This window comes from Sphaeramia orbicularis, chromosome 17 (genome assembly GCF_902148855.1).
Source record: "Sphaeramia orbicularis chromosome 17, fSphaOr1.1, whole genome shotgun sequence".
NCBI classification, from domain to species: Eukaryota; Metazoa; Chordata; class Actinopteri; order Kurtiformes; family Apogonidae; genus Sphaeramia; species Sphaeramia orbicularis.
In genome coordinates this window covers 28917460-28978407 of record NC_043973.1, presented here as the reverse complement: position 1 = coordinate 28978407, position 60948 = coordinate 28917460, and the positions used below count along the sequence as shown (strand labels likewise).

Sequence of the window (60948 nt, the reverse complement as noted above, 5' to 3'; positions counted from 1 at the left end):
TCTAAGTACAGTTTACAGTGCCCATTTGTCAAACAATCTGCAGAATAGTTAAGTAGATGAACATTTTAACCCTTTATTAAATGGACATGTTTGAAGGGAATGTACATCAATCAGGAGTGAGTGGTTTATGTTGACTTTAGATAAAATCGGGTATTTTGGCGGTGTGGTAATGCTTATCTACAGTAGTAACAAGGAGTTACTTCATCACATTTAACTGTCAAATTATGAAAGCGTCTGCAGCCTCGCATTGGCGCAGCCTCGGACGCAGCGCCATCTGCTGGAAGTGGTCGGCACATTCACATCCAACGCGATTGTACGAGAATGACTGTTGTTTTCTCGCGAGATTTGAGTTAGCTAACCGAAGCATGAACAGAAACGCAAACGTTCCAATATATGGAAATTAACAGTAGGGACTGAACCCAACTTGGTCTTACTACCCCGCGTTTTCCTCGGTTTTAATTGAAGTCGTTAAGTTGTAAATGATGTTCGACCAGCCGAATGAAGCCACCTTACCAGCCTCAAGAATGAAACATGGGACTGCGTTGCTGTGGAAACGACGGTAACTTGTTTCGTTACCTCGGTTAACCTAGCATAACTACCTGAGAGAAGCTAGGAAACATAAACACATTAGCTTCCTTTGACTGGTTGGTTTTTTCACGTTGCTGCATGTATATGATGTTACCATTTCACCACATGTCCACCACTGTCGGGCCATTGTTCATTTGGAGTCATTCTTAAACCAGTCAGCCCTCAGTGGTTTGCTGCAGACAGACTGGTCTGTTCATTGTGTGTACTTGACTTAACCAGGTCTAACCCTATGATGATGCTCCAGGATGGCTCAGTGCAGCTCCTCTGTCTCACTGCTAATAGCGGAGTTCCTCTTTTCACAAGGGGAGGCTCCAGACAGCTGCCCTTCTCTGTCATCGGTTCTTTAAACGGTGTTCACATGTTTGGAGGTGGTCAGGGAGTCTTGTTGTCCTGCTGTGAAACAGAAGGAGGAGGGAAAATAGTGTGGAGAGTTTTCCAGGACAGTGTGATGCTCATCGCTGTGAGTGGAGGCCATCACTCTGGTGCTGGACATGGTGGTTCAGGCAGCAGTAAAGAGGAGGAAGTCCGTTTGCAGCGGCTGCTGGAGAATGTGTGGAACTGCATGGTGCTGGTGTTGGGACAGGATGAGCTGGTGAATGTGAGGAATGTGGAGCGGCTAAAGAGGGACCTGCGCTCCTGCTTTAGCCTCATTGATCATCTACTAGAGGAAAGGCAAGACGGTATCTTAGGTAATCTGACACATTGTGCTGACTCCTTGCTGCCCCCCAACCCTGCCCTTCTTCAAGAAGCTGTTGATGGCTTTGCTCAGGCTGCTGACAGTGAATTTGGTTGCCTTGTTGTACATGGGCGAATAGCTGCAGCAACTGAAAAGTGGTGGCGTCTAGCACCACAAGAAGTGGTGCTTCTCTCTGCTTTAATGCAGAACCTCTCTGCCTCTGGATCAGCTTCTTGTGACTACCCAGTTTTCCTCCCCCAAGGAAGTCCTACTGTGGCCCACCGCCTGCTCCGCTTCCAGCTACTCCCTGGGGTTGATGTGTGTGTGCTGTGTGGCCCCACACCTTCTCTGCACAGTGCTGAGAGTGGGCTGGTAGGCCGTTTCTGGTCACCGCTGGTGGATACCCTGAGAGACTGTCTGTCTGTAGGAGAGCGCTGTTTACCAGGATCTGTAACCCTGCGCCCTGATGTGCTGGCCTTACTTCTCATCAACCGTGAAAGTCGTCGTTCTGTCTCCTGTGTCCGAACTCTCACTAATCATCCCTCCAGTGACTCTCCTCATCCCTCCAAAGCTCGCTGCTGGGAGCTCCTGAAGCTCTTCTACATGTTTTGCACTACACGGTATTTCCGCCAGGAGGAAGCACTGTGTGTCTCCCCAGAGGAAAAAGGTCAGAGAGGCAACACCGAAGACTTTGTCCTTGGATTCCCCCATCAGCCTCTGCAGTGCTATTTAGTTACAGAGGAGTGCAAATGCTATGGACTGCAGACAGTTCAGCATCAACTCTTCCTGCTTGTCCCACTACCGGTTCCTACATTTGCATTGCGCAGTGTTGCCACACAAACTCTTTCTGATATAGTTTCATCCACTGGGTTTTAAATTAAAATTTACCCAATATATGTGCTTAATAATCTGTTAATTCCCTTGATGTGTGTTTATCTCTGGCATTTGATTTTCCCTGCATACACAATGTGTTGACAAACTGATGTAAAAGCATAAAAAAAATCATCTTTCACATGCACATGTTTTGTGATTAAATGTTTAAAAAACAATTACTGCACAAAAATGGACAAAGAAAACATTGTCACTTTTAATGGACTTAGTAGATACTCTCAGGAAGCATAAAGAATTTCAGTTATGTTACTCCTACTGGAACTGCTCAGAGTTATAATTTTCATTTGAGAGATAAGTTGTTGTTACACTGTTGTCTCTAACCTCACTGTTCTCAAGATTGTGCCTCTCACCGCAGTGAAAAATGTTTACACCTTAGTCCAAACACTCTTTGTTTACTGATTCATTGTCACTGGAACTGTACTGTAGTGATTCATAAAACATTTTGAAAAATCATAAAGATTACACTGGTATCAATACTGTTCATTGTTTGGATATTTTGGAAAATGGGCTTAAACACATGATGCAGTTATTCTGGTGTTTGCATAAGAGTTTAAACCACCTAGGTAGTTGACTGAATCTTTAGATCAGTGTGTGATCATTCACATTATTCGGACTGTTTGATGAATAACTTGATGATCGTAATATTTCATCCTAGTTGGTTAAAACTTTAAGTGCAAACCATTACAAAACTACAGCGACGAACAGGACCTAAAACCATAATGTAATTAATGATGCAGATATTGATTTTAATACAATTTAGGTAGTAAAGGGTAGTTACATCTTTATTACAGTTGTTTCTTTTCCTGGTAATGGTTCTGTAGTATGTATGACCTGAAACAGGCAAAAAAGCTTAATTTAAAGTCTGACATCCTAGTATTGTGTCAATATGTTCTAGTGAGGAGTGTTAGAGAGCAGTACAGAATGCTGTATTCCTTCACAGTACAGAGTGCTTATTAACTCTCCTATTATCCTCAAATAATACTAACACATTTTACCCTTGGGGTCAATCTGACCCCAGGGATATTTGCCTCCAGAAAATGATTTACATAAAATTGTTGACCAAGTTTTTGTGTCAGGAACTTGTTTGTTATTATGATTATGATTATTATTATCGTACTTGAGATGATCCTTTTAGAGGGGAGGCATATGTAGTTGGAAAGACGTGGATGTGATCAACTCCAAGCCTGCATTGGCTTCCTCATTTTGGCAGGAGTTCGCAAGTCAAGTTGTTTCCCACATGCCCACACCACAAGAAGTATCAAAGTTCTGGTGGGAATAGTCGTTTTCCCCACCCCCTGTTATGTATCAACTCAAAAGAATCCACTCTGCTCCTGCAGGTGTGGGGATGTTAGGTCACACACACACACACACACACACACACACACACACACACACACACACACACACACACAAGTTTTACACAGCTAAAACAGCTTGGGGTCAAATTGACATTAAAATATATCACCATTTTATGCTTAATCAGTTGTCCCCATCAAATTAGGAAAAGCCATGAAATATGAAGCAAAAAAAATAGTCAAGTATTATTTTTTTGAATGATAAACATTGAATGGGGTCAAACTGACCCCAAAGATAATACGCACACAACATGAAATGCCACGAAACCATCTGTGTTGACCAGGGATCTGTGGGATGAATTTGTTAAATGCTAAAATTACACTGAAGATATTAATCAAGAATGGTGAAATTACTTTAGTTCAGGTTTCACATACAGACCAATTCAAGTGGATGAGACTATTAAAATACTATCACAATAACCTCTAAATGACAGCCACATTTTTACCCTTTGTTTTAGTTTGAATTATGAATTAAATGTGAATTAACTAAACAAATATGATATACACCAAATATCATGAAATAGCAAAATAACATGAAATGTCTTAAGAGAAATAAGTGTAATTTTTTTACCAGTATTCTGCCTGGTATTAAATGTTTTTTGTGTTTGTAGATCCACTGTGAGTTGTAAGTCATAATGCACATGCGCAGATAATAAACTTAGGCAGAATATTGTTAAAATTGCACTTTTTTTCTCACATTTCTGGGTCATGTTCACATTTTTTAAATGATAGTGTATAGATTTAAACATTCTCATAATGTAATTTTACTTTTTTTTTGCATTATTATTTTGCCATTTCAGATCATAATGGCTGTATTTAGCCCAGTGGTTCCCAACCTTTTTTGTCTCATGACCCCATTTTAACATCACAAATTTCTAGTGACCCCAGACTTTCAAAACGGAGACTTTTTTTTTTTTTTTTGGCTAAAATTAATGTGTTTTTGATCATGTAATAGTTTGCTATACTATGTTGCAAATAAATGTTAATTTTAGATGACATTTAGTCTATATAATGTATATTATTATGGACGGAGGCAGTGAGAATTTTATTTTCCTTGGTCAGGATATGTACAGTCAGTCCAGCTTGGATTTACAAGGAGGACAATTAATACTGAACAAACAAGAACTCAAACTATGAATTATGAAAGAGCTGCAGCACCTGAAACTGACCACAATGAACATTTGACAGATAAACAGTACCACAGTGCTTCAATTTCAGCTTCACAGTTTGTCTTGTCTTTTATGTATTGTGATTGTCTCTCTCAACTCACCATATATTTTTTTTTATTAACCCTTTCATCCATAAATTATGAGAACCTTAATCAAGATTTTTTTCTTGAGTGTTTTTATTCCTCTTTAGGTATGAAAAAACCAATGTGATGGATTTTTTTTTTTTTTTTTAATGAACTTATTTTTCACGGGGTTACAAAATGCTGGACACCATGCATTTACTGACATACTGTGTGAAAACTATGAAATATGTTTTTTCCAATGCTGTTAATCTGTTATCACATTTTAACATTCTATAACCTCCTGAGACCCAGCAATGCATTTTTGTCCTCTGTATAGGGACAAGAGTTTTACAGCTTTATAAAAAAAAAAAAAAAAAAAATGCTGTCCACTGCAAAGGACATTCCATATTAAAAAAAAAAATATATATATATCTGAAAAAAACTGTTGCATCATGCTGTTTCCAATCAAGACAATTATCCCTTTCATGCATAGTGGTCACTACAGTGGACAGTTACTCTACAGCTTTACTCTTGTATATTCATGGGTTTTGTTGTTTTAGTTCCATATCAACCAACACAGTGGACACTTATGCATCATCTCATAAACTGCAATTCATACCATTATTGTAACTTTGCTGTTCTTGATTGGTTCTTGAGTGAACATCAATTGTTAATATTTATTTTTTGCATATTATCTCATAAAGTGAGTAATAACTAGTATTAGAATATGTTAAAATGTGAGAAAACATCAGATTAGCTGCATTAAACATGGTTTCATTTCACTGTTTTCATATCACTTTATGATATTGGGTTTTAAATACATGTTTCTTTGCTTCAAGAATAAAATTCATGGTGTAGCTGAGTGGACATTTTTGTAACTCCATGAAAAACAGGTTGATTTAAAAAAAAAAAAAATCAGTCACATTGTTTGTTTTTTTTCCATGCCTAAAGAGGAATAAAAACACTCAGGAAAAAAAATCTTGATTAAGGTTCTCATAATTCATGCATGAAAGGATTATTAAAAGTAAAAAAGCCAAAACTTTTCCTTTCCTGGGTCTCTAGTTATTACTTAAATATGCCCCATAAAATGTTGTTTAAAAAAACCCTGTTAATTACAGTTTAATAACCATTACCAATTGATTTACAGTCAAATATGTTACTGCAGATCAGGTTGATCAAGAACAGAAATGGTATGAATTGCAATGTTTGGGATGATGCATAAGTGTCCACTGTGTTGGTTGATATGCAAATAAAACAACAAAATCCATGAATATATAAGAAAGAGAACAACTTTGAATAGCTGTCCACTGTAGTGACCACTATGCATGAAAGGGTTAGGTTAAGGTTTTTTTTCTATTTTTTTTTCAGTTACTAGAAATTTCAGGCAACCCCATGTGGGGTCCCGACCCCAAGGTTGAAAAACACAGATTTAGTCCCTGAACTAAGCTAAGTGTGACATCCTGAAGAAAACTCAGTATAGAGGGAATGCAGACACGTCATTTCCCCCCTGGGCCACGCCCCTCTAAGTCAGACTGAGTGGCAAAAACAAACCGGCTCAACATGGCGGAGCATAGCAGTAACTACAGCAAGACCGGGAAAAATGTGGAATATAACATGAAATTAAAGACAATTGGACTGGACATGGATCCATACAAGCTACCAAACAACAAGTGGTCTACGAACATTGGTATGTGGCTGGAAATCACGTATCCTGACATTTATATGAACCTGATTTAAACGCCGGGAAAATCCACAATGCAAAGGCTGAAAGCATACAAAAGACAAAGAGCTGTTGACATCCTCCTCATCTTTAATTAGGGGATTACAGCTAGTGAGTGCTTTCAATTCAACTTACTATTGTTTTTGAGGTTTTCTGTCAGTGCAGACATATTTTCTTGGCGGTGATTGCCAAGGTAAAGGCCCAGCAGTAGTGCTCACAGTTCACTACTGATTTACTGGAGTTGAACCCTTAGTACTGACCCAAGTGAGTGGATGATCTACTGGTACTGTGGAGATTTAAGTAGAGTTTACATCAAATACTGGATCCAACACAGCTACAACAGCTTTGTGCTAGAGTACCCCCTTATTTGGAAAACTAGGTTAGCCTCAGTTTAAGCTAGTTCACAAATCATGTAGAGCACAAGGTTCAGAATCACACAACTGAAAACAAAAACGCTTCAGTTATGAAATATAGAACTAAATGACAGATGCCAACATTAAGAGCTTTACTAAGAATGAACGTTAGCCAAAACGATATGTAATTTAAGGTATGATTTTACGCAAGAATACAGCATAAATTAATGTTACCTGACTCGAAATGGCGACCACAAATCCAGGTTTCGTTGCCTGGATTCCAGTTATTTCTACGAATTGCAGCGATCCATCTGCTTCTTCTGTCTTTGGCTTTAGGTCGCCGCTAAAAACGATAGCTCCCAGTGCTTTTTAAACCTATTTGTGCAATCAATGGCACAGCAGCTCTTCCCCATTTTTTAGATTGTTCTAAAGCAGGGGTGTCAAACTCATTTTAGTTCAGGGGCCACATTCAGCTAAATTTGATCTGAAGTGGGCCGAACCAGTAAAATAATAACATAATTATATATAAATAATGTCAACTCCAAAATTTTCTCCATGTTTTAGAGTAAAAAATGTAAAATTAAAAAATAAAAATGTTTACATCTCCAAACTATCCTTTCAAATAATGTGAATAACATGAACAAACTGAAAAAAATAAGTGTAATTTTAGCAATATTCTGCCTCAGTTTATCATTTCCACGTTTACTATAACTTACAGATCACAGTGGATCTACAAATACACAAAACGTTTAATATCAGGCAGAATATTGTTAAAATTTTACTTACTTCTCTTGGTTGTTCATAGTTGTTCAGATTATTCACATTTTTTGTGAAATTATACTTTGTTTTTAGTCTAAATACATGGAAATATTTACATTTACTAAGACAGAAACTTGAAGTTGTGAGTATTTATAGGTTCTTATGATTGTATTTTACTGGTCTGACCCACTTTAGATCATATTGGTCTAAATGTGGAACCTGTACCAAAATGGTTTTTAATATATTCAGTAGGGCTGTGCAATTAATCGAAATTCAATTACGATTTCGATTATTACACGCAACGATTACAAAAATTATGTAATCGAGAAAAAACGATTATTAATTTTTAGTTGTTTAATTCACGCGCACGCAAGCTACCATGAGCCGCTCTGCCCCGCCCCCCTCTAAGCTACAGCTGCCTGCTAGCCGGTAGGTCCACCCAAAGAGGAAAGTTGTACCTAGCGGTCTGGAAAAATAGCAGGAGAATCGCAGCAGTAGTGCTTGGTAAACAAAAAAGGCAAGTCAAATTCAATTGTATGGAATCACTTTGGGTTTGATGAAGAGCAAAAACCCATTACGTGCAAAAAGTGTTTAGTAGTTGTGTCCGCACCGACCGGTAACACAGCAAACCTTTTTAACCATCTAAAGTTTAACCACCGCGACCTTTATCATAATCTTATGAAAAACTAAAACACATAAAAAAAACTCCGTCTACAACTTCGTCCGCAATGCAATCTTCAGTCTCCGAATCTCTTTACGCTGCAACTCCCGTATTAACCTAACTGAAACCTCACAGCACGCCACCGAATTTATTATGTTTCATACTACATTGAACATACTTGAATTTATAATTTGCACTTTTTGTGAGTTTTTTTTTTTTTTTATTGCTCCAGTTCTATGGCAAGTCTAGAGCAGTTTAATTCCAGTGCACTATTTGTTTACAAAAGGAAACATACTTGAATTTACAGTATACTTATTTGCATTCAAAGATTTTTTTGTTTCGTACAAAAGTGAACATACTTTGTTGTAATGGTTAAAAGCTTTATTTATATTTAAAGAGTATATCTTGCATTGTTTTGCAAGAAAAAAATAAACAACTTTAAGGTTAACAAATAATCGTTTTTAATAATCGCGATTTCAATTATTGCTAAAATAATCGTGATTATTTTTTTTTCTATAATCGAGCAGCCCTAATATTCAGTGTAGTTTTTGCATTTCACAACTTCATCTCAAGGGCCAAACTGAACCCTATGGCGGGCCGGATTTGGCCCCCGGGCCGCATGTTTGACACCTGTGTTCTAAAGTTTTCGCAGTATTCAAGCCAAAGCCGCTACTCATCTCCCTCTTTCTGTCACTCAGTGGACGGAACCGCGGTGACTTGACGTGCATACCCTCTATACTTGAGTCCCAATAGGAGGAGCATTCAGGATCATGTTGTTGACAAAGGAGCCCTTAGAAGTCTCCTCCCAAAGCCTGGCGCGCGCCCAGCTGCCATACACAAGGACGCACGCGGCGTTTGGAGGGCTGTGAGCTCGCGGACAGAGTTGGGACCTGTACTCTGTCCTATCCTGTCCAGACCTTTATGTCCCTCTGAGTTACGTCTGTACCCCTAAGTTGTACACGCAGTAACCGGAGAAGCGGCCCTGAGTGACAGCCTGACGGTGCGTAACATAACGGAGGAGAGAGGGGGTGGAAACGGTGCGAATAAGCCACACAAAGAGGAGGGCTACAGTCCGGCTGCTGTGTGCATGTGTGCAGGCTGCCTCTGTCCCATACTCTGTAGTAAATGTGTGTTCTAAAGGACTAGCCTGGGCTTTTACTGGTTTGGTCAAGTCCTGGTGCTGGTATTATCTGAGAAAAGTCCAAAGGTCTGAGCAGAGGAGTGTTTTTAGGAGCGCACAGACGCACTTGCCCAGCTGTGATTCGCTCCTCTGCTGTGTACTGATCGTCGCTGTGGCTGATTTATTTGTTTATTTTTTTTTTATTATAAAGACACAGTTCATATAAGACAGAAGTAACATGTCAGCTACGCGGATGCGGATGCTTTCACCTAGAAACTTTTTCAGCCGGAGTGATGTGTTACTATCCGGCGGCGGTGGAGCGCGGCGGCCCGGCGGCAGTCAGTCCGTGGGTTCCGGGGGCTCCGTTGGTTCCGGGGTCCGATCACTGACCTGTCCCTCTCTGTCCTCCTCTCCCGGTAGAGCTCTGTCCAGTCTGAGCACAACGCGACGCGGGCTCCCCAAAGAGAAAATGACCGAGAATGGCGTGGCGACCCGGGCCAAAGTGTTGACCATCGACACCATGAACCCCACGGTGAAGAAGGTGGAATATGCCGTGAGGGGGCCCATTGTGCAGAGAGCCGTGGAGCTGGAGAAGGAGCTGTCTGAGGTTGGTGGGACACATGCATTTACATTCTTTTATTATTTTTCTTTTCTTTTTATGCATTTGGCAGATGCTTTTTTCCCCCAAAGCAACTTACAGGGGAAAACCAATCAAATCACTCAATCAATCAAATTTTATTTATATAGCCCCAGATCACAACAAAAAGTTATCTCATGACACTTTATATATAGAGTTGGTCAAAACCAGACTCTAAGCCAATTCACAGAAACCCAACAGACTCTTTTCTGTACATCAGTCTGGTATAGGTTAGGAATCAGTACAAGTTCATTCAAAAAACATGACCTTTTTTACACTTAACCCTTTCATGCATACTGGTCACTACAGTGGACAGCTATTCAAAGCTATTCTCTTATATATTCATGGATTTTGTTGTTTTAGTTCCATATCAGCCAACACAGTGGACACTTACGCATCATCCCATTCACTGCAATTCATACCATTACTGTAACTTTGCTGTTCTTGATAAACCTGATCTAGAGTAACATGTTCAAGTGTAAATAAATTGCTTGTTATTGTTATTAAGCTGTAATTAACAGTTTTGTTTTGTTTTGTTTTTTTTGCATATTATCTCCACAAAGTGAGTAATGACTGGTATTAGAGTGTTAAAATGTGAGAAAACATCAGAGTAGCAACATTAAAAATGTCTGGTAAAGGTTCATACTCACTTCCACATATAATTTTTGAAGATAATTCATTTATCAGATAAACTAGTAAAGCAGATAAACAAACAACTACCCCTGTCTGATAAATGAATTACCTACAATGAACATTAAAATGTTTTTATTTCATAGTTTTCACAAAATAAATCAGTAAATACATGTTTCTTCGCTCCAAAAATTAAACGTGTGATGTCCAGCTGAGTGGACATTTTTGTGGCTCCATGAAGAATTGGTTCAGAAGAAAGTTTTCTTTAGGCATGTTTTTTTCATGCCTAAAGAGGAATAAAAACACTCAGGAAAAAAAATCTCAATTAAGGGTCTCATAATTCATGCATGAAAGGGTTAAGGACTCCCAGCTTTTTTTGTCACAACTTTCAAAAGATTTTTTTTTTTTTTTTTTTTGTATCAAGTGATTCATCTTATCACAATATTATCCTCTGCATTTTTAAATTTGTCAGTGAAAATCCTGTACAATTTCCTTTATTCCATTTACTGACCACATAGATGTTCATAAAAGCTCAGAGTAACTTCAGAGGTTATTAGATCAAATCAGAAAAAATAAGAAAAAGTGACTTTTTCAACAAAATATGTCATTATCTGAATATATAGCAAGCATGTCCAAACACTGTCATTTATCAGACTACATGGGTTTTGTTGGTGAGTCATCGTTGGAGAAGATGGTGTTTCCATGTTCACTATGGAGCCTCTGAACGTTCAAATGGGTCATATGTGATGACCATGAAAGGATGACAAACTGTATTTTACACCAATTGTTTACACGTATCGATAGGATTTGTGGATCAGCATTTATTAAAAAAACTTTAGATCAGTAGATGATTTTGGTCGATGGTGGATGTTTGGGTCTTTATGGGTTAAAGAATAAAAACCTACTGCCATATCTGCAAGAACAATTTAAAGGGGTCATATTTGGATAAACCCACTTTTATTAGTCTTTGGTATATTTATTTGTGTATTTGGATCTTAATAGTTCAAAAAGTTTGAATTTGAACCCTCCAGGTGCTGCAAAGCTATCTTTATATTCATTTTGGCAAAAATCAAGTGGATTTCTACGACCCGTTTTAATTCCTGCTTAATTTGTTATGTCTATAACTAGTTACGTCACGACATTTGCACATATAACTTAAGGTCAAGACTTCTGAAGAACATTTCTCCGAGTATGACATAATTGTTTGTCAACAGCAGCGGTTGTAGTCCATACTGAAAATATGTCCAGACTTCAAGCGGATTACCTAAAAGGTTCAGTTGTTAGTTCTTTTAACGAACACAAGTGGCTGAACGGGACAGAGCAGCACAGCCAACAACCTGGAGGGGGTGGGGTATGAAGTGGCTCATTTGCATTTAAAAGGCCAGCACTCAAAACGACCTATCTGGTGTCATTACTCAGAAATAGGGTTGAAGATGGGCTTGTCGAGTTGAATTAATGAAGAATCCAGACCCAAGCATAGCATTTACAATTTATGTAGACCACAGTTTTAAAATGCATAATTCCATTTAGAAAAAAGCAAAATATCACTCCTTTAATGAAATGAGGTCTTTATGCTTGTTTGCTGTTAAATCTGTCTTTTGACCATTAGTTATCAACGTACGTTTTTCCATTAATTGCACATCAGCAGGTTTCCATTGTTTGTTATTTGCTAACTATTGCAGCATAACCATTTTCCTCAAAGAGAACTATGTTATCACTTGAAGGTAGTTGCAGGCCAGGCCACTACGCCCTCTTATCAAAGTCCGTCAGTTAATAAATCTACAGGTTGGTCAAGTCAGAAAATCAATGGACTTGTGTGACCTAGATGATGTGTTTCACCAATGTATTTCAACATCTGCATCCTACTTTTCCTCAGCGTTAATCTGTAACCCCTGTCACTCATTTCAATTAATAGGTTATAGGTTTTCACCATTTTGTGTTGTTTTAACCCAAGTTTTGCTTTTGTTTTTTTAAATTGGGGTAGAATGAATGCTGAATGAATATCTGCTTCATTTTACCCCTGTAGGTCCCTGCAGTCCTCCTATCTAGCTCTATACATTCAGTATGACTAAGATATTAAGGTTACAGATTAAGAAAAAGTATATGTTAAAATTAAGATAAAATATAAATTGTTGCATTCCGTAACTATTAGGCACACAGTTTTTTTCCACTTTGCATTAAATGCAAAGTTGTTTTTAACGTGTTCCACTTTTTGGCACCATGTAAAAACATTTGTGCATTTTAAAGCGCTGCCCAATCTCTTCCTGTCACTGCGTTTATGGTGATGTGGCAACCAGCTGTTAGTGTACTGAGTGCAGTCTGGTGTGAACACTGTCCTCTCTTGAGTGCTTTGCTCAGGAAGGGATGAGTAGGCGAACAGTTTCTTGCACAGGTGAAAGCCAAGTGGTGTGAGCTGATGAGAGACTGTAATGACAGCGGTGAACTTTTAACCAGATGGTTCACGAGCACCACAGATTTTCTCCTCTGTTTACTCTGACCAGTGCTCATCCACAGCTGATCCCCTCTTAGCACGGGATATTTATTTCCTTTTAAACTTTAAGAGTGTGATCAGGCATGAAATATTAAACCATAAGTAATCACAGTTGGATTCAGTTAATAGATGACAGCATTTTCTGGATAGAAAAAATGAGAATTACAAGGCTATACTTTTTCCATGGTGCTTGCACAGGTCTTGAAAGTCTTAAAAAGTATGGAATTTTGAAATGCTGTTTTCCAGACCTTGAATAGTCTGGAATTTTGTGTGAAAGTCTTACTAAAGTATGGAAAATCAAATTTTAGAATATGCTCAAAGGACCATAATCTTGTAAGATAAGAAATACATGAGGAAAGCATATAAAAAACTTGATATGATTTCACTAACCGGTCAGTACTGGAATGATTCTAGTGACTTGTTTGTGTGATTGTTACGGTCTCCAAACAATAAGAAAGTAAACTGGCTCAAAGGAAAAGGAGACCCCAACATGAAGGAAAGACACAACGGAAATTAAATGATTTAAAGGATTTTATTAATCAAGTCAAACAAATGCAATCCAGATAATTAACAAGGAAATCATTTACAAAAAATAACAGGAACTCAAAAGGCAATACATACCAAAATGAACTCAAAGAACCAAAAGGACCTGAGGCGCCGGCAAAAAATAATAAAATGGAGGGGGAAGGCAGGCCACCCCCTGTAGGGATGTAGAAGCTGCTCCCCCTCCCTAACTGAAAAGAACTCTCTTAACTAAATCTAAGAATGAAAAGATTGACCGACAGCCACCCCCAGGCCAAACTAAAAGAATATAACTTAAAGGAAAAAGCTTCCTAGCCTAAGGCTAAAGCTGTGTGATGGAGGGGGTTGCTGCATCTGGGTCTCCTGAGGCATTCAGCTGACTGGATTTTTGTAGCACCCAGGCTGACACTCAAGGCAGCTGGATTGCCAAATTAGCTGCAGGTGTATCAGCCTGATTTTGAGAGAGCCACAAACAAGGTTAGACAGTGGATGATGTTATGGCCCTACGCAACAGTGATATTCATGCACTTTTGTCATTTTCATAGGTTTTGAAAACATTTCTCTCAGTAAAGCATACAGTATCTTACTGTAAATTATTTATTCATTCATTCATACATTTATTAAAATAAACTTTTCTACTACACACAACAGGAACAATCTCAACCAAAAACATAGGCATGCAAGTATAAAAGTACATAAAGTCAAAGTCTTTTGAAAAAGTCTGGAATTTTTATTTGGAGAAAGAGCAGGTGCCCTGTTTTTCTTACTATTAATCAACATTCAGTCCAGTTTCTATTCATCACATTCTCATCGAGGACAGGGAGTGCAAAGTAACTTCTGTGATCATTCTATCCTGATCCTGCCAGTCTTTAATAGTACGTTGGTAGAAGGAAAAAATGTTCCCCAACTAATCAGCTCCAGTTGTTGTTTCTCAGCAGCTTTTGTCAGACTTAATTATGTCTCTCCTAAGATTTTAAACTGTCCTCCTAGGATTTATCTGAACTTCTTCCCCTTCAATTTACAGAAACCTCTTTGTCCGACTGTGGTTTGGATGGTGTTGGATTACTGGGAAACAGGTCACAGTGATTTTCTTTCTTTTGTTGGTGAACTGAACACACACACGTGAAGACACACTGCAGTTTCCTTCTCCTATTTCTTACACACTTTGTGATCTGGAACTTTGATATTTCCTGATTTTTTTTTTTACATTAAAACTGCTGCCTCGTTCTTGCAAAGTAAAGATGAGATGTTTTCCGTAATCATCTCCAATCAGTGGATAGAAACAGGGCTGAACAAATAAGGCAGAACATGCAGTTATGGCACTGTTTGCACGTTCTTTGTTTTGTCCTAATGAGCTGCTCGCTGATATGAAGGGGGGGGGGGGGACCTATTGAAATGCTTTCTAAAGCTCTAACAGTTGCTATGGGGATGGGCACGCAGGTCTGGTTGGAGTCAGATTCTTTGCTTACTTGTATTCTGGAAAGCATTATGCAAAAAAGAAAAAAATATCCACAGTGTAGAAGTCAGGATGAGTTTGCATACCCCAAGATTTGATCTAAATGTGTAGTAATTTTGGAGTAAATACACCTGAAGGAAACCCCAATATCTTGGTTTGTTTCAGTTGAGACGTTATACAGAGGGTTGTGAAGTTATGAAATCCATTGAAGTCCTTGGGCTTTACATAAAAACCTTCACTTGGAACTTCAGTATTGTTTTCTGAGCTGTATCATCAGTGATGCAGGAGAAAAAAAAACACATTCCTTTTCGTCGGAGCAGAGGTCAGTTTGGTTCCAACAGATCTTGATCCTGAATGGGCAGCTCCTTTAACCTAGGGGTGTGATTTGCTCCGTATAAAGTTATTGGCTCACACTGAGGAGCCGCCTCTAGTCTGTGACCAATTAGGAAGAGACTTGCGTTTGTACAAATCTGAGATGGATTGAACAAACCAAACAAATGTGTCTCTTTACTTTCTGCAGGGTGTTGGTGGTGTGAGGTTTCGCCTCATAGATTTTTTTCTGCAGTCACGCTGTTCTGAACATCTGGTGTTCATATTTGTGTTGGTGTACACAGAGTCCTGCTCTTCATGTTTGTCCACTGTCAGTCACCTCAGCTGCTCTGGAGATTATGTTTTAGGAATTGTATATTTTTGACCTAGATATCAACAGTTTGTTTCCCCCTGTCTGTACTAAACCGCTGTGCAACAAAGAGCTTATGTCTCTGTGTTTATATGGTCCAAGGTTAACGTAGTCACCATGATAAGCTAGTTTACACAGTTTAAACTTTGCTCTCATGTTAACTTGCGCTATCTACTTTAACGGTTTTGCTGGTTATGTATGTCGAAAGCGGTGTAGTACTTATTAAATAGGATTTTCACATCACTGTCTGACTCTAGTGCTGTATTGTAACCTTCCTTAAAACAGGGTTTTATTTGTAGTGTTGTGTAGTTAGTGTTCATGTTAGTTCTACGTGAGCAGTAAGGAGATGGAACAGCTATAAACTTGCAATGAACTGAGGTTAACGGTCTAGTGTCTAAAATTTGCAGGGGTTTTAGGAGAATCTAATTGTAGAGTTGTAATTTAAAATTTAGGATTGTGTTTTATTAATATATAATCACAAAAAAAATTATGTTTCTACCGTTAATAAGAATAGATTTCTTCTTGTCTGTTTTCAGTTTTGTGGTGGTTGACATCCAACATTAATTGTTGAATATATAAGGTCTTATGTATTTATAGGCACATGTTCGTGCCTACGATAGAAGCTGGTGTTGTACATTGTAGCTGCTGTCGAGGAGCAGAAGAAAAGCAGTGAAGAAATGGAAGCAAATGCAAGGATTTTCACAAAATAACAACCCATGGCCATGTCCTTTTCAAGGATGTTGGCAACTGAGACATTCGCTTAGACATTGAGTTAGCTAACAGGAACAAACAACACAGAGTTCAACTTAAAGTTCTCAAACATACATGCATGTGTGACCTGTGGCGACAGCACTTGGCTGTGCTGGCACTAAACAAATTTATCGCTTCAAAGAAAAGTAGATGTGCATTCAGTTTCACCAATTTATCATTTATTGATATATAATGAAATTAAAATGATAGGAAGTCCTATGAAATAAAGAAACAATAGTTAAAAGACAAGTTACCTTTATTTAAACAATTATTAATTCAAAGTTAAAACGATTCTTTTAAAAATAGACACAAAATAATATAAGCTAAAGTAAGAGTTAGGCAGGGTACTTACTGTGGGGAAACTCTATCACAGTCCATTGCTATACACCAATATGTGAGCACCTCCTGAGCAAAAAAACAATATACACTACAAAATCACAGCAAACAAAAGGGACAAAACACTCATGTGACCGCCACCATGGGTCTGCCCCACATGCAGTTGAATCCCACGCACACTCCCCACAGCTCGTCTGCCTGCCTAGGAAGGGATAAAACAAACAATGCTAATGTCAGTTGGTCCAGGATAACAACTTTTGTCCAGTTAAGTTTGACAGTGTTCAGTATAACAGTGGGTTAAAACAAAGTCATGGATGCAGTTCATACAGTTTGAACACTCAGAGGGTCAGTGCATCGGCTGTCCTATGGAAAAGAGAAATAATCCAGCTCATCACCCCAGTATGATACAGGCCCCTAACATAGGCCAAACAGTTTGGATGGATTATTGTCCTGGTCAGCAGCCTGGCACTTCAGTCTGAAACTGGGTAAAAGCATTATTAGAGGCAGGCCTCCACTAAAAACACAAACTAACTGTGGGTGAGGCCTACATTTTTGACACAGGCCTATAAAGCAGACAGCAGGGGTCACACCAGCAGCTCTGCCACGTCTAAACTACTTTGCAGTGACATACAGTCATCAAATCACATGTATTTTAAGACACTCAAATGGTTTCATAGAGCTCCTTTATAGTGATGTTACATCTGACACTCAGGCCCCGAAGCCTGTATCGAGCAAAGGGGGCGCGTCCAAATGAAGCCTGTCTCGAGGCCTGTATCGTTTTTCAGAGTATCATGGGACAAAGCTGGGGAAGTTATATCAAAAAGAAGGAATCGCCTGAGCCCCAACGCTGACAATTTAAAAAAAAAAATTCCTGAATAAAAATAAAGCACCTCCAATTGTCAACCCAGTTTGCCCATTCTCAAATGTATCCCAGTCACACAAGGACTTTCTGTAACTGTTTATCCACAAATACAGCCACATACTGTATATATATATATATATATATATATATATATATATATATATATATATATATATATATATATATATATATATATATATATATATATATATACACAGTACCTTATTGATTTACCACAACTGATCTATTGACACTGTTATACCACCAGTATTACTTCATTGATATACCATGATCCGGATAGATTAATTTCATCTGGCTTTAGAATACTTCAAATGGAGATTTTGACATAATACTAGAATAACTAGAGAAGCACTCGGAGAGCGCAGACCTCCGCCAAGGCAGATCAGTCCCCCCCTCTGATCACCACCAAAATTTAATCATTTGTTCCTTGTGCCAGTATCAACATTTCCTGAAATTTTCATCCAAATCAGTCCATAACTTTTTGAGTTATCTTACACACAGACAGACAGACAAACAGACAGACAAAACAAACGCCAGCAAAAACATAACCTCCTAGGTGAAGGTAATTACGCTAAGAGATCCACCAGCCCACATGTAACATACCAGCAGATGTCAGTATTCCCAAATGAGCTGTTAAATGGAGCATTCTCTGATCAGGCTTTTGGTGAAGCAGTTGGCCAGAAAGATTCAGCATATTCATGGGGCCTCATCACATCATTACTACTCCCTTACCTGCCACACACCTGACAGCCACCCTCTCACTGGATCCAGGTCAACTGGCTCTAATTAATAATAATAATAATAATAACTAGAAAAGCACTTGGATAGCGCAGACCTCCGCAAGGCAGATCACCCCCCCACAATCACCACCAAAATTTAATCATTTGTTCCTTGTGCCAGTATCAACATTTCCTGAAATTTTCATCCAAATCCATCCATAACTTTTTAAATTATCTTGCACACGGACCGACAGACAGACAGACAGACAGACAGACAGACAAACCAACGCTGGCAAAAACATAACCTCCTTGGCAGAGGTAATAATAGATTAGATTTCTATAGCGCTTTTCAAGGCACCCAAAGCACTTTACATTATTGATCCATTATTCATTCATTCTCACATTCACACTCTAGTGTTAAACTCCATTTGTAGCCACAGCTGCCCTGGGGAAGGCTGACTGAACCGTGGCTGCCAAATCGCACTAAACGGCCCCGAACCGACCACCACCAAACATTCATACGCCAATGTGAGTGACACTGGAGGCAAGACGGGCAAAGTGTTTTGCCCAAGGACACAACGGGACAGAGCAGGATTCAAACCGCCAACCTTTTGCTTATTGGATGACCCGCTCTCCCTCCTGAGCCATGGCCACCCTAATTATTATTATCCCCACCTGAGGATGTCCAATTATCCCCATTAATTATCCCCACCTGGCCTTATAAAGGCTGTAAGCCACCCAGTCCAACCCACAGAGGACAGGGCTGTCACCTTACCACTCTCACACATGCACACGTCTTATGTATTGAACCTTTAAAGAGTACACACTAACCTTTAGTGAGTGTTGAGTTACTATCTCATTAAACAAAAAACCAGAAGGGACAAACCAAACGGTAGCTCTAGAGAAGGTGTTTTATTTTTGGTTTTCTGTGGCCACTCTGGTATCACATATGTAATCTGCAATATTGAAACTTGTGCTGTCTTGCTGAAATTTGAGAAATATCCAACCAGCCAACAGTACAGTACATCCAACTCTCCCTGCTCATGGTGTATCCTGCCTGTGTAAACCGGTGAACCCACTGTGTGCTCTGCAGCTGCTCAGGCCTCGGCCCACTGTGGCGTGAATGTTTATGGAAGAGTTATGTGTGTGTTAACGCCTGTGCTGTCAGTGCTTTATGGCTGTGGTTCTCAACTGGTGTGGCTTCAGGACCCACTATCACCCCTCAGTGACAAGCCACGACCTAAACTAATAAAAGTTAAACTTCTTAAATGCATTTAATAAAAAAATGTTGTGTTTTGAACCTGAGATAATTCAGAATATCACAGTGCGCCAACACAAAAGAAAAGTTTAATGATAAACTGACCAGCAGGTGGTGATGCTAAATATGGAGATATCCCCTTTAACACTAAACTAAGTACATTTTAACCAAAACTAAAAAGTGCATTCAGTCACTTTTTCAAGTATTAAATGCACTGAGGTTTTTGTCCTCAGCGTAGGTAAAACCATATCTGATGCAGTCATTGTCGTTCCTGAGTTTCACCATGATATGAGAAGAAATCTTTGAGTCTTCCTTTATGCTGTGAAAATCTGGTGTTAATCAGCATTACAGCATATTACCGCCACCTGCTGTTGGGGAATGTGAATGGGCAGTGCTTAACTCCATAAAAAATAAAGCATGGGATTGGTTTCTTAACATTATTTTTTCCCAGACAAAGGCCTGTGACCCACTGAAAACAGGTTTGCGGCCCACCAGTTGAGAATCACTACTTTATGGCACGGTGCGGTCCAAATGAGTCCAAAACCAACTGCATTTGTGTACCTTCATCACTATCAAAAAACACCATAAAACATTACTGCAGTGGTTCCCATCCTTTTTTGGCTTGTGACGCCATTTTAACATCACAAATATCTGGCAACCCCAGACATTCATAACGAAGGCGTTTTTGTGTTGGAGATGTCGGACGAAGAAATCTTTCCATTCTCTGTTCGATCTGGTTTTCTGACTGCGACTGTGTACGGGCAGGTTGAAGCATAGTAACGCATGTGGTCACATGATCAGGTTACTAAAGATATACCCTCTCAGATATCATATTCTGCATTTTATTTGGGCTTGATTTTTATTTGGAAAGGTGTGTGGTGTTTTAATTATAATGAAATACATATTGAATCATTAAAAAATATTTTTTATTAGTATTATTTTCTTATTTTTTTTATCAATTACTACAAATTTCAGGTGACCCCATTTAAATTCCAGGTGACCCCAAGGTTGAACAACACTGCGTTAGTGTGTCTGAAGTGAAGAAAAACACTTGCTCCACAGCTCTATGTGGACAGTTTAGTCATGTGTGTTCTTTGTGCTGTATTTTTCTTGCAGGGAATCAAGAAGCCCTTTGCTGAGGTCATCAAGGCCAACATTGGTGACGCGCACGCCATGGGCCAGCAACCAATCACTTTCTTCCGACAGGTCTGTTCCTATGCCCTTCACCTAATTTACATCTAAATTTAGAAGCTCCCCTATGACTTCTGAATATTTATAATGCTGATTTGTTTCTCTTTTTAAGAAGTTGCTGTTAATCAATATCTCTTCTTGTCTTTTGCAACAATCCATGTTGACTTCTGTGCGATGTCTCATCCACACTTTAGACTCACACCTGTCTCTTGTTTCTCTGTTTCAAGGTCTTGGCCCTTTGCTCCTACCCTGAACTCTTGAATGACAGTACATTCCCCGAGGATGCTAAAAGTAGAGCACGCCACATTCTGCAGTCCTGTGGAGGGAACAGTATGGGTGTGTAGGTCTCCGTTGGTTTTCTGTGCAAGTACAATAAGGTTTTAATTGTCACCTTCAGTCTCTTTGTAAGATTCTTGAGTTTTAATCACGGGCGTTTTGTGTTAAATCCAAGCTGTTTCAACTACATACATTGTCTCTTTCTGGGTCTCCCTCAGGTGCATACAGTGCCAGTCAGGGTATTGACTCTGTCCGTCAGGATGTGGCCAGATATATTGAGCGAAGAGATGGTGGTGTGTCCTGTGACCCTGACAACATTTACCTCACCACAGGAGCAAGTGACGGCATTGTGGTAAAAAAACTCAACCTTTACCTTGACTTTGTGTCACTATTTCACTTTTACATTACATATACATTCATTTGTTCAAAATTCATAATATTTTACTGATTGTGTTTAAGCTTTAATATGTAGCATTTATATGTTAAAGTATCTAAAACTGATGATAATTGAAGATACGGGATAATTTTACCCGATATTGATTGCATCAATAGCCATGGCAAACAGATATTCTATTTGATGAGTAGTCAGACACACAGTTGCTTGTAGATGTGTGTACTGAGTCTCTGCTGAGCTTTAGTCTCATTTACAGACGCATTGCTTCTTTTCTCACTGCAGTCTGTCTCAGACTCTACTGCATAGGGGTGGGATGCATTCACTAACTCAATCTATACTCAAATGGCCAAAAAGTTTGTTTAAATCACTAAACCTTTTTTTTTGAGTTCGTCTAAATGCACAGGCCTTTATCTTCATTATATTGACAGTATTAAAATACTTCCCCATCCTGATATTTCAAAGTTTAGCCAATGAACCTGCCTCCTCCAGGCTGCAGTTCTTACAGGACACTCTAAAGTCTACGAAACTAACAGCATTATTATCAAACTGTATGTTGTGATAAATTGATGCTGCATGAAATAAACTGATAAAGTGGAAAAAAACACCCTGCCTTAGCATGATAATCTCTTTAGTAACATCTATATATTAAACGGGAAGTGGACTCTGTGTGTGTGTGTGTGTGTGTGTGTGTGTGTGTGTGTGTGTGTGTGTGTGTGTGTATGTGTGTGTGCGTGCGTGCGTGCGTATGTGTGTGTCTTGGGTATCACGCAAAATCCGGAAAGAGCTAACTGCTGCAGTTTGACGTACTTACGTATTTTTGGTCAAAGAAGAGACTAGCAAAAACGGCAAGTTGATAGCATGAATGTTTTGGGAGAAAGAAGTAATTTTGGAATACAATAGCCTTACAGTCATGTTGCTATGCCCGTGACAGTTGACAGGAAGCGCAGTACCATGCTGCATGACGGGAAATGAAGTTAAAAACAGGAACAACGCATTTACTGACTTTCACTCCCTAGATCCATATTGATATATTAATTGTCGTTCAAATTTTAAAGAATGATTTACCAAAAAAATTTTTGTGTCAGCACTTATAAAATATACAGATCTTTTCATATTTAACATCTTTTCCCAAAAGCCAGCTCTCCTCAGCATTAAAACTACCATATCTGGAACCAGTGGTTCCCCATGGGTCAACGCGCTAGTTAAGTTTAATATTATTTGTGGCTATTTCATTGAAATGAAATTACGTAACCTAAATAGAGTTCTTCATTTTTGAGAGACACATGTATGTTCATTTGTATATATGCAACAAACTCGGTCATTTAATGATATGGAAATTTATACTGACAAAACAAATATTTAAACATACAGACAATTGGAACAAAAACAATTTATTCCCATCTAAAAATCCTCCTTTCATAGCTTTAACAGTTCACACTTTTGGTGTCTGGACTGTTAGTTTCTCCAAACATTCCTCTTGTAAAACCTACCAGGGCTGTTCTTGGGTAGTTGGATAATTCTTTGTAACCTTGTTATCAAGTTCATCGCAAAGTAGTTCAATATGATTTAAGTCAGGTAACAGACAGGCCATTCCATTTTAAATAACACACCTGCTGACTGTCTTCTCTCTAAGTAACCCTCACAGACGTTGTATGTATGTTTCAGGTCATTGTCTTGTGACCTGTATCAATGCTGACCCATCAGACTGTTTTGTTTTTTTGCTGCATCAATGCTCTCAGTCATGCTCTATTGGGTTTTTAACCTGCATGTAAATGATGAGTTAGCATGTTCTCCAGATCTGTTTTAGTGACATATTTTTACGTTTTTCATCCAAAATCATCTGTCTAAAGTGACAGTTTGATGAAAATTAACCTTTTTGTTCATATAAATGTATTTCTACATTTATATATTCATTTCATCAACATAAATCTTCACACTGTTAAATTACCTTGCTTATTATGGATTAGCAAAGGGATATACGTGATTCCCTCAAAAACTGTAAAATACTATTTGCAGAAAAAATTATTAGACAATGGTTATGCGATCCACTACTAACTCCTGTGTGTATCATGTGACTAAAACAGACAGAAAAGAAAACATGGAATGCCTAAAAGCACTGTTTTTGGCAGTACAATGCCATAGATATTGATGTAAGAACTGAAGTGATTTTGGTTATTATCAAGAAAACATGGAAAATGACTAGATATCAGCTCTGAAATTAAACTCTTATGAGCTATTTTTGTTGTTATCATTACATTTGTCCAAACAAATGTTCCTTTAGTTGTACCAGGCATTAAAATGAACAAGAAATTGAAGAAAACAAGGGTGGTCTAATAATTTTTCCATGACTGTATGTGTTCCTGAACTTTTAAAAAACACTATATACATCACCAAACATACCCTGAATTAAATTTTCATGCCTTGTCTGTGAATATGATTTCTGCCTTACTTTAAAATGAGGCTTTCTGTCTGTAAATGGAGTTGATGTTCCTGGTGTTCCACTATGTTGCAGCTACATGTTTCTGCTGTAGCCTAGAACATTGCTTGTATAGTAATGTGTTTGTAATCTCTAATCTCACCACTACATGTACGTTAAATATGACCTCATTTATCATAATGAGCTGAATGTTGAGTAGAATTTGAAGTAAAGCCGTCACTGGAGCACATTAACAGTATCTTCCTTTTGTTTTCTTCACCCTTAGACCATGCTGAAGCTGCTGGTCTGTGGCCAGGGGAGTAACCGTACCGGCGTCATGATCTCCATACCTCAGTATCCCCTGTATTCGGCTGCTTTAGCTGAACTGGGCGCAGTGCAGATCAACTATTACCTTAATGAGGAGAAGTGTTGGAGTCTGGATATCAGCGAGCTGCAGCGTGCGTTGGATGAAGCCAGGCAACACTGCAACCCTCGAGCCCTGTGCATCATCAACCCTGGAAACCCCACAGGTCCCTAAATGGTGTTTTCTCAACCTAACGTCATTTCCAGCACACAGACAACAGCCCATAATATCCCACAGCTTTGTAACAGCATTATCATGATTAGGTTACCACAGTGTCTATTCATATTGAGGCTGGATGACATATCAACAGAGCACATTCAATAACAAGTAAAACAAATCAAACATATTTTTTCTGCTACTTGATTAAAAAACATGAAATCTCATTTTCCAAATAATCTATAAGAGCAGTTTGACTGAAAATGATCACAGTTTACTACGATTTTAGGTTTGAAGGTTCTTTTAGTTTGCTGCTCTCTCATGTTACTGTAATTACGTAAACCATAGCAGACCACCATATCGTTGCTGTCGGACAGAAACCTCGTAAGCAGAGGTGGGTAATCCCAGCTCCATAGAGTAAAAGTCCTGCCATGTATTTGTTCCAACCACTCACTGACCCAGCCCATTTGGATGAGCACAACTCCTCATCCAGGTAGACGGGATAATTAGTGGAATCACCTGTGTTAAGTGAACAGATAGAACCAATACATGGCAGGACTTTTACTCTAAGGAGCTGGGATTACCCACCTCTGCTCGTAAATCCATTTTTGGTCTTTTTTTTTTTTTGTCATAACACAATTCTATTGGTCAGTCTTTATGTTGGCCTGATGGATTTAGAAATATTTAACCAATGAAAAGGGTTGAATAAGCGACTTGTGACTATATCTCTTGACTCAGGGGTTCCCAAAGTGGGGTACGTGCATCCCCAGGGGTACTTAGAAGAAGCCCAGGGGGATACTTGAATTTTTGGGGAAAAATACATTAAATAAGTCATCATGTACTAAATACAAAATAAATAATGAGAATTAATGCTGAAATATAAAATACAGTAAATACATTCATATAATAGTTTTATTGTCAATCATCTTGTTTAAACTTTGGCAACATTTTAAGAACATTTTGATTTTATATTATTCAAAATCAATTTGAGTAGCTAAGTAATTATGTTTTGTTGATGAAGTCTTCATTTATTAATTAATGATCAATTTATTTATTTTCTTATCAGTGAAAGAGGGAACTTTTCAGTTTATATTTTGCACACAAAATTTACTTTAAAAAATGTGTTATTTTTTATATATATTGCAGTTAGATATATGTATATGTAAATATAAACAGACACCTTTGGCACTGGAACAAATTTTGACAAATTTTTTCAATCAAAAAGGCTGAAGTGAGAGTTCGGGCTACTTGGCTAAAAAAGTATATTTCAGGGGGTACTCCACTGTAAAAAGCTTGAGAACCACTTCTCTACTATATCTGGCCACATTTTGCAGCATTCAAGCCAGCATGCTTTTCTTGCAATTCCTACCCACAATCCTCAGCATGTTAAGCCTCTGTAATCCAGTAGGTGACAGTAAGAAGGTCAGAGGTCAAGTCAACATGTTAAGAAAATGTACTATGACCAAACTCTTTTCAAACTCCATGCAACAGCACACACTTTATAAGTCAACTGTAGCACATGTTAAAAGTACAAAGAAAAAGTTTGCAATTTGAAGCTCAGCCTGTGAATGAATATTTTTTTGTATATATTACAATTAAATATATGTTGTTTGTTCACAAACTTCTGAAAATATAAACCGACACCTTTGACACAGGCACAAATTTTGCCTAATTTTTTTCAATCAAAAATGCTGAAGCAAGAGTTGGGAGTACTTGGCTAAAAAAGTATATTTCAGGGGTACTCCACTGTAAAAAGTTTGAGAACCACTGTCTTAACTCCAATCATTTACTTAGAATATACATTGTTTTTCCAGTTTCCTGAAAAATCGCTGTTTTAGACATAAGAGGTTTCTGCCTGACAGCGACGCCCAATATACTAATTTATAATATAAAACAGTTTCACAATGAACTGAAAGTATTTCTATACTCATTATGACATAGAAAATCTTCATCATTGAATTTTGCACTATTACTTTGACAGAAAAACATGTATTAAACCATGATTATTGAATGGTCAGACATCTGCAGCCTCCACGAGCTGGAGTCACAGTCTCAACTCAGATTAAAGCAGGCATAAACACACTCACATTAATGCTTTAAAAGACTTATTATGCAATGCTGTCGGGAAAATATATTTACACTGATAGTTAGCCTGATTAAAATTCAACTTACTGTGTTAAACTTCATAATTTCCATACAGATTTTTTTTTGATGCATTGAAATTAATCATAGAGGTTTAAAAAACAGGATAGTTTGCAGAAAAAAAGTCATTATTCACCTTTTTTTGAAATGTAAATTTGTTATTTAGATGCAGTCCTTGTATAAAGATTCGTTCAAAAGTCAAATAATGTGGTGAAAATTTCATCATTTGCTATGATTTTAATATGCATTGTAGGAAAAAATATCACTGTATTAGGTTTTTTTGCTGCAATAATTCATAATTTTTGTCTCCTTTTCTTGTACATAGTTTTTCAACACCCATTTCATGAACTGTTTGCAGTTGAAGGCACTAGATGGCAGTAAAATGTCACATCTGTCAGTTAAATGGAGCGTCCCTCTGAACCTCCTTCTCTCCTACAGGTCAAGTTCAGAGCAGACAGTGCATCGAGGATGTCATTCGATTTGCAGCGAAGGAGCGTCTCTTCCTAATGGCTGATGAGGTAGTGGATCTGCCCCGTGCTTCAACACCTCCCTGTTTTTATTGTTGTTTTTTTTTATATCTGTGATTGTGTCCCGTTCTCTCAGGTGTACCAGGATAATGTTTACGCCGACGGGTGCCAGTTTCACTCTTTCAAGAAGGTTCTGTTTGAGATGGGACCAGAGTACTCGAACACAGTAGAGCTGGCGTCCTTCCACTCCACCTCGAAGTGTTACATGGGAGAGTAAGTCATTTTCAATCCATGCTGTGTTGTCTTCTCTGTTGTACTTTTGTGTTTTCTCCCTGCTGCTTGGTCACATTATGATGATGCATTTCTCCCCCACCCCCCTCCCCCAGGTGCGGCTTCCGTGGAGGCTACATGGAGATCATCAACATGGACAATGAAGTGAAAGCCCAGCTGACCAAACTGGTGTCAGTGCGCCTTTGTCCACCTGTTCCTGGACAGGCTCTGATGGACCTGGTGGTCAACCCCCCACAGCCCGGAGAGCCTTCCTACGCCAATTTTATCAAGGTACAATCATCACCAGTATAATGCAGGCTGTTCTCTATTGTCCCAGTTTTATAATAGTGTCATAAAATACAGTAATAGTTCATTAAATGTAATTACCTTTTTGCAGGTTTAAAATTAAGACAAAAGTTTTATCATTTATGCTTTTCTAAAGATATACAGTTTTAGATTAATGAATATTATGTTTTGTTATTATGATGCCTCAGCCAGTATTTATTGTTTCATCCTAAAATCTGTGAAACCCGTGTTTTTAAATGTGTAAGTGTAATTAATGTCTTTTAAAAGAGAAAATTGTGGGGTTTAGAACCTCAAAAATGTTAAGAATGGCCTCCATTTATGAGACTTCTATGATAAAATTACATATGTAAAGGTATAATATGTAGTGTTTCTGTGTTAAAATCTCATCATTAAATGTAATTACCTTTTTGCAGGTTAAAATTAAGACACAAAAGTTTTACCATTTATGCTTTCCTAAAGACATACAAACAATTTTAGATTAATGAACAATATGTTTTGGTATTATAATGCTTCAACCATTATTTATTGTTTCATCCATCATTTTTCATCTTAAAATCTGTGAAACCAGTGTTTTTAAATGCGTAAGTGTAATTAATTTCTTTTAAAAGAGAAAATTGAGGGGTTTATATCTTTAAAAATGGTAAGAATGGCCTCCATTTATGAGGCTTCTTTGATAAAATTACATGCGTAAAGGTATAATATGTAGTGTTTCTGTATTAAAATCTCATCTAATCTAAAACCACTGAGGCCTACGTTACATATTAACAGACTAAGATCATTTTACCAAAAGTTATAGGTTCAAATTCAGAGAAATGTCTTTTAATATTAATTGTAACATCATTGGTTCAATTAATTAATTTGGTGGCCCCAGTATCAGGTTTAGGATTATACTGTATTACTAGAATATGGTAGCTGTAATCTCACTTAATAAGCAGTGTTTCAGCAGTAGTTCATAATTATGGATATGATTTGTATTACCTGCACTTTATTACCTGCATGACCTTTTGTAACACAGAAATCTATTCAGTTGAAAATTCAGTTCATTTATTCATATGTTTCAATATGAAACTACTGTAGCTCACTATGACATGCAACCAGTGCCTTAACCACTAAACTAATGTGTACAGCAATGTTAATATCTAATTTATGATTAGATAAACGGACTCCTTTAATCTTAATTCAGCGTTTACTACTCCTTTAACTAACATTTCTAGCTATTGTTTACTAGGAATGCAATTCAGTTATGTCAATATGTGTCACCAAACATAACTTAGATAAAATTTTAACACATTAGCTTTTATGTAATTGTGGTTTTTCACCAAAGTCAACAACTCTGCCTGAGAAAGCCTATAGCGGCAGTAATGACTTGCTGTGAATTTAATTGTATACTTTATCGGAAGTGATTCCAGGCAGCTAATGGGCATGGTCAAGCGGTTACGTAGGGTAAAAAAATAGTTCAGATGATAATGAGTCGGCCCACATTTACCTGGCATATAAGTGTAATACATGGATGGAAAGGGTATTTCTAGTACTTTGAGACCATGTAAAACATCTGTTAATTTCAGCCATTTTCACTGAAATCTTTGTGAAAAACCTGTCGATTACATGGGGTAAAAAAACTACATTAAAAATTGGCAAATATTTCAGCATATTAAAAGTTGCAGTTTTCACTTGAAGTTGTCTAAATTAACATACCAGAGTGTCAGGTATATTGTTGACTGCAACTCCTGGAATTTTGGTGAAAAAAAAAAATCTGTCTAGGATTGAGGAATATCAATATGAAAGGAAGTCTTGTTACGTAGGGTAAAGTGATTATGGTTATGCAGGGTAAATTCTCAAGTCCTTGAGGCTGGTAATCAAAATGATCTGTAGCGCACAAATGATTTCATATTATCCCAATATCATGCTTGGAGTGAATAAGTAGAAATAATGTTTAAAACCTAGAATCATTAAGGTTGAGATATAAACCAGTACTCTCTTGGGCAAGTAAAGCATGAGACAAAAAATGTAAATGTGGACATCAAATATAGTCTTTTAAAACAATGAAAATCAATCCGTAATCTTATTTTTATTTTTTGTAGACATCATTTACAAACGGTAAAGTTGATTTTAGGACTCCCAAACAGTTATGTAACAGCTACAAATGACAAAATAAGTCGATCTTAAAGTTTGTTTTTCACCCAACATGTTCATAGTCTGCACAGTATCTGTCAGGGTTTTTGCTCCATCTCATTGTTTGAGGAAGACAAGCAGAAAACTGTAGGTCCTTGTTTTCTTTCCAACCAATAAGGTCAGGGGGGAGAACAACTTGGCATTACTGAAACATAATGCTAAGGGGAAGCTTTCAGAAAGGACAGAAACAGTACATTAGCATATCTTTACAATCCCGACTGTATGAAGACTTCTTTCAGAAAAGCTAGAGTTTGACAGTAAGAGGTAAACAACTCCTTTGCTGCAATAAAATCATGTAAAAGTCAAGGCATCAAAAATACTAATGGTATACACTGTGTTTTCCTTGACGTCTTCTGTTTGTTTTCATTCTTATTCTTTGTTTTCTGCTGTACTTTTCTCACCCATCCAGGAGCGCACAGCTACACTAAGTGCCTTAGCGGAAAAGGCCAAACTCACAGAGCAGGTTCTCAATACTGTGCCTGGAATCAGATGCAACCCTGTGCAGGGGGCTATGTACTCCTTCCCATCTCTAACCATCCCTGAAAAGGCTGTTCGGGAGGCCAGGGTCAGTCTTCAATAGAGTTTAATACATGTTTTAATGGCTCCAGTTTGATGAGATATTGTGTTTTCAAGGTATGAGACGGTGGTTACTCAATAGTCTTTACACAACACTTTTATAAATGATCTACTTTATTCTGTCATTTATTACTATTTCTAAGGCCTCTTTCATCATCTATTGCACATATTTTACTAAACACAACCAAAGTAGGTGCACAGTACCACACTGTTTATCCAGGTTCAGCATCATGCACATCCGCTCTCTGGTGTGTCCTGGGAATAAATGATTTCCAATAGTCTGTTGTTTCACTTCTGTCCTGACGTTGACTGCTCAGGTGGAATTTCAGGGAGGGTGGATGAGTTCAGCCTCTGAACATCTTATTAGCCTTAGAGCAGATAAAGGTCAGAGGAGCAGCTGACCCATTGTCACATGATCAATCCAATGATCACACAACTGTAGCATTAGGGACTGTGGTTTTAGCAGAGGTATATTAACAAACAGCACAGGGTCTTTAGCTTCACTATGGACCATTTAAAGAAAATGTGTTGACCACAGCACTCAGGTTCGTCTGAAGCTGGAAAGTTTTGTATAAAAGGATGTGAAAATTTTATGAGTAACATAAAAATAGATGTACTTACATGAAATCATTAACCATTTCTTTGTTTTAGTCAAAGCAACTTGAGTAAAAACTGTTCCCTAATGATGTAAAATACTGATAATAAGAGGAAAGAGGGAAGGATACTTTCGACTAGTTGTTGACAGCATTTTGATTTTTACATTCAATTACTGAATATTTATTTATAAGCAGTGGTCCATGTTGAATGTCTGCTACCAAACATGCACTCTGCCCTCATTAGAGCTAATAGAGCCACCTGATTGGTTGGCAATGGTGCCACAATGCAATAAGTAGGCAAACTATCTTTACCTCGCCCCCCCCCCCCCCCCCCCCCCCCCCCGAAAGGGAGGCAAGGGGTATTGTTTTTGATCTGGTTTGTTTCTTTGTTTGTTAACACTCTAGAAGCAAAACTATTGGTTGAATTCATACCAAATTGAGTTTATAGATTACCAGTGACCCAGAATAGATCTGATTACATGTCAGGAAAAGTCGGTCAAAGTTCTAATTTTGTTTTAATTTTTAAAATCTTTTTCCTTCTCCCATTTATTTATGATTGGTGACATTTCAAATGGCTATAAAAACATCAGTTTTGTTTCAATTTACTTCAAAGTTGAAATTTTTTATGAATTTTTAAAGTCTTTTTTTTTTCATTTACATATTATGGGCAAAATTTCACATGTCTGTAGCAGCAAAACTACAGGTTGAATTCATACCAAATTGGGTTCATAGATTGCCAGTGACCCAGAATAGATGTGATTACATTTTAGGAAAAGTAGGTCAAAGTTTCAAATTTTTATGAATTTTTAAAAGCTTTTTTAAATTCTTTTTCTCCCATTTACTTATAATGGGCAAAATTTCAAATGTCTATGAAGACATCAATTTTGTTTCAATTTACTTCAAACTAGGCACATATATAGAGCCAATTAATATGCTGACATCAGCACATGCATAGACATGATGACATCAGCTGGATCGATGACAAAATAAGCTACAGTTCATGTGAGGGGCGGGGTTTGTTGTGACTGGCACCACTTGTTACATGCAAGGAAATTGTGTTCATAAAATGTGAATGAGTAACATAAATTTGTAAAAACGTAGTGGAGTAGAAAGTACAGATAATTGCCGCAAAAAGTAATGGAATAAAATCAAAAGCATGCATTATTATTTTTACTAAACTAAAGTACAGATACGTAAAAATTTGCTTAAGTACAGTAACGAAATACAAATACTTTGTTACATTCCAACACTTTTCATAAGTACAGGAATGAATAGATATGTGCTTTTGTTCTGTGGTTCTCGTTGACCTCATACTTTCCCTGGTGCCATATTGTGTTGTGTGGTTTTGTTTGACACTGTGTCAGGACAAAGGCCAGCAGCCAGACATGTTTTACTGTATGAAGATGTTGGAGGAGACCGGGATCTGCCTCGTACCTGGAAGCGGCTTTGGTCAGAGGGATGGAACCTACCACTTCAGGTGCAGAATATAAGCAAAACAAGTTGTTCTTTTTTAAAAAAAAACAAAAATGTTTGATAATTTTGCCAGCCTATTAACACATACACCCTTTTGCCTTCTCCTCCTCTCTGTTCAGGATGACCATCTTGCCACCGACAGACAAGCTGAAGATCCTGCTAACAAAGTGAAGGAATTCCACCAGAAATTCACCAAGGAATATTCTTAAATGCCTACGTTTTCTTCTTTTTTTGCCAACCACAAGATAAGACCTCAGCCAATCGGTCACTATGACGTGCCTTTCCTTTTGTGGCTCTGGTGGTCTCTGTGATGACGCACTTCAGCCTCAACATCTGTCTCATTTGGACATTTCTTAACAGTAGATTATGCACTTTTTTGTCTCAAGATTAAACAAAAAAACTGGAAATGAAGAAGGTCCATACAGAGACATGTATCACTTTAGAATGAAGTATGTGGCTTTATTTACTCTGTGTTGTTTCAGCTTTGAAGGATGCATGTACTGTGCATAAAACACCCTGTCTCTGTCATTGCCAACATTAAAGAAAAGGTACAAAATGATGCTGCAAAAAATCATAAGTAAAGCCAGTTAAAATGTGAAGTTTCTGCAGGCAGTTCTTTTACAGCAGAAGTGTAGAAAAGTCTCATTTGCATGATTCGAAAATGATTTTGCAGAATTACAATATATGTAACATTATGCTTTGTTTTGGAAAACCTGTCTAATTTTTTTTTTTTTTTTTTAGAATTTATAGTTAGGAACCATGTATTTGCTTTGACCATGAGCTGGTCCTCCTTTGTACCATGAATACTTCACTGACTAATTAATTGTTAGATCATGATGTGTATATATTTATAGTATGAATTGATTTCTCTGACTCATTCTGGGAAGGATTAGACACAATAGTTTTAGTATTTTGATGCTTCTGTCTGCTGTTTTTATGCCGTAACTGATCATAAACATTCAATGTTTATTCCATCTCTGCATTCATTGTATTAATTATGCAAAGAAGAACTGCAGTAATTACCGCTGTTCGGCAAACACTACATCATCGCATTTGAATCAGACATATTCCGTAAGCCCATACGGAAAAGCACTTCCTCACATTATGTATTTTAAACTTTTTTTTTTTATAATCTTTTCTAAAAGTAAGAGAAGAGTTGTTCGTGTTACGCCGAGATTGAAACGAGCTGGAAATGAACTAAGGAATGAAAAACATCCTCCAATATAGTTATAATGGTGGGTGAAAACACTCATTAAATTCCACACATTAACTGTACTGTCTACCTCAGCCAGCTGTGTGCAGATGCTGAAAGTGTCACTTCTAATGATGATCTTGCTCAGCTCATAAGGTTGTACTTGTAAATACCACAACTGCTTTCATCATCTCGATTAATCTGTCATCTAAATTATTGCCTTGTAAGCAATTTCAAAGCGAGCTGGGGTGATGGATGGAGGTTGTGTGTGTGCGAAAGAAAGAGAGAGAGAGATTGAAGGACTACGTAGGAACTGAGTTAAAGTGAAGCATGTAGTTTGAAGGGGGTTTTCTGCTCTCTTCCGCTCTACTCCACAGTGGCTGTCAGCTTTAATTATCTCTGACAAAGGCCCTCCTGAATCCTAATTATACTGAGCTTTGTCTTTCCCCTCACCGTTCACTCCAGCTGCATGACGTGCTCACACATCCCAGTCATCGTTGCCGTAAATTAATTGGCCGCGTTTCATCTCCTGGACATCTTTTGGGAATCAAAGGTCATCATTAGTGCGGGTGAGGATGTAGGGCGACAGAGGGAGACAGCCATGCATCAGACATGAGCGCTGTCATGTGGCTGTCCCGGTTATGACAACGACCAGTCTATATCTACTCTGAACAGTCTACCAGAGGCTTCATAGAACTGACCACAACAGCTTATTAAAAGGCATTGGCGTCTGTGTATTGATAATCAAACTTCCTCCGGTGTTCTGTAAATGATGTGTGGAAAGTGATGGACCAATGTGTGTAAGATTCCTTCATCAGGTCTTCACTTCACCTGGCATTTAAAACAGAAACGGTAGTGATTCCACCCAAAATGTCACAGTGACTCACAGAGGATTCGATGTCTCAACTCTTAATTAATTCGTTACGCACTTAAAATGTTCAGATAAAATCCAGCAGTAAAATGGAATCCTATTCATTTACAGACCAAAATACAAAATCGTCACATTTTCATAGGCCAAATAATAAATGAAAATACAGTTATTACTAAACAGGGAGGGTGTTATTATAGGTAATGTGTCTAGGGCAGGGGTGTCAGACTCATTTTAGTTCAGTTCCACATTCAGCCCGATTTGATCTCAAGTGGGCCGGACCAGTAAATGATAACAGTAAAAAAAAGGAAAATTCTATTATGATCAGGTTCATGTCTAGAAAGTTTCCTTAAAAATCTGAATAACATGATCAACTTGAATTGTCTTGAGAAAAACAAGTGCAATTTTAACAATGTTATACCTCGGTTTATCAGTTTATCATTTACACATGTGCGTTACAATCACACAAAACATTTAGTAACAGGCAGAATATTGGTAAAATTGCATTTACTTTTCTTAAGACATTTCTGTTTGTTCATATTTGTTCAGGTTATTCACATTTTTTGTAAGTGTATGGTTTGGTAATGTAAATATTTTCATGTAATTTTACTTTTTTTACACCAAAAAACAAAAAGAAAATTTGGGGTTGTCATTATTTATAGGTTATTATGATAATATTTCACTGGTTCTGACTCACTTGAAATCTAACTGGACTGTATGTGTCTGTATGTGAAACCTGAATAAAAATGATTTTGACACCATTGATTGCTAATATCTTCAGTGTAATTTTTGCAGTTTTTCACAAATTCATCCCGCAGACCAGATTGGACCCTTTGGCGGGCTGGATTTGGCCCCTGGGCCACATGTTTGCCACATGTTTGACACATGTGGTCTAGGGTTTATGTATTTAACCCTTTATAGGACACTCATAGAAATACTCTTACATTCAAAATGTCAAGCTCAGTGTGTTTTTGGAGGATATAAGACAATGATTCCCAACCTTTTTTGGCTTGTGACCCCAGACATTCAAAACAGACTTTTTTTTTTGTTGCTAAAATTAATTTGTTTTTGATCATGTAATAGTTTTCTATACTATGTTGCAAATAAATGTTAATTTTAGACACATTTAGTCTATATAATGTATATTATTATGGACAGAGGCAGTAAATCCAGGTGTAGATTACGGCACAAAGGGAGAATTTTATTTTCCTCGGTCAGGATATGTACAGTCAGTCCAGCTTGGATTTACAAGGCTGACAATTAATACTGAACAAACAAGAACTCAAACTATGAATTATGAAAGAGCTGCAGCATCTGAAACCGACCACAATGAACATTTGACAGATAAACAGAACCACAGTGCTGCAGTTTCAGCTTCACAGTTTGTCATGTCTTTTATGTATTATGATTGTCTCTCTCAACTCACTATATATATATTTTTTATTAGTAGCTAATTTATTTATTTAAAAAAAAAAAAAGATCAGTTACTAGAAATTTCAGGTGACCCCACGTGGGGACCCGACCCCAAGGTTGAAAAACACTGACATAAGTCTTTATTACTTTTGTGAAAATTTTCAAAAATCTTTATTGTCATGTAGAAAATCAAGGTCAGTGATGTTACCATATTTGGTTCCTTGCCCATATGTAGCAAAAATAAATACATTCAAGAAGTATATTTACAAGAAAACACATGTAAGGTGAAAGGATCATGTATTTTAGAACATCAGACCAACATTAGTGCTGATCCAGACCCCTGTCCACATCCACATTCTCCCTTTGAACATCATTCCTTACATTAGTACCATTACTTCATGGTACCGAACAAAGCAGGTACACTCACTGTTCATGCAGAGGTGGACCTTACAGACCCTGTAGACCACATTGGACCTGAGATTGCTGTCTCACTGTTTTCACTGGAACTGGTGCTGTCACTGGTCGCTTTTCCACTGACCCTCAAATTGCATGACTATAACTTGCGCATAAAAATTTGCCTAATGGAAAAATAACAATTTTACCAAAACTCTCATTTTTCATTGACAAGTTTTTGTGCTTGTGAGAGGTGGTTTTGGGCATAGTGAAATTGGTATATCGTACAAAACTGCAATGGAAAGACCTTTTAAAGGATGTTGATGGATGTTACTTACAACAAGTGAAGAAGACAAGTTTTAAAACGAACATGGCGAGGAAACCCAATCATTTTTTAGTTTAGTAACGAGCGTTCTAGATTCAAAACAACGGATATTTATGTTCAACGCCATGTTTATGGAATGACTTCTCCTGTGCACTTCTATTTTTTTCCACATTTTTGTAAATATTGGTAAAGTTTTGCACATATGTCCACTGGAAAAGCAACTACTATCTCGTAATGTGTGCGGAAATGACCAAAAATAGTCACTTGCCTGATAAAGGGTTAATTTTTTCCGGAAACTCTTCAGCTTTTAACAAGGTCATGCTTCACTGTTGTCACCACCATACCAGGAATCCACTGGTATAGAAATGCTGTATCTGCACCTAAATAAAATCTACAGAAGCTTAAGTTTCTGAGTAGGTTTCTAATTTAAGAAATGTCCTAAATGTTAGAAAAATCACCAATTCCCCATAAAAATGACAGACAAATCTCTCTTTCTGTAACTATAGCTGTAATTGCCAATGGAATGATGTGCAAAGGTCTGCATGAAGTTTGTTGGTGTAAGGCTCAGAAATTAAAATAATTTATGTTGAAGGAATGTAAGGTTTAACAATGGAATAAATTACAGGGAATAAGTTAATTCAGGTATTTGTAAAAAAAATATATATATATATATTGACAGTGTTTACAGAAATAACTATTTTCATTTATGATGTAGAATAATTATTTACACATATACACATTTAATTATTTTCATTTGTTGTATATAAGCAGCTAAGATAACCTGTTGAATGTGCCTTTTCTAAATCACTTACATTTACCAATCTAGGCACTATTAGTTCCTGATTGGCTGGTTCGGTGATATGAGATGATGTTTTCAGGAAGTGTTGTGGTTATGGTATGTGTAAGGTAAAGCACTGTTGTAAGAAGAAATCTGTCTCCATCCTTCAGTCTCATTTTATAAAGAATGAACTATTAACCACCGACGAACCCTCACGACATTGGTTTAGTGAAGTTCTACTGACCACACAAATGCATTTCTTAGTTTCTGTATTCAGATATAATCCTGGTATATGGGAAGTATGTCCAGCAGCAAAAAACAAAGGTTTCAGGGGGAAAAAACAGTTTTTATAAATCACAGCGGTTGGATTCAGTGTGACCTCCCTTTGCACTTAACATGTCTTTAATATGGGATTTATTGCATTAATTTTCTGACGTTTTATACCAGTTTTATATCACACTAAATTGTCACTTTAACTTTTAGAATCCATTTAGTTCAGGTTTATGTGTATCCTTTAACCCTTTATAGGGCACTCATAGAAATACTCTGAAATTCAACATTTCAACCTTAGTGTGTTATTGGAGGACATAACAAAAATGTATTACTTTTGTGAAATTGTTCAAAATGTTTTGTGTAGAAAATCAAGGTCAGTGAAGTTACCATATTTGGTTCCTTACCGTCAACGGCAAAAAAAAAACAAAAAAAAATCCAAGAAGTATATAAATATATATATATATATATATATATATATATATATATATATATATATATATATATATATATATATATATATATATGGGTGCTTCTATGAAACTGGCTTTATTTTGGTACCTGACACTTTGCCAGCTTTTTAGATCCAGTAATAAAAGAGAAATTTAGACATATTTCCCCCCAGGATGTACCTAATGATGACCTCAGATAAATGCAAAAAAAATTATACACTCGCTCTGAGCCATCCTAAAATTAATGAGTTTTTAATAAAATATTGGGGCCAAAAATAGGACCAAATTAAGACATGAAAAACTACCTAGGTGTCAGTGCATTTGATCTAGAAAACATGGCTTGAAATGGTCTTATATATTTCTATAAATAAAGACACTGTGTTAAATGTGATGATCCTAGTGGTTTTTCTAATCCAGACATGAGGGTTTTTCATGAATCAGCATTTTCATTCCAGGTGTCGTGTGTAACCCATCGTGTCCACTGGCGTTACATGCAGAACCTGCCCATTTAAACACATATAAATTGTGAGTGATTTTGCAACATTTTTGTGAAACACTCTGCCTTGCATAATTAGTTTGATTTCCAAAATGTACCTGTGAGAGAATAAAAAGATATTCGAAAAATAGCAACGAGTAATTTTCATGTCCTTTTTATCATGTTACATGTGGATTTTTGTATAAAAATAATGTGTTTTATCTATAACACAGGTGTCAAACATGTGGCCCGGGGGCCAAATCTGGTCTGCCAAAGGTTCCGTTCTGGCCCGCAGGATGAAAGTGCAAAAATGAACCTGAACAGTCAAGGTTGTCCAAATCCTTTTGGTTCAGGTTCCACATACAGACCAATGTGATCCACAGTAAAAATAACAACACAATAAACCAAAAATAATGACAACTACAAATTTTCTTTGTGAAAAATTATGTGGGAAAAATTTAAGTGAAAAACAAAACAAAACATTAGACTGTGAAAATATTTACATTTACAAAACTATTCTTTCACAATAAAATGCAAATAAATACATAAATAAAAACAAAGATGAACCTGAAATGTGCAATTTCAACAATATTCTGCCTGTGACTAAATGTTTTGTGCATTCGTGGATCCACTGTGATCTAGTTGTGTTAATAATAAGAGATGGAATATTGTAGAAATTGTTCAAATTTTAGTTTCAACCTCCAAAACTTTAACAACATTCTGTCTGTTACCAAATGTTTATGTAACACTGTGTGTAATGTACGTGTATAAATAATGAGTCAAGGCATAAGATTGTTAAAATTGTACTAATTTTTCAAATTAAATTTCTGTTGTTTTTTTTCAGGTTATTCACATCTTTTATGTAAAATGTAAATATTTTCATAATTTACTTGTTTTTTTTGTGTTTTTTTTACTAAAACAAAATGAAAAACTTGGTTTGTCATTATTTATAGGTTATTAAGTCATTATTTTACTGGTCTGGCCCGCTTGAAATCAAATTGGACTAAATATGGCCCCTGAACCAAAATGAGTTTGACAGCCCTGATCTATAAAATTGTTTCTCTTTTATCTCAGTAAATAGTTATTTTTAAAATAGACCCAAACTGCTTCCAAACTTGCTTCATAACATTAGTCTACATCTGGTTTGAATTTTTAGCCTCCATCTCCTGTTTTTAGGGACCAAATTCACAGAAGCACCCATATAAAAAAAAAACAACAAGAAAAACACATGCAAGGTGCTAGGAACATGTATTTTAGAACATTAGAACATCACTTTTATAACATTATCACAACATACGTGCTGATCCAGACCCCTGTCCACATCCACATTCTCCCTTTGAACATCATTCCTTACATTAGTACCATTACTTCATGGTACCTAACAGAGCAGGTCCACTCACTGTTCATGCAGAGGTGGACCTTACAGACCCTGTAGACCACATTGGACCTGAGATTGTTGCCTCACTGTAACTGTTGCTGTCACTGTCTTTTAAGGTATGCAAAAATGACCAAAAATAGTCACTTGCCCGATAAATGGTTAAGGCTGTGCACATATTTTTCCTGTATTTTCTTGTTATATTTGAAGAAAATAGAATGGAAAATAAATATGTATGTTCATTTCAACCCTGCAAAAACAACAAAACTGAAGGTGGCCTAAGACTTTTGCACAGCACTGCATATTTATGTTTTTGTCTTTGCATATTTTCCTTGAGTACCTTACAGGGTCTACCAAATTAGGAGGATTTATTCAGAGACGTATGTGTGATGTATTTTTCACTTCTGTATAGTCAATTTAACTGCTGTAGAAAAACAAGTATTTAGGAAACTAAGCTGTTGAACTGTTGGGATTATGATGCAATTAGTGCCAGAAAAAACAGTGCATTGTGGGAAGTGTAGATGACTCAGTGTATGAGAGAAACCATGAGCAACTTCAATCAACAGCTGTATTGTTACCTTGAAGTGCAGGAACTTCTTAAGGTCAAGATGAACTACATTGTGGCAATCACTGTGTTGAACATAATAATTTGCATTTAACTGTTGTGTGATTTCAGATGTGAGGAAAGAAAGAGTTATGTGCCTCTTCGCTCCATACATTGTGTTGTTTCTGAATGCGATCCTGATTTATGTCCAGTGAGCAGCAGAGTGTTTGTTCTTTTCATTGAAACTTCTTTTTTTTTTCGGTTAAAATACACACTTACTAACAACAGCAACAAGAGGTTTGACACTGGATAGAAATGTTATGTGAGAAATAAGAAAAAAAAAACTTGTTTCAGTATAATTTTTTATATTAACATGTATGCTTTCTTACAGAATCAGAACATACACAGTTATTATTTGTTTTCTATTCATTGCTTACTGCATTTCCTTTTGCGGTCTCCCCAAAGTTTATATTCTGAGCAGAAAATGCAAAATTAGATTATCATCAATTTCAGGATTTAGCTAACCCACAGTATAGAGGACTTTCTCAACGTTAATGTTTTTAATAAGAATAACAAAACTGGAAAGAGCCTGTTTTCCTCCGTCATGAGTCATCATATTCCATCTGGTTTTATCATGTGATATCAGTGCCCAGCTGAAAATGTCTTGTTCAAATAAAATGTCAATATTGATGCGTTTTTCTTATGTGTTTGAATAATCTTGTTCTCTTTCCTGACCTGTTATTTTAAGATGCTGTACACATCCTCACATGACACACTTAAGTAGGTTAAGAGAAAAGGACAGATTAAAAAAAACAAACAAAAAAAAACAAAACAAGGGTAAGACACCAGAAAGTAGTGAGAGGGAGGGGTGATGATACAGAGATTGGGTGATAAATCTTGTTCTGATCAGGTTTCTCTGGTGCCCTCACACCTCAGTCTCTTTCTGGGGGTAATTAATCAATCCCAGACTAGAGGTATTGATCGGCCTCTTGCGGCCCTTGGTATGTTTACACTTCTCGATTGTATTTGCCACTAAGCCCCTCGCTGCCGCTCAATCTCATCGGCAGAAAATGTGACACTCCGCCCTCTGATGCCATCAGCAAAGCAGTGCATCGATTGACATCTCGATGAAAATCAATCTACTTATTTTTTTGTCTTGTGGGGGATTTGGTTTAGTTATAATCCTTTGTTGTAATCCTTTATTCCAGGTTTCAATACATAAAGTTTTATTGCGTGCAATCAAAACACTCCTGGAATGCAGGGGCAGGCATTTCCTCACAGACGGTTTCACGTTTTTGTTCCAGGAAATATTTGCATATTGTACTGAAGCAGTTGTTGCAACTGTGTAAAACTGACCACACTGTAAAAAAAAATCCTGTTGTTTTTACGGAAAAAACTGGCAGCTGTGGTTTCCAGAACAATACTGTAAAAAACACATCCAACTGTAAACATATTTACAGAGTAACATGTAGATTTAACATTTTAAACATGTAGATTTAACATTTTAAACATGTAGATTTAACAGTTTAAACATGTAGATTTAACATTTTAAACATGTAGATTTAACACTTTAAACATGTAGATTTAACAGTTTAAACATGTAGATTTAACATTTTAAACATGTAGATTTAACAGTTTAAACATGTAGATTTAACACTTTAAACATGTAGATTTAACAGTTTAAACATGTAGATTTAACAGTTTAAACATGTAGATTTAACAGTTTAAACATGTAGATTTAACATTTTAAACATGTAGATTTAACACTTTAAACATGTAGATTTAACAGTTTAAACATGTAGATTTAACAGTTTAAACATGTAGATTTAACAGTTTAAACATGTAGATTTAACATTTTAAACATGTAGATTTAACAGTTTAAACATGTAGATTTAACATTTTAAACATGTAGATTTAACATTTTAAACATGTAGATTTAACAGTTTAAACATGTAGATTTAACATTTTAAACATGTAGATTTAACACTTTAAACATGTAGATTTAACATTTTAAACATGTAGATTTAACAGTTTAAACATGTAGATTTAACATTTTAAACATGTAGATTTAACATTTTAAACATGTAGATTTAACAGTTTAAACATGTAGATTTAACACTGGATTTAAATGGTAAATGGACTGCACTTATTTAGCTCATTTTCTCCACCTTCTTGGTGTCCAAAGCTCTTTCCAAAACCACCAGGTCCAACTGGGAACAATTTAGGGTTCAGTGTCTTCCATGGACACTTGGACATATGGACAGTCAGAGCCAGGATTTGAACCACCAACCCTTTGGTTACTGGACGAGCCGCTCTGCCAACTCTACCAACCCATTCATTTACAAATTTAAAATGTTACATTGTTAAATGTTTACTTTTTAATAACTTTTTTATTTAAAAAAAAAAAAAAAAAAAAAAAAAAAAAAGCAAATATGCCGTTATTTCAACATTATGGTCTTTGCAATTCAAATGGCACCACATTGTATTTTGTATTTTGGTTTTGTTCACATACTCTTCCTGTAAAAACTACAGCTATATTTGATTTAAACTTTAAAACAAAAATCTTTTCAAATAAACAGCTTTGCATCGTATTGTCACTTACAGTTTTTTTATGTTGCAATTTTACAACTTTTTGGTGTTAATTCTACAGTCATTTTTTACAGTGCACCAACTCATGGATTAATCAAATAGTTGACTAAAAAATTGGCAGCTATTTTGATGAAGTTCCACAACATTTTTCAGCAAAAATTTGCAAGTAGCATCTTTTCAAATAGAACCTTTTTCCATAATAATTTCAATAATAATTCAACCCCTTTGTTCTTACAAAAGAAAACATGTCTAAATCACTTTGGACCACATGAAAAATGTAAAAACAAATATTATCCCATTGTACTTGTCACTATAGCACTATTTTAACTGCATGTTCTTCTGAATATTTCCAGGGTTAACTCAGCATTCAGTCAAACTGCTTTTTATATTCGTGCACAATGGACATGAAATGAAGTGCACAACATCATTTCACTTGAAAAACTCCCTTCTTTAATAACATTTAAACATATTGAACTGATCTCATCCTTTTATAACCTCTGTAGCGCAGCGAGTTACAGATTCGTGCATTCTGTGCTTCTCTTTCTTATGTCAGATTGTAGATTGTTTAAGAGCAAAATTGTTTTCTATGTGAAACAGTTTATTGCTGCTATTTTGGCCAGAGATTTTGTATCTCAGGGCAACCTTCCTGGTTCAATTCATCAAAAATAATAATTCTTGAATGTTCCAGCACCACTTTAAAATAGACCATTTAATTAAATCTTTGTTAGGGAGACTGGAGCATCTTCTGTTGCAGTACAGTACTAGGCTGGTTTATATTGGTCATATTTATTACATAGATACTGAACTGCAGCTATGGATTATTTTTGTAATCAATTATTTTATTCAATTTGATTCGATTAAATGATTATAATGATTATTTAAATAGTAAAAAAAAAAAAAACACTAATATGTATAGTTTTCAACAAATTTGTGTAAAACTTTCGAACAGGATGTAACTGAACTTAAGATGAAACTAACATACAACTTAAAAAAAAAATAAGGCCAAATATTTTTAATGTTTGTGTGAATGTTTAAAAGTATAAAAGAGTAAGTGATGGTTACAGTGAAGAAAAGTGAGCCTTGTCTGTGCTCCTCTATCCACTCATTCCAACTAGTTAAGAGACAGGTGTCAAACATGCGGCCTGGGGACCAAATCCAGCCCGCCAAAGGGTCCAGTCCGGCCCCTGGGATGAATTTATGAAATGCAAAAATGACACTGATATTAACAATCCTTTTAGTTCAGATTCCACATTTAGACCAATTCAATCTAAAATGGGCAGGATTCAGTAAAATACTATCATGATAACATATAAATAATGACAAATCCAAATTTTTCTCTTTGTAAATGTAAATATTTTCATGGATTTACACTAAAACAAAGTAAAATTTCGCAAAAAACGTGAATAACCTGAACAAATATGAACAACCTGAAATATCTTAAGAGAAGTAAGTACAATTTTAACAATATTCTGCCTGTTACTAAATGTTTTGTGTGTTTGTAGATCCACTGTGATGTATAAATTATAATGTACATGTGTAAATGATAAACTGAAGCGTGATATTGTTAAAATCACACTTATTTTTCCAGTTTGTTCATGTTATTCACATCTTTTGAAAGGATAGTTTGTAGATGTAAACCTTTTCATAATGTAAATTTACTTTTTTTGCTCTAAAACACAGAGAAAAGTTTGGAGTTGACATTATTTCTATATTATTATGTTATTATTTTACTGGTTCGGCCCACTGCAGATCAAATTGAGCTGAATGTGGCCCCTGAACTCAAATGAGTTTGACATCCCTGAGTTAAGACATATGGCCACTCACCCTGAATGTGGTTTTGTCTCAGGTTTCTGCTGTTCCTAAATCTTTGCTCCAGTGGGGTTTGTATTGGTTCGTTATCAAATACTGTAAAATATTGACCGTAAAGTGCCTTGAGATGCTTGTTGTTATGAATTTGTTCAACTTCATTAAAACTTAACTGATGTGGATTAAAGGGAAATAAACTGGTCTAATGTCTCCTTGTTTCAGGTATACTTGTTTTTTTTATTTTTATGTTATTGGTTTATTTAATAGAGACTATGCATATTTGTGAACATTGTTGAATAAAATATACACCCATGAAAACATGCCAAAATTAGTAAAAATAACCACTTGTCATCTGCAGTCCCTAGTTATTCTATATTGATTTCCAGGTTAATTAAGCTGTACTCTACCTGTCCTTCATTGTTGAATATATCTCCTAACTGACATTTTCTCCTCCTCGTACCACTGCCACTGAACCTCTCACAGTTTGAGCCTCTCTCATGATTCAACGTCTTATTCCCACACCGTATGAGAGCGATGACGTACGTGGCCTCAAGCTCCTGCTGGACGATGATATTTTGATTTAATTAGTAACATGAGTAAATGAAACAGCCATAAAGATTCAAAGGTAAATAAAGTCACCAAAAATAAACAATGTTTTAATCTAGCACAGCAAAATTTTACTATTACGTAAGAAAACGAAAAGAAAAAGCAACACTGCACGTTCACTGTAATCACTGTTTCTCATGATGTTAATAAAGCATCCTATAGGAGGTGCCAGAAATCAATTAATACAATCAAATAATAATAATAAAAAAAAAATCAATTAAAAATTAAAGTGTAAAAGTTTCAAAATTACTTAAAGTATAAAAGTAAATGTAAAGGGAAAAAATATCATTGGGACAATAGCTTAGGCTGTGCCACAGGGGCCTATAGTGCACTACCACACCTCCCCAAAAAACATTATTCTAAAGGCCATAATGACTATAATGTTATATTAAAATGTTAATGTTGAAAAATGTGGGGTGCACTAGGCTACCTGTTTGAGCCACATATATGCCCATTGAAAATGAACACATCTGAGTACAATGCAAATGTGTTAAAGAACCATGTAATAATAATAATAATAATAATAATAATAATAATAATAATAATAATAATAGCTTTATTTATATAGCACCTTTAAAAACAAAGTTTACAAAGTGCTTTGCCATACAAAGCAGAAGGCACAACAGCAGGATACAAGATGCAAGTAAAAACGCAAAATCAGAATCAACACAATAAGAGAGATGTGTACAGCAAATGCAAAAACATGCAAAAACTTTGAATAAATTAAGTGAATCGGAGTAAAGAGGGCAGGGATAACGTGACATGATGCTGTTATATCAATGCAAAAATGCAGAAATGAGATAAAACAACATCATGTATGAGAATATAAATTAATAATCAAACAGGATAAAATTCAAATTTAAAAAATTAAAATTAAAAAGGGATATGTGTACTACTGAGGATTAATATGTATTTCATGGAGCAGAACATATAATAATAATAATAATAATAATAATAATAATAATAATAATAATAATAATAATAATAATAATAATAATATTGGATTAGATTTGTCTATGAACACAAGTGAGTACAGTGGATCCATTATTCATTCACTCACACATTCTCACTCTGGTGGTGGTAAACTACATCTGTAGCCACAGCTGCCCTGGGACAGGCTGACAGAAGCATCAGTTTGCACCCACAGCCCCTCTGGCCTCCACCAAACATTCACACACATTCATACACCAGTGTGAGTAGCAGCACTGGAGGCAAGGGGGGTGAGGTGTCTTGCCCAAGGACACAACAGCACATGTCTAGGACAGAGCGGGATTCCAACTGTCTTATTGGACCACGGCTGCCTTGCAAGATATGATGACTAGTTGGCTATAAGTATTGGAATGGTGCAAAAAGTCAGGTGTGATGGATCGGGTACAAACCAATAGGGTGTCGGAATGGTATATGGTTATACTTCTCATCCAACCATAATCAAATTCAGTCTATCTGGATGGCACCATTTATCTGGATAGTTTTTTTTTTTTTTTGAACAATAAGAAGTCGAAATGAAAACAAGCCTAAATGAAATAGGAGGCTATTTTTTAAAATATAAGGAGTGGGAAGTACAGGGTGGGGAAGCAAAATTTACAATGAACATTTAGTTGTTTTTTCTCAGCAGGCACTATGTCAATTGTTTTGAAACCAAACATATATTGATGTCATAATCATACCTAACACTATTATCCATACCTTTTCAGAAACTTTTGCCCATATGAGTAATCAGGAAAGCAAACGTCAAAGAGTGTGTGATTTGCTGAATGCACTCGTCACACCAAAGGAGATTTCAAAAATAGTTGGAGTGTCCATAAAGACTGTTTATAATGGAAAGAAGAGAATGACTATGAGCAAAACTATTACGAGAAAGTCTGGAAGTGGAGGAAGCAACAAAAAAACGTACCAAAGCTTTTATTAAAGCTCTCAAATCCAAAATCCTAAAGGATCCAACCAAATCCATGAGAAAAATGGCAATTGAACTTGAGGTAGACAACAAGACCGTTAGAAATGCAGTAAAATATGATTTGAAGATTTAAATTCTCATGACTTTCAATAAACTAATTGGTCATACACTGTCTTTCAATCCCTGCCTCAAAATATTGTAAATTTTGCTTCCCCACCCTGTACAGATAATAGTGTGAAAATGTAAGGAGTAGAGGTAAAAAGTCAGCTGGAAAATAATTAGTCCAGTAAAGTATAGATAACCAACATTTCTACTTAAAGCTGCATATGACTTTCATCACCAATTTTTCATCAAATCTGTAAAACTAGAGTCATAGCCTAGGTAACATGAATCCATAAGTCTTTCTGCGATTACACACCTGAAACTCTTCCCTAACGGTGAACAGTGTACTCCACCAGAAACAATCCATTTGTTTACAAACAGAGCCAGTAGGTCACGTGGGCATTTTTGAAAATTTGTTGCGACATGCATTGTGGGAAGCGGAGCTCCATGCAGCCGCAACAACAAACATGTCGACCAAGCGAAAGCAGGTGTGTGGAGCTCCACTTCCTACCATGCACACCTCTGATCGCATTAGCAACAGGACACTGACTATAGGTCACTTAGAGCCAGCAGTATCACGTACAGTTTCCTGATGTTATGCACACAACAGTTAAAAGCTTATTAAAAGTAAGTCCTTGCATTTAGTTTGCAGTAATTTCAAGCGTAATATTCATACACTGAAACCACCTCGGCCAAATTTGGTCCCAAATAAGAAGAATCTTTATTATTTGTGAGTATTTATTGCAGTGGTTCCCAACCTTTTTTGTCTCGTGACCCCATTTTAACATCACAGATTTCTCAGACTGTCAAAATGGAGACATTTGTTTTTTTTGCTAAAATTAATTTGTTTTTGATCATGGAATAGTTTGCCATACTATGTTGCAAATACATGTTAATTTTAGATGACATTTAGTCTATATAATGTATATTATTATGGATGGAGGCAATGAGAATTTGATTTTCCTTGGTCAGGATATGTACAATCAGTCCAGCTTGGATTTACAAGGAAGACAATTAATACTGAACAAACAAGAACTCAAACTATGAATTATGAAAGAGCTGCAGCATCTGAAACTGACCACAATGAACATTTGACAGATAAACAGAACCACAGTGCTTCAGTTTCAGCTTCAGAGTTTGCCATGTCTTTTATGTATTATGATTGTCTCTCTCAACTCACCATATATTTTTTTTAATAAGTTTTTTTTTCTATTTTTATCAGTTACTAGAAATTTCAGGCGACCCCAAGGTTGAAAAATACTGATTTATTGTAAATACAGACTCTCTGCTTTAAACCCATCACTGGCTGAACATGCAGGACCACAACATACACAACACACACAACACACACACTGCAGACTGGGAGCAGTGGGTTGTCATGTCAAGTGCCTGGGGAGAAAATGGGGAGGTTAAATATCTTGCTCAAGGGCACATCAGTCAACAATTTCTCTGCCAGTCTTGGGAATTGAACCGACGACCCTTCTGTTACAAGCTGTGCCTGCCTCCAATTATGTATTGTTTTTTCAATACAAAAGTAAAACCCCCGACAAAAGTAAAGATTGAATAAATGCGCTTCAGATTCAGGTTTTTCTGTTTGTACAAACTGTGATAGTCGACAAACACATGACAAACATGAGCTCAGTAAATACTTCCATTTATTATGATTGCAGGTGGAAGTGAAAGCTTATAACCGGGGTCCCATAGAGTTGAAATACATTGTTATCACTGTTTTTTTTGTTGTTGTTTAAAAGCCTCAGTGAAAACAAAAAGACCATATGGTGCTATGAACCAGACGACCAGGTTACAGCTCCTATGAAATCTGACAAAAAGTAAACTTCACACTGTTAACAAATAAAAAAGCCCAGCAACAGACCTACACAAGTGTCTGCACACAACCTTAAACAAAGCAACTGCTCAAATGTCAACAGGAAGAAAATAATGAAATCAAACTAAACAATCATCCGTTGATTTTCCCTTGAATGAAAAGCTGTGCACCCCGGTGACCAAAGCTCCACCCAGTACACAATTGTGATTACTTCTCCATCTTTAATACAGCACAGGGCCAGGTTTGAGTGGGTGGTGTGGTAACGCATTCTGTTATCCCCCCTGGTGCGATGAGCCGTCAAGCCCAGCCTTTTTCACTGTGTTTTCAATTTTTTTTTTCTCCTTTTTTTTTTTTTCCCGTGGAAATAAAACAAGGAAAAAATAAACAGTCACATTCTGAAAGAGCAGAATGTGTGAAAAACATTGAGGGACATTAATCTTATCACAACGGCTGCCTGACACACATGGTGTTTTATTACTTGATAACCACTTGGGTGTCAAGGGTCACATAATATTTCTGTTTATATTCCCGGCTGGTAATGAGAGGTCCATTCAGTTTCCATCCCATTCACCATGTAAATCCTTTGACAAACCTGTCTGAGCTTTGATTGTCATAACGACAGCTGATCCCTGCTTAGCCATCCAAGTCAGGCTACATAAATGTCATACATATTTCATACTGCATCACACTTATCTGACAACAGGGTTTTTTTTTTTTCCCCCCTCTTTGTTGTGAATTGAAATCACGCCTCATGTTTCATTAGACAATTGAGAAGCCTTTGGTTTGTGTTCAAATGGGCTATATGTTTTATTCATGTCTTCTGAACATCTGCTTGTCCGGGTGTCAAAAAATCATCAGGCTCCCACCGGACTCCGCCTGACTGGCTGTAAATGAACTCCAAAAGTCAGAACTCAAAACAACCTGTCAGAGCTTTTTCGCCACGAGGAATATTTCTGTACGACGGTGGAGGTGAGCTGGGTTCTGTATGATGACTGATGAAAATCACTATTGGACATATTTGGTGGGCGTCTCAGAACGGAACAGAAAGTGAGCTCGGATACAGTTGGTGTGATAAAAACCTCAAATACAAAACCCAATCCACTTCCCACTGCTTTCGGTGTGTTTTTTGACACTGCTGTTCACTCTGGCTCCTGGTCCACAAGTCTCCCTGAGTCACTAGAGGCTCATGCCAACTGGAGGGAAAGAGTCTGACCACTAACAAGTGCTCACTGAGTCACAGCCGCCACAGTATGTCCCACTGCGTTTGTTTGTGTGCATGCATGTCCTTATATATTATGCTATTAAATACTCGTCTATTTCTCACTTTGCACCCTTCCCACAGAAAACGTGTTCTTTCAGAGACGGTGATTGTATTTTAGCTCACATGCAGCATCCTCCTTCTAAACTATACCCTCTCAGCTGAAAAAAAAAAGATGCATCACTACAGTTAAGGTCAGTTCAACCAGAAATGACTCAAATAAAAATAACATGGCACAACATGAAATACGACGTTTTTTCATTCAAATAAAATCTAATCGTTCTTGCAAGGCAATCCTCAAGAGAATTTTTCTTGCGGTTGTATTTTGTTGCTGCTTTACATAATAATCCACATAGGTCCCTCACAGTTCTTGCAAATCATGATTTCCCATGCAATCAAATTTCAATTAACAAAAATCATCAACTGATCTAAACTGTTTAATATCTATCGATCCACTAATCATATCAATCCATGTAAATAATTGGTGTGAAATGCAGTTTGTCATCTTTTCATGCTTGTCAGATTTGACCCATTTGGATGTTCAGATGCGCCTTAGTTACCGTGGAAACACCGCCATCTTCTACAACAGGGGTGTCAAATTCATTATAGTTCAGGGGCCACATTCAGCTTAATTTTGATCTGAAGTGGGCTGAACCAGTAAAATAATAACATAATAATATATAAATAATGTCAACTCCAAAATTTTCTCTAAGTATTAGAATAAGCAAAATTAAACAATGAAAATGTTTACATCTACAAACTATCCTTTCAAACAATGCGAATAACATGAACAAACTCGAAAAATAAGTGTCATTTTAAAAATATTATGCTTCAGTTGATCATTTTCACATGTTCGTTATAACTTACAGATCACAGCGGGTCTACAAATACACAAAATATTTAATATCAGGTGGAATATTGTTAAAATTGTACTTACTTCTCATAACACATTTCAGGTTGTTCATATTTGCTCAGGTTATTCACATTTTTTGTGAAATTATGCTTTGTTTTAGTGTAAATACATGAAAATATTTACATTTACAAAGAAAGAAATTTGGAGTTGTGAGTATTTATAGATTATTATGATAGTATTTTACTGGTTCTGACCCACTTGAGATTGAATTGGTCTAAATGTGGAACCTGAACTAAAATGATTGTTAATATCTTAGTGTAATTTTTGCATTCCACAACTTCATCCCAAGGGCCAGACTGGACCCTTTGGCAGGCCGGATTTGGCCCCTGGGCCATATGTTTGACACCTGTGTTCCACAACATTGATTCACTAGTAAAACCCATGGCGTTGGATCAATGACAGTGGATGGAAACACTTGGTTTATGTTCAGTTAATGATATATTTTACAAAAAAAAGAGTCACATTTTCCTCAGGTTTCTGTGTTTTTGATATAATAACCCTTAATTTTAATCAGAGCTTTTATGGACATCTATGTGATCAGTACATTAAATATGCAAAAATACTTGATTTGTGCTTAAAAGTGTAAAATAAATGGTGATAAATCAGTTAAGAAAGGTTAAGAGTAGAGAAAAATTCATTTGGGAACTGACACAAAAGTAGCACTGGGTCTTTATGGGTTAAAATGAATAATGCAGGTGCTCAAATCAACATTCTCACGCACGTTTAAAAAAAAAGTTTTATATAGTATTAATTTTTCAAACACACTTGAATGAATCAACCCTATGTATCCACAGACTGTATCACTCATTGAAGTATAAAGCTCATTGTTTACGCACATTATTATGGTATCATAGAGTTTTCTTCTCGAAAAACAAAAAACAAAGCAAAAAAACAAAATTTAAAGGCTGCATCAGCTGATAGTTTATATTATAGCTCGGTTTTTAGGCAGAAAACAGCCACAGTAAAACCACCAATCACCTCTGTTTTCTGTAGTTTGTATTGTCAATAGCTGCACTAAAGATCTTTTTGGAATCCTCCAAACACATTCCAAACGGTCACAGTTTAGACAGAACCATGGATCAACAAACAACAAACTTAGCAAAGATAATAACATCACATAATAACTTAATACCTTCATAAGCCTCATAATCAAACTCCATCCTTTTCATTTATGTCTGTGTCCGGTGGTGAAAACAACAACAGTGCTTCTAGCTTTTACAGTTTTTCACTTTGACTTTAAAAGTTGTTTCTTAGCCGTTTTCATCCAATCTCTTCACTTTCAGATGCTTTGGTCAAAGGTCCAGTGGCATTAGTTTTTTTAATCATCACCAAGAGTCCAGCAGAGTGACTCACTACTCCCTCAAGTGGTCAAATTTATTGAACCTTCAGAGTAAAAATATGCAGTTTATTTACAAACCAATACGTTGGCTTCTTTGCTGTAGTGTCAAATAATTCAGGTCAAATTTAATTGAAAGTAAAATCTTGCATATAGCACCTTTATAGAGTTTTCACCCCAAAACAAACGCAAAAATGTGTTGGTAAAACCTATTGTGATATTAGCAAAAAAAAAAATTCTGTTTTCATGTACATTGAGTTGTTAGAGAAAAGAAGAGAATAGTTTTCATGGCCTTTAAAGCCTAAGTGGGTGCTTTTAAAATTGGTGTTGTCATCATTCTTGTTACCTTGTATATATTACCTTGAAACCTCCGTATGGGATTATTGAAAGGCCTTCATTCAATGAAAGAAAAATAAAATTTGTAGGCATAGTGGCCTCCAATTCTCTCTGTTGTTCTCTACTGTCCTCTTACAGCTTCAGATGACAATCTGGAGTGTTTCTGAAATATTCACAACTAAATGAGCAACATTGGAATAGTGAGGTGAAGGCACTCCTGTTACTTATAGTTGTGTAGTCACTGAGTCCACCTATGATTGACTGAAGAGATGGGTGTAGGCAGCAACATGAGCCAACATTTTAAACCATAACAACTCAAACCTCCACCGGCGACCAAAAACTATCTACTGATGTAAAATGTTTAATACCTGTTAATCCACTAATCCTATCAATCCATGTCAATAATTGGTGTAAAATACAGTTTGTAATCTTTTCATGGTCATCAGATATGACCCATTTGGATGTTCAGAGGCCCCGTAGTTGAACATGGAAACACCGTCATCTTCTATAACACTGATTCACTAGTAAAACCAATGGAGTTTGATAAATGACAGTGGATGGAGACATTTGTTTTCATGTTCAGTTATTGATATATTTGCTGAAAAAAGCCACTTTTTCTTCAGTTTTCTCTGTTTTTGATATAATAACCCTCTACTTTACTCTGAGCTTTAATGAACATCTACATGATCAGTAAATTAAATATAGGAAAATGCATGATTTACACTGGAAGATAATATTACAATCAATGGTGATACATCGCTTAAGAAAGGCTAAATATAGAGAAAAATTCATGTGGGAACTGACACAAAAGTAGCACTGGGTCTTTGTGGGTTAATTCAGACATTGTTGTATTATTGCATGAAAATACATGGAATTGCAACAGACCAACAAGGACAAAAACACAAATAAAGGCTTCTTTATGTTGGCTCATTTAACTGTTATTTAAAAGGACTGTCTGGTTTACTGATTGTTGTAAATATGTTTATTTCACTGCTGAAATAGATGTTTTATAGTAGATTAGTCCAATCCAGATGAAATACATTCAAGTATGGGTACTGAACTATACAACTCAGCAGTCCTTTTGAGATTCAAAGAACATACTGTTTATTACGTTTGTGATTTCCATACAATTCGGATCAAAAGTTCCGCTCCTCCCAAAACATCCAGCCTCCTTCTTCGTTTTGCCTTCCTGTTCATTCATCTCCCAATCTGGCTTTTGGTGCCATCACAGCCTCTGCATTCCTGAACATATCATGATCTTCCCTCATCACCAAGAATTAGCCTTTCATTACTCAAACCAATGCTTTTTGCGCTTTTGGACTTAGTGCTGTGTTTTAGATAGAGCATTTATTATTTATTAGAAGATAGAGCATTTGTACAAGTCAATATGGATGTTTGTGTGTTTTTTTTTTATACCATTCTAGTTTCTTTTAATTCCCAGAAAACGAAGCAAAATTTGACAAAAATTTAATTTTTTTCCTTCTAACTGCTGATGGCACATCTCCAGTTGTAATTAATTAAGTGATCTCACAATATTTTGCTCCTAAATGCTTCTGAATTTAGTCATTTCATCAGTATATTGGTGTGAAGTCATCCTTCACTGCCAGCTCCTAGTGACTCCCTCCTTTCTTTCACTTGCTGTATAGATTTTCCCCAAATGATAAATTAGACACAGGGAGCCAGTGAGGTGTGACCAGGTGCCAAAGGAGTATAGCTATTGTCTTTAATGGGCCTAATTATGCGTAAGACCTTTAGAGCTGTGTGGATAACCGCTGACATTACACCCACCCATACCAAAAAGCAATACAAACTGTCCTACTGAGGGTCCACTGACTTCACAGAAAATACACCCAAGAACGTGCCATTAAATTAAGATAATGAAATAGTCACATAAAGTTACACATCCCTGTTTGTTTTGCCGTTTTCTCTCCTTTGATTGAAAGAACGCGTTCTATCCCATCCATCACTTCCACCCCTCCCCTCACCCTCCAAACATAGAAACGGGTAGGTTTAATTTCTCGCGCACTCTCTCCTGTGGCACCGTCTTAGAAACTTGTGCGTCTGACTTTGCGCTCCACGACTAAAAAACGCAGACTGTGTACTTTTTGGATCTTAGAGATTCTTTTTGTGCGTGTGTCTCGTGCGGTGATAGGTGTGGAGATGAACCAGTTGGACGGGAACTGCGGTGCGTAAAAGTTGTGGATGGTTACTTTTGCGCATAATCTTTTAAAAGACAATTTTACCTCCAGAAGTTCCAGTGTTATAGGGGGACAGGTCCGATTCTTCCCTAGGCAAGAACATCGCCCACAAGCAGGCTGGAAGACCATCCACTCCGGAGATCACAGCGAATCCGCAGAGCGCAGATGATCGCAACTGGTGTTTGTGGCGTCGCGCTGGTGCTGGTGCTGGTGGTTCTGATCCCGGTCATGGTGAACTCCGCCGGGACTCCCGCCCGCTATGAAATGCTCGGATCCTGTCAAATGGTGTGTGACTCCCACGGAACCGCAGCCACAGCCACGGCAAAGGCAACCAACCCGATCAAAGACAACCGCCTGGTTCAGTCTCTGCCAACGTTCATCCAAGGTCCCCAAGGAGAGCCGGGACGCGTGGGGAGGATGGGCCCCAGGGGACCAGTTGGCGAGCCCGGACCACCCGGACCTGCTGGTCCGCCCGGTGAAAGGGGGGCACCTGGTCCCCCGGGTCCACCCGGAGCACCGGGAGCAAATGGACCTACCGGTGCCATCAGTGCGGCCACTTACAACACTGTCCCAAAGATAGCGTTTTACGCAGGACTGAAAAAGCAGCATGAGGGATATGAAGTGCTCAAATTCGACGACGTTGTCACTAATCTTGGCAACCATTATGACCCATCTACAGGGAAATTCACCTGCTCCATACCTGGGATTTACTTCTTTGTTTATCATGTGCTGATGAGAGGCGGTGACGGAACCAGCATGTGGGCTGACCTCTGTAAAAACAACCAGGTAAGACACTGAGTGACAAAGAAAACAGTCTGTCATATGTTTTAGCTTTAAATTCTTCACACTGACTGACAACAGTCGGTGCGATAGAAGTGTATTCAAATGTTTACGCACGAGTTTTACGCACACACCTGAGCCGCTCCAAGAACCTCTTCCTACTAAACACGTGAGGAGCACATGTGAGTTGGGATTGTTTAAAGTTGCTGTTAGCTCCGTTTAGTCTTGTGTTTGTATGGTTGGTTAGATAACCCCAAGAGATGGACATGTCAACATGTAACGTGTCTGATGTGCAGAACTGTGTGATCTGCCCTCCTTCCAGGTGAGGGCCAGTGCCATCGCCCAAGACGCGGACCAGAACTACGACTATGCCAGCAACAGTGTGGTATTACACCTGGAGCCCGGGGATGAGATTTACATCAAACTGGACGGCGGGAAAGCGCACGGAGGCAACAACAACAAGTACAGCACCTTCTCTGGCTTCATGTTGTACGCTGACTGAAAGAAAGAGGCTGAAGAGGGGAAAGATCTGCTGTGCACGTAGCTTGCTTCACTGCTCATGCTCATTTCAGTGTCAGTTGGATTATTGGAGCCGGAGCTCAAGAAAGATACGTGGGAAACCATGCGAAAAAAGAACTACAATGAAATAATGACGCGCGTACGGTGTTAGTAACAGAATATTAATAATACATTTGAATGTGTCCTCTCTATGATGTTTCAGCTGTACTCATGTCCAAACTATTTGTGTCGCTCTGCGCTGTGAATCAAGTGTTGCTGCTGTGTAAAACATTGCTGCTATGCATCATATATGTGAGTGAATTGATCTGTAGCATTCAATAATAGAGCTTAAAATGATACTCACACAATCACCACTCTGTTTACAGTGTTATTAGTCATTATGTGTGCTTTATTTAAAAAGGAAAAAAAAAATGCTAGACAGTTATTGCATTTTGGGTGAAAATGTTAAAAGCCTTGATGCATGATTACATATGTATGAAAATCAAACATTTCAACTCTGTGCAGCCAAAAGTCATTTTAAAGCGAATCAGAGAAACTGTAAAGGGCCATTCTGATGTTATTGAAGCACTGTGACAAAACATCATTGTAACTTGTTCTTCTTCTTGTCGCTCTCCATATAACAGCTGGTTGGGGCGACGGGGTGGCCTGGTGGTTAGTCACTATCGCAAAACACAACCATCACATGAGCAGAAATGTTTCTTGAAGCTCAACAGCTTGCTGATTAAGCCCCTCTGGATAAGCTCGCAGCCTAAAACCGTTAAATATAGTTTTAAAATTCAATCCTCTGGGTCTCTGTGTAATCCTCTCGGAAGATGAATCAAAGTTATATAGTTTTTCACGGTGCACAGTCAGCTGTGGCGATCATGCCATTGATCATGTGGTGAAGTCACCCTGTGAGGCCACCTGTTCCCAGATGAGAGGAGAACATGTCCTTCATCTGGGCCTGCCAGCCAGCCCGCCTCCCATAGACACCCACAGACACCCACTGAGGGGCAACAGGACAACTCATCTAACACCGCCGCATTGTGTTAAGTGCAGAGCAGCATACTGATTACAAACACACTCATTATTTCCCTTTCATAAAATGTGTTGGCAGAAATGTCACTTAAAATATCAAGAAAGTGGCTATGACATTGAAAGTGAAAAATCAATTAGCACCACGTTTTTGAGTAGCACCGCTGTGGACAAAACTATCAGAGAAAGGAAAACATTCGTCTTCACAAGAAAAATCTATTTTCTTGTGTGAGAAATGGGGCTAAAACAAGATTAATAAGATCCACTGTGATCCTGCGTGTCTCATCCATACAATTTGCTTAGAAATTTTAAGTTCAAATCAAACCCTGTCATTACTTTTAACCGAAAAGACAAAAGCAAAAGGTATAATAGTCCAAAAGAATATTTACTCAGTCACTTTTGAACTCATTATTATTGTAGCTGAAATGCATATTTTCTGTTTTCCCACCTCATGATCAGAAGATAAAATACCAGCTGCATTAAACTATCTCCTCTCATTTGAAGGTCAGCCATTCTTTAGGGTTGTCAATGAGGATCTTGTCCACTTGGTGTTGAGAGATGCCCCTCCTCAGCATCTTTGGCACAATGTTCTTCAGGATGTGCGAGTAACCGTGGCCGCCAAATTTCGTGAGCCGGTTTTTGGTGTGGATGTCATGCGCGATCACTATCCTGTCCTCGTAGCCTTCCTTCACCAGGAACGCCAAGCTGGGCATCAAAAAAAAAAAAAAAGAAAAAAAGAAGAAAAAAAAAGTGAAATATGAGTGAGGAACTTTACATGTAACACATTTATCTCTTATTGCATTCATATATGTAGGTCGTCGTACATTTGGGTTGGAGTTAAAGAGTCAAAATGCAAAATGTCATGAGGTCAAGGAAAGATGTGAAGGAGATTTCATGGTGACAACCGCGGTGCTACGAGCATCCAGCTGCGAGATTATGTGACAGGAGACGTTATTGATGTGTGTCTGCTGTGACGCGTTATTCTGAAAATGGACTACTGAAACTGAACCCCCCCCCATGTTCTTATGTTGTGTTATGCAGGTGACAAACACAGACAACCCAGAGAAAGAAAAAATATTACTGTAATTACCGAGGTAGAACATGAAATAACCACCAGATAAACAACAGATACTGACTTTCCCGCCCGCTCATATTTATTGATACGAATCCCGCTTCATATGATTATCTGAAAATGACCGTTCTATTCATACAAGATTTACACAAGTGTCTGCAAATCAACAACTGTACGTCATCGGTCTGGTTTGAAGATGTTGAATACAAAACGTCATCCGGCTAAATTTATAACATTCAACATATTTAAGCCACAAATATAGTTCCAGGCTGATTTGGCTGCATTCCTCTGCCCACTGATGATCTGATCCTGTTTTAGCCCCTTGTCTTTATTAAGGCGTCTGTGACTGAAGCCAAATTAATAAATCAAAGCCAAACGCTGGCAACTATACTGGAAATGAGGAAATAACTAATGCAAACTGAGCATAGGATCTAGAAAGGCAGTCTATAAATATAATTATACTTAGAATTACAGGTTATGCTGCAAGGTTTGATGACATTAAGGATTTTGTGACAGTAGTATAATGTTCTCCAGTGTTGAAATGCTATTGTTATGGCATGAGATGTAAAATAAATCATGACAAACAGAAACTTACATCACATTTGTTTACATGAAGGGTGTGCCGCTTTATATAATGCTGCTGCATAGAATTGTGGGATATGATTATCTCCTTCAGTTTTATAGAGGACAGTAAAATGAACTGCATTTTCATAGAACTGAACACTGAGAGAACTGGACCAGCTCTTATCATGGCTGCCACTGAGATTCTTTTGTGTGTTTTCACTCAACTGGAATCGTCCACAGCAGAAAAACAGTGTGTGAATACTGTAATACACATTTATTATGCTTGTCTCTGTAGCAGATATTAGCAACATACTATTTATTGAAAAACAACCACACACTCAGGTCTCTACGGGGTTAAAATATAAATACCAAATTGTTCTGATGTGGATCCAAGCTCCCAGTTTGTAATAAAGTTATCTTAGAATGGTGATATTTGTTATATTGCATTGGAAATATTCTGGTCATAGCTTTGGTATGAGCCTCACATTAAAAACACAAGTATTATTCCTCCTGTTGTTACTCATGTTGTTACTCACGCCTGGACCCGCTGGCTGTCACTGGGCATGTCAACAGACAAGTTATAGCTGTAGTTGAGCATCTCCACTCCAAAAAGATCATACTCCAGGTAACTCCCCAGTTTAGCGAACTCCAGCAGTTCACCATTATCAAAAATAGTCCTGCAGGAAGAAAGAGGTATCTGTAAAGTCAATGTTTAAGTCATCTGTAAAGGGTTTAGAGTTAGTACTTTAAATGCAATGCAGTTTGTGTGTAAACCATCACAGCAACTAGAAAAACATTAACAGAAGAATGGTTCACTGTGAAATAATAAATTCATCTTACATCTTTTCAAGTTTCCTTCCCTTTTTATCAATACTGAAAGACTGTTAAAAATTCAACTTATTCTATTATTAATTAATTTATATTAGTAATACATTATTAATCCACTACCACAATCATAAAAATGTATCAATTAGCTAAAACTTGTCTAATAATCTGTTGAAATCTGCTGAATTGTATAAAGAAACTCCACAATAAGGGGAGATGTGTGAGTACCCCATTCATATACATGTAGTTTCAGTAAATACTAATGAGTGGATGAACAGGGGCTTATGGGAAAATTCTCTTTAATCTGAGAATATTCAATTATATTTAAAGGTTATTACTTTATCCAAAAGTTGTGTAAATTTAACTCATCCAACATGTTTTAAGGATTTATCACCTGTCCAGGTGTGACATGACAGTTTTTCTGATGTCACCGCCGGCCTCCTGGAGAATACGAACGACTTCAGCCGGAGCAGCGGGATCCCTGCCAGGATGGATGATGACGGGGCAGCCGAGCTGGGCCTGAGCGTGAGCCGTGGCTTTCAGCACCTTCTTCTCGCTGTCTGTGATGGGCCAGCCGGTGCCGATCTCTCCAATCACACCACAGCGGATGTCTGTGCCGTCAGCACCGTGTAGCACCTCGCTGATGATGATGTCAGTAAGCTGTCGGCCAGAGTGACAAGTCAGTCAATACGGGACACCATTACACTTGTGT

At 37.2% G+C, this 60948-nt stretch overlaps 4 protein-coding genes across 4 annotated transcripts in view; 3 read left to right on the top strand and 1 right to left on the bottom strand.

Annotated features, from left to right (window-relative positions):
* Positions 1 to 351: 351 nt before the first annotated feature.
* Positions 352 to 2617, top strand: fuz (fuzzy planar cell polarity protein). The gene has a single exon (XM_030159877.1). The coding sequence runs from the start codon at positions 818 to 820 to the stop codon at positions 2138 to 2140; it is 1323 nt and encodes a 440-aa protein (XP_030015737.1). The 5' UTR covers positions 352 to 817; the 3' UTR covers positions 2141 to 2617.
* Positions 2618 to 9352: 6735 nt separating this feature from the next.
* Positions 9353 to 33488, top strand: gpt (glutamic--pyruvic transaminase). Its single transcript, XM_030159875.1, has 11 exons — positions 9353 to 9961; positions 20832 to 20921; positions 21134 to 21242; positions 21401 to 21534; positions 24279 to 24522; positions 27093 to 27172; positions 27258 to 27394; positions 27508 to 27682; positions 30279 to 30434; positions 32406 to 32518; positions 32634 to 33488. The coding sequence occupies exons 1-11, from the start codon at positions 9593 to 9595 to the stop codon at positions 32683 to 32685; spliced, it is 1659 nt and encodes a 552-aa protein (XP_030015735.1). The 5' UTR covers positions 9353 to 9592; the 3' UTR covers positions 32686 to 33488.
* A 22139-nt stretch (positions 33489 to 55627) lies between these two features.
* On the top strand, positions 55628 to 57815 carry c1ql3b (complement component 1, q subcomponent-like 3b). The gene is made up of 2 exons (XM_030161140.1): positions 55628 to 56248; positions 56565 to 57815. Exons 1-2 carry the CDS (start codon positions 55628 to 55630, stop codon positions 56742 to 56744), a joined length of 801 nt encoding a protein of 266 aa, XP_030017000.1. The 3' UTR covers positions 56745 to 57815.
* A 108-nt stretch (positions 57816 to 57923) lies between these two features.
* Positions 57924 to 60948, bottom strand: part of pter (phosphotriesterase related) — a 7444-nt gene continuing 4419 nt past the window's right edge. The window contains exons 3-5 of the mRNA XM_030161139.1: positions 60631 to 60896; positions 59948 to 60088; positions 57924 to 58480 (exon numbers count right to left, since the gene is read on the bottom strand). Of these exons, the coding sequence (XP_030016999.1) occupies positions 58270 to 58480; positions 59948 to 60088; positions 60631 to 60896 (618 nt within the window). The 3' untranslated portion in view covers positions 57924 to 58269. The remainder of the gene's footprint in view (positions 58481 to 59947; positions 60089 to 60630; positions 60897 to 60948) is intronic.

Excerpts from the sequence above, each read along its gene's own strand:
- fuz (XM_030159877.1), top strand. The coding sequence starts at position 818 with ATGATGATGCTCCAGGATGGCTCAGTGCAGCTCCTCTGTCTCACTGCT.
- c1ql3b (XM_030161140.1), top strand. The coding sequence starts at position 55,628 with ATGATCGCAACTGGTGTTTGTGGCGTCGCGCTGGTGCTGGTGCTGGTG. Across the intron at positions 56,249-56,564 it reads ACCTCTGTAAAAACAACCAG|GTGAGGGCCAGTGCCATCGC; the intron begins GTAAGACACTGA and ends CCCTCCTTCCAG.
- gpt (XM_030159875.1), top strand. The coding sequence starts at position 9,593 with ATGTCAGCTACGCGGATGCGGATGCTTTCACCTAGAAACTTTTTCAGC. Across the intron at positions 21,535-24,278 it reads GAGCAAGTGACGGCATTGTG|ACCATGCTGAAGCTGCTGGT; the intron begins GTAAAAAAACTC and ends CTTCACCCTTAG. Across the intron at positions 24,523-27,092 it reads CAACCCTGGAAACCCCACAG|GTCAAGTTCAGAGCAGACAG; the intron begins GTCCCTAAATGG and ends TCTCTCCTACAG.